Source organism: Clytia hemisphaerica, unplaced genomic scaffold (assembly GCF_902728285.1).
Source record: "Clytia hemisphaerica strain Z4C2 unplaced genomic scaffold, Clytia hemisphaerica genome assembly, whole genome shotgun sequence".
NCBI classification, from domain to species: Eukaryota; Metazoa; Cnidaria; class Hydrozoa; order Leptothecata; family Clytiidae; genus Clytia; species Clytia hemisphaerica.
In genome coordinates, this window is record NW_027104433.1 from 1045987 (window position 1) to 1117344 (window position 71358).

Consider the following 71358-nt stretch of genomic DNA (forward strand, 5'->3'; position numbering starts at 1 on the left):
TTGTCACTAATTCGCGCATAATTATCGGGCGGCCAAAGAGCGCGAAAATTAAAGAAATAAGGGATTAAGGTAATCAATAAATCAAAATCACACCGCCCGCCATCAATTAAAGACCAGAGAATGATCGCTCATCTCACTAAAAATCTCAATTAAAATACATACATCTCTTCTACTTTAATGGGATAAACTTTTGCGGGGATTAAATTTTGCGGCTTGGCCTATCCGCGAAATTCAAAAATTTCGCGGATGGCAATATTTTCACGATTTTGAGACTTCTGTCAAACAATGCATTTTAATTGTTTTGAACTACACATTATTAGCGCTTCTTTGATGCCAGTAAACATTCAAATAGTATTTGTTTGACATATTTTAAGTTTTGTTTAGAAATAATTCGCGGATGAGGCCCTTCCAAATTTCCATTGGGATTTAATTTCGCGGATTTTCGCGGATGACACCCAAATCCACGAAATTTAATCCCGCGAAAGTTTAACCCATTAAAGTAATAAAAAGTCCCCAGTATAAAATTCCATACCTTCCAGAACTTTGAAAGGTTATTTTTCAAATGGAGACGGGATATAGCAAACCAAATAATAATAAATACAAAAATCTAATCTCACTAAAAATATCAATAAAAATACATACATCTCTTCTAATAAAAAGTCCCAAGTATAAAATTTTATACCTTCCAGAAATTAGGTTATTTTCCGAATGGAGACGGGCTAAAAACTATACCAAAAAAATAATAAATATAAAAATCTCATCTCTCTAAACATCTTAATAAAAATACATACATCTCTTCTAATAAAAAATCATAGGCGTAGCGAGATACCCTGCAAAATTTACGAGGGAGTGTTGACGTTTATGACATATTCATTATCTTTTGATAAAACAAAGACAATAATTACAGTATCGTAAAAACCGCTCTCATCCATAAATTTTGCAGGGTATCTCTCTACCTATGAAAAGGTCCTAAATATCCAAATTGAGACTGGCTATAACATGCTTACTCTCGGGTACCTAATAGCCGGGGGATTGGAATAAGCGGCGGGGGGGAGTTGGAATAAGAATGTCCTGGGTGGAAAATCTTCAAAAAATCAATTAGCGGGGGGGGGGGTGGCGGTGTCGGCTATTAGGTACCTAAGAGTAAAACCAAAAAATAATAAATATAAAAATAAACGAAGGATACAAATTGACGAAATGTAAATTTATCTGTCTATGAGAAACAAAAGAAATTACAAAAAAAACTGGCATCGCTGTACAAGAATGGTGACAGTTCTCTGAAAATAGCATAGCATATAACATGGCATTCCTGTTGTAATTATTTATTTATTATTTGCAAAAAGACATCAAAGCTTAATAGATATACTTTAAGCGGATTAACTTTCGCGAGATAAAGTTTCGCGAGGTCAAAAATTCCACGCAAAGAAACAAAAGAGACAAGAGACCCTAAAATAAAATATAGAACAAAATTTCAACACAACACGCCGAGTAAAATTCAATCGTTTTAGCCATTTACATTCACAACTATTTCGGGAACGACCCTTGGTGGTGTAAATTCATCATCCGAGCCTTCTTTCATGCTTCTTTTACATCTCCAACACACCTCTGGCTCATTGATATCGCCATCCCCAGAGTCCAACTTTTCATTCGTTGGTTTTACTTCGTGGCATTTTAAAAAAGCTTCAATGCCGATCTTTAGGTCATCCTCGGTGACTTTTCGAAGGTCCGCGTCAGAGCAGTCCTGAGGCAACCTTGATTCCTGAGCGGTTTGGATCTGGTCGATCAGGTCGGTGCACAGGGCAGCATTGTGCTTAGAAATTACCTCCTTGGAGAGCTTCCGAAAACATTCGTTTAACAGTTCTCCAGTCTTGAATGGTGGAAAGCGTGGAAAACTAGAGCTCAGCTTTTTTATTGTGATGGTTTCCAAATCGTTGGGTGAAAAGTCAATGAAAGCGAATTTATGTTTAATTCGCCGTTGAAGGCCTGAGTTGACATTGACAAACTCCATCATTTCCTTTTCGTAACCCGCAAAGATCATCAATGGGCAATCTGGTTCCGTCATCTCAGACATCAAAGTTTCGACGGCTTCCTTACCGTAATCTTTGCCAACAACAGAACTGAGCCGGTATGCTTCGTCGATAAACAAAACCCCCCCTTTTGCTTTTTTCAACACTGCCTTTGTTTTTTGGCTTGTACCACCAATGTAGGGGGACACCAGTTCGGAGCGTTGAACCTCCACTAGATGTCCCTTCTTCAAAATTCCAATATCTTTAAGAATACCTGAAAGTGATTATAAATAAAAGGAAATTGAAACAGCCCATTGATTTTGAAATTGTAAATTTAATCACTATTACTCAAATCACATTGGTTGAGAAGGATTTTGAGTAAAATATTAATCTGTTATTGTTCTTTCCGAAGAATTACACTTTAAATGTCAAACACAGACTCGAATTTTTTACCTATTTTCTTTAAAGGAGAACTAACGTTTGGGCTTGACCCCTTAATTCTTTTGTTGTGAAAGAGGAAACAAAACTCAATAGAACAAAAAAATAATTTTTCAAAAAGCTCTTTTATTCATTGAATTTAAGCGAGTCCAAATTGATTTGTTGTTTTACGGGCGAAGCAGTTTCAAAATGTGGGTCGGTCGGTCGGCAAAAAAATAGAAATTTAAGAGATTTCTTTTAAGAATTTATTTTTCACTAAATTTGTTCTTTAACGCAAATTTTCTGCACGAAAATTAGTACGGACGAAATTTAGTATCTTTAAGGTAATCGATATTCGTCCTACGGAATCGGACAAATTACAATTTTCTCCTTGTAACTCGTGAATCGATAATTGTACTTCAAAACATGCGATTTACTAGTACTAATAAAAATGTAGGGACACCTACCTGCCATGCATCTTGCAGCCATTGTTTTTCCTGCTCCTGGGTTTCCTACAAACAGCATATGCAGGCGAGAAATGTCTGTAGATCTTCCCCGTTTTTTGTCAAAAAAAGCTCTTCTTGCCAGTACCATGGTTTGATCTTTCAGTTTTTGCTGACCATAAATAGTGCCGAGGTGTCGTTTCATGATTCCTTCTAAGTCTTCTAAAAAATATATATATATATTATTTATTAATTTACGGATGTACTATAAATGTTCTTTAAGGGAAGAATTAATTTGCAAATTATTACGCTCTCCAAAATTGTGTTTCGTGGAAGAATACTTTGCAAATCAAGTGCTTTTTTGAGTTTCACGAAAATAATTTTCTTTCGCAAATTAAATAAAAATCAAATGTTTCTTCACCCATTTTTTGACTAAAAAGAAGGAAAGTAGTTGTTATTGGATAGTAAACGTATTTGCTCACTTTTACTATCTTTTTGTGCTATATGCTTGACTTTTCTATCATTTTTAGTAAATTTGACGGACAGAAATTTTCAAGAATTACTTGTTTGTGATTAGTCTTACGGAAGATTAGGGCAAAATTTGCGAAATTACTTTCCTCAAGGTATATTATTGAAACACGTCAACTAGGGTTGTTTCTAAGAACCTTGTTACTGCTTTACGTGGGGTGAAAACCAAAACAGGAAATTATCAAGATATTATACTTATTAAGTAAGAAGAATAAAAAAAGACAAACCTTTTCCTTTTGAACCATGTTGAGAGCCCTACAAAAGTGTAAATTTAACATATCTTTTAACTGAATTTACTGAACTGTCCTAAAGTCAACAACGTGGTAACGAGACACCTATTCCTTAAAAACAAACCATTAAAAAAGCTCGAGCAATATTATAATAGAATATCTAAAATACCATTGTATCAAAAATTCTGGAAAAATAAATCTGGAAATATCAACAACCAATCTCTGTGTTACCATACATGTTTTTCTTGTTATAATCATAACACTTATAAGCATACTGAGACCCAAATTAAACCCTTTAAAACAATAGATCTATTGTTTAAGAACAAAGCATATCGACGAGCCTGACCTTCAAATTTTCATATGCTTATAAAAAAACATGTAATTTGTCTAAAACATCACGCATAATGGGGTTTTCGAATGTTGTCATTCAAACGATTGACGTTACAAAATATGGGGGTAATTCTTCTAAGTTTCATCAAAAATGTTGGGAAAAGAATTTTATGAACATTGTAATTTCATTTCATCAAATTTTGTCTTTCTTCAATGGTAGATTTAATCTAGATGTCCCAAGGAAACGATTAATTATTATTTTGTTCGAGCATTAACACGTGATGTAACTGGATGAAATTGAAATTGAAATTGGAAATCTAATAATTGTTTTCAGTCCCATTTTCTGTGTGTGCCTTCCAAAATGTTTAATTTCTGCATCGCGTTATTTTAGACAAACTACAGTAATAAACTTACCAGAGCTTTACTAGCTGTTGTTGTCATTGATTGTTTTCTTTCTTGTAATCTAAATGACAAAATCAAGAGAATAAAAGAAAAACAAACGTCTTAACAGAATTATATATCGTAAACACATTTAATTACTATTATAGCTCCTTTTATCTGGTATTGTCCTTGGATGCCAGAAGAAACCTAATAAAGGAAGAGTTTAATAGCCACCTGTCAGACCTATTTATTTATTTATTAATTTTCACCATTAATTTCTTGATCTCCAAAAGTATATTGGTTCTTTTTACAAGAAGTTGAAATATTCTATGTAAATGTAATGTATATAAATGTATATAAAATTCTACGATTAAATTATTTAAAATGATTACCTGTCCATTAAAAACTTCCCATTTCCCAAAAGGTCAGTTTCGACTGCCATTAAAAGCTTGCAATCTTTATTGTAAACGATCAAGTCTAAAAAGAAAAATATATAAAAGTGAACATAACTTTCGGGTATTTTCTAGAAACACTGTAAGCTTTAAACAAGCACTTTTTATAAAATAAAAATAGTGTTTTTCATTGACGGTGAAGTATTCTTATGATTTAGCAAAATAAAATATTATAATCTTTCAGGATCAGAAAAAAGTTTCTGTTTAAACTTTCCATGTACATGTTGATGTTAAGGCATATATTTTTAGTATCATTGTGTTATTTCGGGTCAAGCTGGAGTTTTTACAAGCTCTTTGATGACTCTATTGATCGTTAAATGTTGAGACAAACGTATTTATTACTTTTCCTAAAGAACGCGTCGTCCCTATGGTTTAGAAATAACCAATCAGTTAAGCATCTTGTAAAAACTCCAGCTCATCTCGGGTTATTTCATGGCATATCTTTAGTTAGATATTGTCTTATTTTGATTTCCATAATTTTGTGTTTGACAAAAACTTAATTTACACGAAACTCATGCTGGGAATATTCTTAAGATATCCTTACAATTTAGGCAATTTTTAACCTTATATTCTTATAGAACCTATTATCATAAAATAAAGTGTGTAATGTAAAATCTGCTAGGACACAATAATGTCCCTGAACAAAAGTAAACCCTTACCGATTGTAACACATTCAAAATGTAAAAGTTCTTGAAATTTGGTCTTTATTTTCAATTTTCCGTTTCCATATATTCTCCTAAAGAAAAGAATAATAAGCAGATATTTAGGACCCGTTTATTCCAATCAAAAAAGTCCTGTAAACACTGAGAACACAAATTTAATCTTTCATGTTTTTTTGCAAAATGTCAAGTCCCAAAAACACCATACCTTTAGAGAAAATGTATTTGTAATGTTCTCAGTGTTCACTGCATTTCTTTGATGTAAAAATATGCCAATTTATTTTTTTATTTTTATTTTTCATTTAAATTTGGGTTTCTAGCCCAGGGTAAGAAAGACCTCCTTTCACTTTTATAAACTTTCACAATAGCGGTTTTTTGTTGAAGAATGTTTTTTAATGTCATCATCGCATTTGAGGATAGAAAAAACATTTGAGAAGCATTGGTTATCATGATTTTTTAAACCAAGGTGGTATGAATAATATTCAACATTGCGAAGCGTCATTTATTTACAGGTATATAATGAATATACATATGTTTCATTGATTTTCTCAAATAACATACTCACCAAACAAGGTCATTCGATTGAACTAACACATTCGAATGATTTTGATGTGTCACAACAACCATTTTGATTCTGTATTCGTCCATGCAGCTGTTTTCTACATCTTCCAGTAGATAAGCTGGCAGCTTTGCTTTCGAATCAAGAACCATACCCTAGTCAAATTAAAAGAATGGTTAACTTCAGTATGTATAGTATCATTTGGAGACCCAGTTGTAAATTCCAGAAATCCTGACAGCTTTATTTTCTTTGACAGGGTTATTTTATGACTTGAATAATACAAAACACTAAATCTGCTAAATCTGTCATTTTGAGGAGTTTCTCCTTGGCTATTAAATTAATAAAAAAATTTTACCTTTTGCAACAACCATTCCATAGAAAGAAGTAAGACTGGTGGTGTAGAAGAGAAATATTTTCGCTGGAACATTGATTCTAAAGAAATATGAAATCCATAGTAGAAAAAAATCTCTGCTGGAATAATTAAAAAGAAGAAGTTGTCTCAGTAAGAATTGAGCTTTAAGGTAAAACTTCTAATTTCCATTTCAAGGACCTAACTACTTTAAAAATTAATCAATTGCTGTGGGGATTTATTTTTACCATTTTTTTCCCTAGGGGTTCTGGCAAAAAATCACAAAATGGGCAATACTTGCCTACCTTAAGGGAATAAACTAATGCAAGAATAAATTAATGCAGAATTATTTAATGCGAATGAAAGCTGAAAATTTTTATGTTTTGCGGAAATAATTAATGCGAATGACCAAAAATTGTAAGTGTTGCGGAATCTAATAATGTGAATTAGGATCAAATTTGCATTAATTAATTCCACATTGATTTATTCCACCTTAATTTATTCTCACATTAATTTATTCCCTTACAGTAATCCGGAACTACTCACCAGAAGTTACATTTTCTTTGAGGGATGATGGAGTTTCTATTGTGCTTCTTGCCCTGAACTTATCGAAGACATCTTCAAAAGACCTGCATTTATATGCATATGGCATTTTGACTATTGTACAATCTGTGTATTAAAAAGTAGGGGGAAAAAATCAACATTATTGTCAGATGCCCAGAGTGACTAAATGATTACACTAAAGTCTTTTATACTTAAAACTTTACTGATTTGAATAAGACTAAAGTTACTAAAAACATTGGAAAACTTTTCATCTAATTATTTTTTAAATGTTCTCATACCTGAGTACATAATAATATTCAAATAACAGAAGAAAGTAAAAAAATAAGATACTTACTGGCATCTTCACTTATATCGTGATATTCTTCATTCCATGTTTTAGTTTGGAGTAAACTGGTAAAAATCGGGAGGAAATTCTCTGACCAGATCTAAAATTAAATATCAAATATTCTGACCATTTTCAAAGTGAAGTTTGTTTGTTAATTTTCTAAAGGGAATTTTCTGTGTATTACCTAGTGCTTACAAATGTTAAATCATCGAAAACTCTCATTTCAATCCCATTTCCCGCCTAAAGTTTTACAGTAAAAAAACTGCATAGTTTCTTGATTTGATAATTTATCTAATTACAGTAGATAGGTGTTGAATACTTTGAGAAAGAAAGATTTAATTTATTTCCCCAGACCAGATTAGCAAGCAGTTGATAAATAGAATACCAATAGGTTAAGATATGATTATTTATGTACTAATGGTTACTTTTCAAAGAGCAAGAGTCTGAAGAAATTGATTTCTAATTAAATTGAAAACCAATTGTACTGGAAAAAAACGCACAATACCTACCTTACAATCAATATGATTGATAGCATTCAAAATCAAGAACAATATGTCATTTATTGTTTGTTTACTGTCTTTCGTGAGACTTAAAATGTCACTTAAGTCATCAAAAGCAACATCCCAAATGTCTTCTCTGGGGTATTGTATGCAAAGGAGTGCCTTTAAAAGCAGAAAAGAGCAAAATCATTTTACAATTAATTAATTAACAATTAATAATTAACTAATTAATAGCAAAAAAAATTAATGAATCCTTAAATTTTAATTATGTTTTTGATCATGTTTTAATGACCTTGTAAACAAAACAAAGAAGTTTAAAATCAAGTAAAACATATTTTAGAGATACAGTCAATTAATTTTGCTGATTGTGCACATAAAAATTTGAGGATAATGAAAAACTGGGGGTTCATACCATGCCAAGTGCAATTTCAATTTCTTGTAACTCGTTCTTTTTATCTCTTAAAATGACATCCATGGTCTCTAAAAATTTGTCAATGTTTGCCAAAACTGTTACTGCCAGCATTAAGTTGTTGTATACAATTTTTGCTTCTCCTTAAAAAGATAAATAATTAAATAATAATATACAATATCTATTTAATTGTCTCACCAAAGGTAAATTGTCAGCAGTCACTTTTATGGGCTTGTGGATTGTTATCATAAGCTGATAAAAAAGTGGCAAAATGAATAAACCTTGCGGCTTCAGGTCCAAATAATGTGTTTTGTCAGTCACCTCAAAATAGGAAAAATTAGTTTAAAAATGATACTTGATTTGATAATAATTATATTATCTTTCTCTTGACAGTCAAGGATATAAATTGATGTTATAAAGAATTAGATATCGACTGTCAGAAAAACAGATTGACAGTCAATATAAAGTGCTTACTATCGATATTTAGACATTCAATATTTAGGCAGTCAATAAAAACTGTTGATTATCATTAAAAAGTATTGTGTCCAAATCCAGCGGTCAAAATTAACAAACCTTTCAATTTTATTACTCTGATAAGCACACAGCTAAGCATAGTTTCAGACTGAAACGAAGTATCACTACATACATGGAATGCAGAGGGGTCTAGCTCCCATCAATTCTCAGGGACCTAGAAGAAAGGCCAAACCCAACACAAAAAAGAGGCAGCCCCCATGTCACTCTGTATCAAAAATGAGGCCAGCCATCATGGTGCAGATTATTATAATAGCAGAATCTATCACCCCTAACTTTAGGGTTGGCTGCTTATAAAAAAGTGTAATGAATAAATAAGTTACTTACCCAAATTACTTCCACCTTGAGTAGGTTCTTCATCTGTAAGATCAATACTTGATTCCTTTTTCTTGTTGGGCTGTAATGCAAATGTACAGGAATTTAGTACCCAAGGTGAAAGGAGCATTTTAATATCAATTATATGGGAGGACATTCGAGTACTGACTAAAAGGATTTACATTAATTTAAATTTCAAAAAGAGAACTGACTGTCAAAGAAAGGTTTTTTTATTTGATGTCTAAAAATACTGTTATAAAATGTTTGGTAGAAGGTTACACCCTTCCACAAGCAAGTCTGTCAAAGTCTTACCAAGAAGAAAGAAAATAAGTAACCTTTAATGCAAACAAGTTGTCAATTTTCGACTTTATTGAATCAATTGAGCTCCCCTCATCATTCGAAGAACAATCGTCACTGTCAGCATCTTCGTCATTGTTTTCCATGATTTTAGATTTGAAAGATTTGATGGCTTGATTTGGCTTTTCAGACGGTTTCATCTTGGTCTTTTTCTTTGCATCTTCGTCAATAACATTTTTATCATAAAGTATATAGACTGTACTGGCATCCTTAGTCTTAAGATTCTTCAATGCACTTGCATTGTATTGATAGTCATCATCAGTTACTTCAAGTAGAAATTTGTTGGCTTTACCTTTCCTTTTAATGAACATGTATTGGTTTAGGTTTGCAGACGGAAGAATATATTTCATTTTTGAAACAATTCTGACAATTTTTTCTTTGACCTCTTCAGCATCAGAATCAGCTGATATTGACAGCCGTCCAACACCAATTAGATTCAGACACGATCCATCTATTTCATTGTCAACATTTTCAACTCTTGTTTCAAAGGCTGTTAGGTTAAAGTCAAGTGTCTTTGGAATCTTTTTGGGTTTCTTTGAAGTGTAGATACTTTCAGATTGATAAGTTGTTGATTGACGTTTTCCCTGCTTTGTAAATTTATTTATACCAGATACAATTTCTTTGTGCGACATATTTTTATCACTGAAAAAAATTTTTTTACTAAGGTTTGAGCACTGTTGAGCATGTATAGTATAATATATGGACGAGGGATTGAACCTAGTGCAGCGAGCTGACATATTATTGTAATTTGTAAATGCTAACAAATGCTTAATAATCTGGCGTTTCTATGCAAACCGCAAAGGGCGGCGCACAAAACTTTGGTGGGATGTAACTACCTTCAATCGCACAACAGTTTCATTTCTAGCCCTTCAGGATTTAAATTAAATGGGATCAACCCCCTTCCTAACTATGGTAACCATTAGAGGGACTGAAACGTTGAATCTAGGAACTTTAGAGGGATTTTTGAGAGGTCAAAAAAGGTTGATTTGCCTAGATACCCCTCGCTCAGAAATAGAAGATTGAAAGTAAATAGACGTAGATAGACAAACGTAGATTCCTTTAAACAAAAACAAACTTACTAAACTTTAAATTTTGCCAATTGGAAACATGAAATTTGATCAGATTGGTCAAGACAGTAAACAATTCAATATAATCTTAATTTATTAAGGAATGAAATATTTTCAAGATTTTATTTCCCAGCTGAGCATATTTTTCCAAAAGTAAATTTAGTTTTTCTATAACACTACATGTTTTTTTAGTAATCATAACATTTAAAAGCATACCAAGACCTGAATTTTGCCAAAAAATAAGCATACCAGAACAGAAGCATATTGGCAAGCCTCTGTCTAACCAGGCTTATTTTGAGCCTTATTTCAAATTTTACTAAGCACAACTGAGCCTGTTTCCCCAAGAAACATGTAATTTAAAGAAAAAATCAAAGATTAATGGATGATCAATGGACCATGTGTTTGTCTTATTTAAACAAAGAAAGTTCCAGGAAAATTTGTGACAAATTTTCTTCCCCTATGGCACCAAGATCCCAGTAAAAGCACCAGCTTAATACAAGTACCACCAAATAATTGTTAGTTGTTTTAAATATTAAACAAAATGGTATATGCTGAGAAAATCTTCAAGCTCTCTTCATAAATTATGTACACCATTAGAATTTAAAATGACTATTCTACTGAACAAAATTAACAATACTGATGCTAAATTGTTATTCAAGACAAATCTTTGACATTTTATGGTTATGAAAAAACCTCATATACATATTCTTTAACAAGAAGGTAAGTTTCAATTCCATGATTACCGTCATCAGCAATCAAATCCATTTCATTACTAATTTTTTCTTTGAAATATTTGGATTGCTCTCCCATATAGATATCATTAACTTCCACGAGACTAACAGGTTCATCTTCTTCATCAACGCAAGATATTGGGTCAACCCCATAAAGTGGATCATTTTCATCATTGAGTTTGGAAACGTAAGTGCGAACACCTCTTTGATCGGCTTTTTTGTTATCCATCATGCCTTCAAGCCACTGCTGATATGGTGATCTATTTTTCTCAGTTGACATTGGGTGGTGATTCCAGGCCTCACGAAATTCATCTAAGGACCTCTGAATTCTTGGAATGAATACCAAGTGCAAACTGAACAGGTCAAACTGATTATTTCGATCAAGATAATCATTTTTCTCCATAAAAAGGAAAAGATGAATAAAATGGCTCAAAACAGCATGATTTATGTCGTAGTTTAAACGCTCTATGCGCTGGTTGTGCACAGAGGGTCCTTGAATATAGGCGCCATCATAGCCTTGATGCGATCTCATGTATCGCATTATTCCAACATTTTCACCACCTCTATCCCCTCGGACTCTAGCAGGCAGGCCATACTTCTCAACCCCACTTAAAAAACCAGCCAAGGCAGTTTCTGGGAGATTGTTTGAAGCACACAAAAGCGATGTTGCCAGTCTTGAGAAGCCATCTATACAGCCATGGACTACGAGTCCCCAGTGTATGAGTTTGTGTACACCATCGTTGTGCCAAAGTGAATTTGGTCCAGGAACACTATAGACCCATCTTGGATTTTGTTTAAACCAGCGCAAGGCTGTGTTGGTTGGATCAATGCGATGAATGCTCTCTCTGACACGCCATCTTTGAACAAGTATGGATTTGGACCTTAAAAATCCAATCACAGAAACTTCGCCACATAAGGGATGTTGTTTTTTTACTTCAAGAATGAAGCTGTCTAATTCATCATCAGTAACTTTGGTCCATTTATCCATTGACTCATAGCCATTCTCTTTCAGCCGGCGCCAAAGTGTTGTTCTGTCAACCGAAAGTATTTTAGCTATTCTATTTAACTTGAAAGAATATTGTCTCAGAGTAAAAACATAATCCAAATCGATCACATATTTTGGTCTACCCTTTGTAGAAGTGTATTCTTTTTGCGCTGCATAGCGACAGAAATCTGCAGTAACAGGAGCTTTAGCTTGCCCATTTTTCTTTTCAATCCAATAAATTGTTAATTTCTTAAGATTACTGAGCAACTCTTCCAGTTCAACTTCAGTCAATGGACAGTTAGTTTTATGACCCGCCTTTACTGCAACAACCATTAAGCTCAAAGCATTTTCCATTGTTTTAATTTTTTTAACCAAAGATTGACATACTTTAAAATTTGCATCTTTCTCTCTCCTCTCACATTCATTGGTTATTTTTGAAATTTGGTGCAAAAACTCATCAAAGGTATCCTTGCTGACCATCATTTGAAATTTATTGCTAGTTTGCTTATTTTCTAATTTATTAAAATAATTCAAATTTAAAACAAAGACCTGCCAAGACCTATTTTAAAAAGAAATTTTTTATATATTCAAAGTATAAGAGTATAAAGAGCCCTTGCAATAATCCCAAATCCCAAAATGTGCCCTGTACAGTAAATATAAATACAGTGTGAAGGGAGGGAAGAACTTTAAATAGAGGGATAAAGAGTTTTCCAAAAAAGAAACCAAACGAAAAGTCAATTACCGTCTAATAGTGATACATTGCACTTCTCTGCCATACTTTACTTTGAGAGCTAGTTATGGCTGTGGTTTTTGTATGGTGGAAATATCTTAATTAAGAACTTAAAATGAAATTGAAAGTCAGTTCTTAGGTCAACGACAGTAAAAATAATTTTGCTTCAACACACAACAAACAACACACAAGTACGCTCTTACACTCTCTCTGTACCATTAACTGGGGTAACTTTCATTACCTCCAAAAACAGACCTTTTTGGTCTGTGAATTGTATATTAAGCTAGAATGAAAACAAGTCTGGTTATGACCTCCAACTTTTATAAATTGAGAACTCTGTCATTTGGAGGTGAAGAAAGTTACCCCTCATTGATGAAAGTAACCCAGTTTTTGACAGTATTAAACTGTTTACAAGCAGAATTATGATACAATTTAAACACAAACTTATTTCACTAGAGGGGTAATACACCTTTCCCGTAATTCGTAAAACTAATGCGCGCGCATTATTTTGGTTCTCTCCACCGTTTGGGCTCTCGAGGTAAACAAACCCGTTTTTGCCTACCTTTCCTTAGGGAAAGTTGGTTTTTTGACTTTGAGCTTTTCTTAAGTTCTGTCAAACAAAATCCCCTCAAATTTTAGTATGTTCAGTCTATTCATGGTATTATACCACCCTGAAAATCTTTTGCCAAAGGAAGATCGCTATCAAAAGTTAGAAGCTGAAAACCCACTTTGCAGGCAAAAACGCGTACGTTTACCTCCCAAAGAATTTTATACACAACGGGTGGAGCACACATTTTCCCGGGCCATTTCTGAGAAGTTTGAATTACAGGAAAGGTGTATTATCAGAAGATAGACACAAGAACGGAATGTGATGCAATATACCAACACTTGAAATAATTTTTTTAGCCTGCCAGTCACAATGTCCAACAGAAACCAAATAATCCTCTTCGACAAGTCAGTCGGTCACAATACAACAAAAGAGTACCGTAAAAGTGCTCTGTCATTTCCTTCACATCACCCGCCCCTCCTCATCCTAGCGACTCCAGAAGTCATGCAACATTTGTTGACGTCAAACCTAATGTTTCATTTTTCTGTGAACTTTGAACCCTTTAAACTTTTTTTCTATGTATGCTAAAGCGTTCCGGTCGCTACTAAAAGTAATCCCCTGATCTCTTAGCTTTCCAGCGGTATACAACACCATCAGAGCAGCCAGTCTTCTATCTATCTAAAAAGTCAAACATAAACAAACAAACAAACAAACCTCATCCAAGCTGATCAACAAAACCAAACATCAATGCCACAACATTAACATATATACGATATATATTATATCAGTCATCAAAATGATTATGTCAATGTTGAGTGCGTTCAGACTATGTACATATATACAAATCAGAAAGCAAAGATAGCTAAAGCAAACGGCACACTTTCTGACAACAGACAGACATTCTCAGAATTTTTGTTTATAGCTAAAAAAAAAAACAAACTAAAAGTAAATTGAAGTTGAGAATAACTCCTAGCTATATACCTGCTCCCTCCCGTCCCAGATGATTTTAAATGGAGAAATTCCATAAAGAAGAGAGACATGTGTCTGGTAAGATTATATATATCGAGGGAAAAACAAAATGTCTTACCAAATCTTATTTTTACTTTGATGCCTGTATGTCAGTATGTCATGGTACACCACATGTCAGGAATTCCCACATGTTCCCGAATTGGCGCGCTTTTGAAATCCATTGAAAAATAAGGACCATAAATCTTTAAGTCTGCAGAATTTATAATATGCCAAAATAATGTTATTATTTTATTTTGTGATAACAAATACAAAAAAGTAAAGTGCTATAATTTCAATTTTTTTTAAATCAGCTTCAATCAATATCAAAACATGGAAAATAACATGGCCTGTAATTTTAATCACTTGTTTCTGTTCCGTTCCGACCCGTTCCGCATTTTTTGCAAGATAAATTATATCCGGTGGTGCACATACCCGGGGAACTTTTTTTATACACGAGAAAATGATGTGCGAAAATTTGAAATTTTGCTACACGAAAATTTGAAATTTTGCTACACGAAAATTTGAAATTTTGCTACACGAAAATTTGAGATTTTGCTACACGAAAATTTGAGATTTTGCTACACGAAAATTTGAAATTTTGCTACACGAAAATTTGAAAATATACTAAACGAAAATTTGAAAAATAACTACCCGAAAATTTGAAATTTTGCTACCCGAAAATTTGAGAATTTGCTACCCGAAAATTTGAGAATTTGCTACCCGAAAATTTGAGAATTTGCTACACGAAAAATATGAAATTTGCTACCCGAAAGAAATTATGTTTACTAACCGAAAAGGATGCCACTTTGCTACCCGAAAAGCTGATATTTTCACAACCCTTTAAATTTACTTTTGCAACATAGGGCACCCCATAGACACAGGGGTGTCTCGATGGAGGTGAGTAAATAGTTGTGTATGAAGATTCCCTCTTCAATTACTTATTGATTTTAATGCATTGTATGCAAAATTGTTTTTTTGATTTTATACGCATTAACATAAAATTATTAACTCATTAATTCATTATTAACATAAAAGCTGAAAATTCGCCTGAATTTATTCTTGGAAATTTTTAATCTTTACAAAAATACCGGTAAAATCTATTCATCGATACGTTTACTCATGTTAGTTTAAAAGTTTAAAACATTTTCTATACATTTTGTCAATCTACTAAAAAAGCTTTACAAATCCTCCCCTTCTTGGCTTTGAAGCATTGTGCTTTAGTATCTTCTCTAGATTTTCTACAACTAGACTAATTGGAGATGTTTAGAAACGATTTTTGTTTTAAGGGCTGGAAACTGGATATGCTCAAATTAATCTTCTTCAAATTCATTATACATGACTTTAAAGCTTTCATTTCATTCCATTTTGAGATTATTTTTAAAATTTTGTGTTTTTCTAAAACTTGCATAACTTTTCAAAATCTTTCAACGATCTTTTATTTAAGTCTTAATCTCGATTTACTTCATTATAGTTGACAAATGTAATGCGAGGCAATTTTTACTCCTTATATATTTGAATCAAATGCAAGGGTGTTTTGTAGAAGGAAAGAAGAACAATTTATTTGAGGCATTCTTTCAGCGTTTGTGACGCTTTGCTTACGGCTAGTAGGTTGCATTTAAGCCTGTATTTTACATTATAGATAGCATAAAATTTTTGGATGTATTAGATATTTTGCAAATCAGCCAAAAATAGTTTTTATGGTCAGTGCGTTTGACGAGTTTTTCATACAGAACGAATCAGGAATGTATATAAAAAGAAACCACTTTGATTTTGATATTTCATGAATACACGTTTTTTATAAGAACATCCAAAATTTTTGCCTTTGGAAATAAGCCTAAAAAGTGTGCTTAACATGTTCTTATCCCCCCCATTTTATGAGTATTTATGGCCATTTTCCTAAGAAATCGGGAGTTTTTGAGTTCCCAAAGCCTTGAAATATTCCTAATTTGTTCTTAACATTTTGGCCTTTTAAGCCTTATGTTCTTATATCGTTTGTTCTTATAAAAAAACGTGTAGTATTAAGTTTTTGCGTTAACTAATTCTCGTAAACTTGGGGCAGTGGTGTGTACGAAGAGCTCCTAAAACAGTTCAATTAATTAAACTTGTTAAAATTAAACTCGGATGCTTTAACTTGATGGAAGAAAAGAACGATTCGTAGTTTCTCTTTTTTGGCGATATTTCACAGGCTAAAAAATTTATTCGGCGGTTTCATCAAAAAAATACAATTAACTGTTTGAACTGAACAACACCATTCCCTTTGGGACCCTGTGTTAACACATTTATAATTGTGGAGAAATTACGATATTTTCAATTGCAGTCCAATTAAGTCTCTTATAGAAAAATGTTGATAAAGAGATTTTAATTGGCAGAAATTAAAAGAGGGAAAGAAATTTGATTTGTCATGAAATCTTGTAATATGCTTTCACACGAACTTTACAGTGAAACAAGTAAATACTTGGCGATGAATATGCGTCAATAATGCTAAAGAGGCCATGCAATGATCATGTAAGTACTCACTCGTTCAAGTTATTTTTGAAATAACCTGTCTAAAACGCGTAATTTCTTTCTTGCTATTATGTTTTTTTGTAATCTTCAAGTCATTTTGGATTTTTACTAGCCTGGATATCCAGGCTGTAAACTATTTCACAGTCTAGTTTTTGATATTTTATGTTCTGGTTTACAGCCTGGTCTCCCTAGAGCGATTTGCATTCTCATATGAGAATGCAGTCCGCTTGCTTGCGCTCACTTCGTTAAAACCGTAAGGGCCAATCTACACGGCGTTGAGCAATTCTAAAGCAAAAATAGGATATTCCACCAGTTGCTAGTGAAGATAGGGCTTTCTGTTACATGAAAACATGAAAAAGAAGAAAACAGAGGCAAGTTCATTTTCCAAGAAAACATGGTTGGTCATGATAATGCATGCAAACTTTTTTATGGACTTTGGTGTAATCTTTGGATGTTTTAAATAGTTTTAGATCTTGTAAGACTGCTTTTTATTAATTTCTGTTTTGCTGCCCTGGGTTGACTAGGAAACATGGGTTTGCACTTTCATTCTCTAGGGAGACCAAGCTCTATAATTTTAGAACTTTGTATGTTGAGGTAAATTTTGTTTTTTCTAAAATTTTGAGCTTGGATATCCAGGCTAGATTTTTACTAGTTATTTTCAATTTAAAGTTCAATTCAATTTTCAATAAAAATAAATGGACAATTAATCTGTTTGATAATCCTGTTTAAAAAGTAGAGTATAATTTTTATCATTTTTTCTCTACAGAAAGTCGAAAAACGTATCGTGAGCTCGGCGGTGGGAGCCTAAACATCAATTCTGTGCAATGTCAAAGACGTGTGGAGAAAACTTATCACAAAATGAACATCGTCTCATCAGAAGACCAAGAAATAAAAGGTATTAAGAAAAAGAAGTAAAGATGATTGTTCGACAACACAACAAAAGAAACATCTTCAATGCTTCAATGAACGAAGAATCGGAGAAGAACCCTCGGGAAAAGAGGCACGATATACAACTGAAGGAGTAATTGTTAATTTCGCCTAGCGAAAGTATTACAATCAGCTTTCGTGGGTCGTCGCGGGTCGGAAAAAAAATTAGAAAACGAAAGTACTTGATACGGTGGACGAACTCACTAAAATTAATTTACAAATTACACGCTCGTATAACCACGGACGATTTTCGTAGGTTTTCTTTGGATTACGTCATATATCTTTGTGTCTTTAGCTTCACAGTTTTTGTTTTTTCTATATTTTCTTATAAGCATATACTTTATAAAAATCAAATCAATAACTCTCGATAGACGGTGGTATACCTTTCGGTAATTAGTTCTTACAAAGTAAACAAAGGACGGTGCACAATATGAGCATATTTATTTTTCTTATAAGCATTTACTTTATAAGAATCAAATCAATAACTCTCGATAGACGGTGGTATACCTTTCGGTAATTAGTTCTTACAAAGTAAACAAGGGGCGGCGCTCAATATGAGCATATTTATTTTTCTTATAAGCATTTACTTTATAAGAATCAAATCAATAACTCTCGATAGACGGTGGTATACCTTTCGGTAATTAGTTCTTACAAAGTAAACAAAGGACGGTGCACAATATGAGCATATTTATTTTTCTTATAAGCATTTACTTTATAAGAATCAAATTAATAACTCTCGATAGATGGTGATATACCTTTTGGTAATTAGTTCTTACAAAGTAAACAAGGGGTCTGCGCTGCACAATATGAGTATATTCATTTTTCTTATAAGCATTTACTTATAAGAATCAAATCAAAAACTCTCGATAGACGGTGATATGCCTTTCGGTAATTAGTTCTTACAAAGTAAACAAGGGATGACGCATAATATGAACATATTTATTTTTCTTGTAAGCATATACTTTATAAGAATCAAATCAATAACTCTTGAAAGACGGTGATATACCTTTCGGTAATTAGTTCTTACAAAGTAAACAAGGGACGGAGCACAGTATGAGCATATTCATTTTTCTTATAAGTATTTACTTTATAAGAATCAAATCAATAACTCTTGATAGACGGTGATATACCTTTCGGTAATTAGTTCTTACAAAGTAAACAAGTGATGGCGTGCAATATGAGCATATATTTACTTTTTATAAGCATATACTTTATAAGAGTTCTTAAAAATCAAACAACAATTGTTCTTAAATTGGTCTTATTTTTTAGTGATTTTAAGCCTCGTTGTTCTTGTGAAATTGTTTCATCAAGGCTCGATGTAAAGTAGATCTCTACTTCTTGTTTTTCCCATGCAGTTCAAATTCTAGGCGAAATTTTCGACTTTAAGTCGTCTTGTTTTACTTCTTTTATTAATTAGTTCATCATTTTTTATACGAATACAATTTCTTGAACCGTAACCTAAATCTTATTTCTTAAATTCGAAAAATGCTTTACAATGTCAAATTTTGTCAGAAATATCCCCCAACCCTATAAGCTCCTTCTATACCACATCAATTATTGCCATTGTTTTAAAAATTATATATCATGATTTATTATCTTACATTATCTTATTAATTTATGTCATTTTATGTAAATAAGGCATACTTTAGATTTTAGCACAAGAATTATGAGTAAATAGATATAATATGATTTTTTAATATTGACTTTAATTTTAAAGAAGAAAATCATCCAAGAATATTTAATAATTCAATATCTTATCGAATTTAATCTCGCGTCTAATTGTCGCTACAGTAACCAGAAATTTAATGTTTCCATGTTAGAAGTTTTTTACCTGTTCAATGTTATGAAATGAGGCGGATCAAGTATTTTTTTAAGCTAGAATATATATTCCCAATAACGAAACGTTGGTTATTTCTGGTCTAGACATCTGCATCTTTTCGAAAATGCGTAAATAATAAATTGTTAATCTTTCCTTTCATTGAAAGAATTTCGTTATTTTTTTTACAAAAAAGGTTCGTCTTTTCTCAATTTTGAATTTAACATTTCCATGGACAAGAAAACAAGTAAAAGTGAATCTTCACTGCGTGGAGAAAGTCTAATATTTTTACTTCAGAGAAAAGTAGTACTTTTCGTGGCTAAAAATGTAATCATTTTGTACATCGAAAAGTTAATTATGTCGTTATTTTGAAAATTTAAGCTTTTCGAGAAATAGTGAAGATTCACTGTTACTTGTTTTCGCACAGAAGAAAATTCAATGATTTCAAAACAAGAAAATTGAGAGAAAAGTTAACTTTTCGTCATATATCTTGCGTTAGAGAAGACAACTTTTCATGCAGTGTTGGTACCGATAGCAGCCTTCCTCCACAACCACTTGCATGCCGATGGTGACAACGTTTCCATTAGCATCACATATGGCGACCCGATATGGCTGACTACCTCCTTCCCATTCAGTAGCCTTTTCAAAAACGACAATATCAACTTCCTCAGTTTCGGCTTGCACAAGGAAGTTGCCAACGATTTTGGTGGTAGGATTCAGTTGTTCTAATTGATAAAACCGTGAAAGTTGGATGACATTAAATGGATAGCCATCAGTACCACGAAAAGTAGGGTTTGTTTCATCGGAATCCGTCGTTTGACAAGGAAGCTCTTCAACTCTCGAAACTGTATTTGGTAGGTTCCCGATAACGCGGCGTGAAGCATGGGTACTTTTTTAAAGTGAGAAATATCGTCATCGTGCACATCAAGGTTGATTCGCTCCATGTAATCGAAGCACTGGCTGACATTGCCAAAAGAGTTCCTTTCAACAACGACTGATCTTCAATTGCCTTCTTTTTCAACTCGCCTTTCTGTGAAATCGAGAACAGATCATTTTGTTGTTTTTCTCTGAATTGCCAAATTAAAGATACGTTTTCGATAGTAAGATCATCGTGACTGTAAGAGTAGGTTTCGGCGACTCTATCCTTTTCTGATCGTATGGATACTCCACTATCTGCTGAATTCACGTGTGGTAGCAAAAATGTAAACGCATCGTTTGCAATTCTTCTTTTCATCTCCAACCATCCTAAGTTATTACCTTGAACATTAACAGTCATATGACCAAAAAAAACATTCGACTAATCTTGTTGTAAAGCACTTGGACTTCATTTGTTCCAATAGATCTTCCTCGCCCATGTGGTGAAAGTATTCGTTAAGAAAGTCGATGCCGGTTGACAGGGTATGGTAAACTGCTTGAGCTGTTTGTGATGCCATAGAACCATGCGTGATATCCATGGCCAGCGGGGTGGATCAGACCGGGTCACAGAGACGGGGGCGCGAAGTACATTTAAGCCTCCTTATTTCGGCTAGCATTTCTTAGAAAATGGCGGAAACCAAAACAAAAATTATTGCACACTTGGAATGAATAGACACCACACAGAAATGCGGATGAGATCTTTAACTACTAGTATGTGTTACAGAGATGAATACGATCTCTTTGAAAATCGGGGGGCGTCACCCTACCTAAAAAAACCGGAAAAATGAAGATTCAATTTAGAACATTGCTCAGAAATTTAGATTCTCAAAATGATATCTTTATTTACAAAAAATCAAGTCAATCATACAAAATTTTAAGAATACAAAAAACTAATAAATAATAATAAACAATAATACAAAATTTTCAATTATAAAATATGATTCAGACTGTCGCAAAAATGCATGCCATTCTCTACTTGATACTTGTCCGCTATTACTTCGCTTAGCTGCAAAATGTTTTACCAATTTCTAAGAAATTTTTTAGAGTACTTCAATTCTTGATAGGCGTGGTGGTGCTGGTCAAAGCCCGGCTGTTTTCGGGTGCTTCCGTTAAAAAGTATAAATCTTGACTTATAATAATAAGTTGACACAATATTTATGTTTCAAACTCAGAGTTTCATGGTGCTCAGACACCAATCTTCAGTGAAATGAGATAGGTTAGAAAATAAAATACAAAATATTGTCTTCAAAAAATGTTTTTGACGTCACATTTGAACGTCATCAGGTGGTTCAAAGATGTCAAGAAGATAGCCCCTGACTTAAGCATATCAAGAATTAAACACCCTCTCTCCCGGTCATTCAGCCCGGTTATTTTGTTATGATATAATTTCTCAACCTATCACGAGCAGAGTTAATTGATTAAAGTATGCAACATTGAAGTGTTTTCATAGTTACTATATTATTTCTAAGCTTAAGTAGCAAATCCTTTGGTATAGCCAAATTCGTCTCTCCCTATTAAGCACGGTATGTGATTTGGTATGTTTATTTCAAATTTCATTTGCTTCAAGTCCTTAATTCTATGGAGCCTTCCTCTTCCAAAGGTATCATCAGACAGCTTTTTCACTCACTTTCTCACTCAGGACATCCCGCCATGACGGCACCATCTTTGATGACATCACTTGTGAAATCAACAGGGTCACCGTTAATTTCGACTTTGCTGATGCAGCCCTCAAATGGCTTGTAGTCAGATGGTTGAAAATCAACTGAAATGGAGAAAACAATTACTGTATAATTAATTGTAACCATCTCTTGAAAGTTGGACGTTGTATACAGGATATGAATATTTCAAACTTCTTCCTTGTTATACTTTTTTTTAAATCAAAAGAAGTCGAATTACGTCTTAATCAGAAATTTCCGATCGGTAGATCCTTCTATGAATTACGTATCAAGCAACGCTCGCATCATTTTCAAAATATTGCTATGTTAATTGATTCCCAGAGAAGTTTTCATAAGAAGTTAACTCTATTCATAAAAGTAACATTTGAAGACTCAAGGGACTTAATCACCTTGGTAATGATTTGAAAACGAGGCACTCGTTGTACTCAAAATAATTTATAAAAAGGCCTATACTAAAGATGATGACGCAAGCATTATCAAGCATATGATCGGTTTTCAGGTAAGCGAAAAGCGCGCAAATTTATCATTCCATGAATTTACAATGAAATTATGATATTTATGATGAAATTGAACATTTTCTCAAGAATGAATGAAACTGGACATAGAGATTTAGACTTTAAAGCTTCATTTACACTTGATTTCAAAAAGATCCAAACCTACCTGGAAGTCCACCAAAGTAAGCAGGCGAGTTGGTGTCAGCGGACGTGCTTGATTTGGTGGTCGTTTCTTCGGTCACGGCACCATTGACTGTCAATTTCAATGTTTTCATTTTCTTCTCCACAAGCACACTGTAAATATCACCGTTGCAAACGGAAGGTTCCGGTTTGTACGCCACGGAGAACAACCCTCCACCGTTGTTACACGTCACCTTGATCGAGCCGTCATCTTGGATGTTTTCGATGGTGATTTTCAAGAAGTCCTCCTTTCCGACCACGTAGAAGAGTGTGCCGGATGGATTGCGTGACCGGACATCGAAGGAAATGCGGAAATCTTGACCAACTTTCAATTGTTCTAAATTTGTGATAATGGAAAGATTTGTAGAAATATAAAACATTTGAAATTTGATCATTCAAGTTTTCAAGGGTTTACAATTGGCTTTATCCATAGACGATGCTACCGTCCGTTAGAGGGTCAGTAGTAAACGCGGGAACAAAATATATGAGTCAGGGCGTCAGGGTGGTTTACGGGAAAAATAGTGGCGGTAGAGTTTTGGAACTTACACTGTAAATACCTCCGCCACTGTTTACTCCGCCCCGAACTAAACTCGTTTTCAAATTTATCCCGCCTCCTGAGTTATTCCTTTTTTCAGTAATACTGATAATGTGTAGACGATAGGATCGTCTACTTTATCCATAACTCAAGCCCCCTTAACCAATTTTCTGGTCCTGAGGCCTTTGCTATAGACTCTCTCGTATCTCCATAGCCCTGGAGCTGTTACTGATAAAAGCTGTGAGAAATATAGGATCGAAATATGAATAAAATAAATGGATTAAGAAACGACTGACACACCAGAAAGAGCAAAAATTTGAAAAAAGCGACTCACTAAATTTCTGTACATATCCTCCATTTGTTCCAAAATGAATCGCGCTCTTGTAAGGTAACTCGTCATACGCATCCGATATTCCGATTTCTTCGATCGGATTTCCTAATGATTCCCCGAAAAGTTTGAAATCTCTCATGCCTCCTTTCATTGGTGATTGAGCCAAACTCTGAAAATACAGAAAATATATGTTTAAGACTTCAATTTAAAAAAAACTTGCAGACTGGCTTGAATATATAGCAGAAAAATTGATATTCACTGTAGTTTGAAGTATTTTTCGTTCCTTTTATCGCTAGTGGAATTTAGTTTCATAAAAAGGCAATTTTTGACAACCTTCCAAGCTGGCACACAACGTTGTTTCAACGTTTATCTAATGTTCAAAACGTCCATATAACGTTAGACGAACGCCAGTTGAGTTACAGAAGTACTTCGATCATTGAGATCTTCCAGAAAAAGTTCAAGAAATAAGATTGAAGTAAAAAAGTACCAACTCACCGGTATTTTAGCAGGTACCATAGCATTTTCAGGAACACCACCAAAATACAACGTTTTGATGTTATTCACGGCGGCCGATGAGGGTGGAGATTCGCCCGCCATCATTAAGACGTCATCAAAAGATAAAATACCTAAGGGGAACAAAAAAGTGAATATTGTCCAGGATCTACTGTAGAGCATAGCGCGCCTTTTTAGAATAACCCAATTGATTCCACAATAAGGAATATCTTGATCATGACTTCTGTAAGTAAAATGCAGCTCTCTTCTCACAGTTTCAACAACCCGCAAGTTAAATTGAAATACCGTTTCTTCTGTTCCTCCTAGCAACCAGCTTATGCCATTTTCCATCATTGACTTTTGTTTTGGACGACAATGTCAATGAGCCAGAACCAGCATTGAAAATGTAATGAACTTTCCCACCAGAGAGATAGATGGCTTCGTAATCATATTTACTCTTCATGTTGATGGACATCAGGAGTCCTTCTTCTTCCATCGTGTAAAAGGAGAATTCATATTGCGCTCTGAACAAAATAATTGAATGACCGTTTAAGAATTAGGTTTGAAAACTTAATCAACTAAATTGTTGTCAATCGAAATTGATTAGGAGCTTGAAGATTCACCCAATCTGATCACTTTGGCCTAATCCAAAAAAGGCATACTGAAAAGATAGATCTTAAAAAGAGTTTTCCATCGGACCCAAACATGACATATTTTACTATAACCAAAGCCGAGAAAATTTTATTTGAAGTTAACGTACTACTACTTCTACTAAACATTAATAATAATGGCTGATAGATTACTTTTATCTTTTATCTTTTAACGTCTCTGGTAATCTTTCCCAGAAAAGTATCCAATTGACAAAAAGTATAAACTAAAGACAATGCATCTGAGGAAGGTTCAATAAGCGCGCATTTAAAAAATCTTACTTACTCTAGTCCCAGTTTTTTTGAAGAGACATCAAACGCGATATAACTCTCATCTTGCATGCCAAAACCGTACGCGTTTTCTAATGGTTTTAACTTGCTGGAACATTTGGGTGCAGGCGATAGCGTTGTAGTGTTTTGGGGCGGTGATGTTGTTGTCTCCTCAATCCACCCTGCATCAGAATCACTTGTTGTGGGCGGATCGGTGGGCGGTTCTGTGAGCGAGGGGGTCGTAGTTGGTTGAACAGCAGTTGTCGAAGGCGCTAGAAAATTTGAAAATAAAAGAGAATTATTGAAAAATGACCAGGGTGCCTTATTTAACAATAAGAGAAGGAGCTACCAAAAACCTACAGGAAACTAAACCGATATCTCTTGGCAAATGCTTGATATTTGATGTAGTAGGTTAGTGTCTATTTCTCACCGTTTGTCGTTGTCGGGGTGGTGGTCGTTGTCGTGGTAGTGGTCGTACTGGTGGATGTTGTTGTAGGAGCTAGAATCCATGAAAAAAGAAGTACATTTAAAAGCACTACTTTTAAACTTTATATCAATTTAAGGTCTTTCTGTTTAAGTTTCGTTCTAGTTTTATCCAATGCGTCAAAGCAGATATCCGTAAGGGTAAGTATTTGCTTGGGAGAGATTAAGAATTTACCAAGGGTAGTAGTTGTTGTTGTTGTAGTAGGGGTGGTCGTTGTCGTCGTGCTTGTGGTCGTTGTAGTGGGGGTCGTTGTTGTAGTTGAGGTCGTCATTGTTGTGGTACTGGTGGTCGTTGTAGGGGCCGTTGTTGTTGTTGTGGTCATAACTGTAGTTGGTGGTTGCGTTGGGCTGGTGGGCGGTTTTGTTGGTGGGATAGTGGGTGGGGGAGGAGGAGGGATGAGTTCAATAGGTGCTTTCAAAGTATTACTTCCGATTTTAGCATCGTTGAAGACATTTTCTCCAATAGGATCCCCGATCATATTCAGCTCACTGTGATGGAAGGAAGGATGTGGAAAATGCGCGGAAAAACATAGGGACTACAACCGTAGGAAAAAATGTTCTTGATCGGTTTGTTTTTTAGACGCGGTTTGTACGAGTTTTTACGCAATGCAATTGGTTATTTTCAAAGAAGATGGAGGGCAATATTTCTCAGTACAGCCCTCACTAACCAGTCATTATTGTAGAGCAGACCTAGCTATGATGTTATTCACACCAAAGTACTAGTTAACTCAAGCAATCCTTCAAAAAATTGTAAATCTTTTCGGACATCTAACACCGATAAACACCGATAAACTAAATTCAAAATACTTCACATATGGAATTCCTACCTTCCACACATGTACAATTGTCGGATGTTTCCATTAAATCCAACCTCTTGATCCTCTAAACCTCCAAAAAACATATCTCCTTCCAGTGTAACTTCAGCTTTAGGTAAAGGTTTGGAGCTCTTTACAAGACCGGCATCCGTTCCAAGGTACAACGAAATCCTGAGATGAAAGGATCAATAGAGTGTCAATAACAGAAAATCACTTTCTAGTAGTAGTGATAATCATAGATTTATAAAGCCCGAATGGCTAGATGTCGTGTTTTAAGACATCGCAGGCAAAAAAATGAATATCGGAAAAAATAGGTAGGATTTCCTACCTAACCTCGGCACACTTTTCAGCCAAAGCACGACATCTAGCCCTCCGGGCTTTATAAATCTATGGTGATAATATTCGTTGAAGAATTTAAGAAATCTGTTTAAAATTAACAAAGATCGCTTGAGTTAACTTAGCATTTTCATAAAACTAATAATATTTGATGTTTTAGACATCTTGACAACGGCAACGTGAAACGAACCTCTTTCCATCCTCAATCACCAAAGTCAGACTGTGCCATTCTCCATCAGAAAGACCTCCAGAGATTTGACTTTGCAACTCAGCACGTATGTTGGCTTGTTGCAGTTCCACATTAACCTGCTTGTTCCTGATTTCAATGACCAGTTCCGTCTCCGTCTAAATAAAGTAACACATTTGTAAGTCTCTGCTCGTTAGTTACACGTTTTTTATAAGAACATCCAAAATTTTGAAGCCTTTGGACATTCAAAACTTTTCGAGTTTAAGCCTGAAAATGTTCTTTATATGTTCTTATTTTAACGATTTATTGAGAAATAGGGTGTTTAAGAGTCTTTAACGTGACAAAAGCGTGTACACTTCTGACAAACAAACCGCTAACGCCAATATTGCCACAAACAATCAAACGTATCATCAAATAGAGCAACACACAGCTAAAAAGTGAGATATTTTTAATCATAAAGTTGTTTGAAAAAGTGAAAATGAAAAGGATCTTTTTCCTGTTTCTAATTAATTGATCAATCATAAAGTTGTTACATACAGGTCCATCAGCTACCAGCATCACACCATCCTTCGCATAGGTTTGGAAGGAGAATCCAAAAGAGTTTTTCAACGTGATACTACATGCAGGTGCCTTCATGTACGACCGTTTCGAAGGGAAAGACACCGAGTGACCAAACTAAAAAAAGAACAAAGTTACTACACCCAGATCCATAATAGTTCATAGCTCTTAATTAGACGGCCGACTTTCTGTCCGGCCTATTCTAATTTTTAGAGCCATCTTTCTGCCCACTTTAATCCGCATAGATAGACAGGGAGAGAAGTGAGCCAGGACAATCTTATCTAACTAACTAAACTATCCCCAACAGTCAATTCATTTCAAATCAACAGAGTAGGGACGCAGGGAAACGCTATCGTAAAATTCAGATTTTTCAGGAAGCAAAAGTTGTAAAATAGGGTAGTAAGTATGTTTTCTCACTTCGACGAAAGTGACTTACCGGTTTCTCAAAGCCTTGATTATAGTTGTAACCGGTTGCGAAACGAAGCGATCCGGTTCCCTTGATGGATACCTCTCGGATGGAACCAACGAAACTGTCCAGCGACACATTACTGAAGAGAATATGATGTCAGAATTTTCATAGTGTGAACTTGATAAGAAGTAGTAAGGCAGAAAAATTCAATTTTGGGTCAAAGGGTTTCTCTTACCTGCTGAACGTGTGTTAGAATCGTACATTTTAAAGTCACTAACATATTCATAATTTGCGTAAGATGCCATTTCCACACGGAGACAAGCGTAGTTCTAGTATTTTTGTCTAATGGCTTTTTGGGTTTTCCGATAATTATTACAAATGATGAAATCTTGACTCATTCAAATCAAAAATAATTAAAAAAAAAGGAATCACTCACACATGCGGGGTGTAACCATTCATTGGCAACCCACCAATGAATGCTTTGGATACTTTAAATTTAGGGCGTCCGGTTAAGGAGATGTCCGCTGTTGTTTCACCGCCTCGCGGTTGTTGATCAACCCAAAGGCGGACGAAACGAGATTTTCCTTTCAACGTAATATTATGAACCTTCCCTTCATTGACACGTCCGGCGTTCGTGTGTTTGACTCGGACAGCTCCCGCACCGAAATCAAACAATGAAACCAGATAACCATCTTCGAGTTGGAGGGCGTAAAAATTGACAGGTGCTGGATCAAAACCAATGGCGCCCTCAAAGATATAGGGCGGATCCATTCCAAGGAAGATCAAGCCATTTTTATCGAGGGTGGTGAATTCAAGTTCCACCCTTTGTAGCCCGTATGTAAGAGGGAAAGGAACATTAAGCTTGATGTACGACCGTTCTCCGAGGAACTCGTATTCGCCCTTGTCTCGTAAACGCCCTCTTCGGTACGCCCCTCCGACATTCTTGGTGTTCTATAAAAGTAGAGCAATATTATGAAACAGTTGCTACGTTTTTACAATCATCATATTCAACCCATTCCGACGAGTGAGCCCAGTTAGAGTTAGGAAGCTAAAAGAACTTAAAAGTTTCTCACGAATTCAGCTACCATTGGAAAGAGTTTGAAGTTTTGGGTTGGAATTCTATCGAGGTGACTGTCATGTCGAATACAAATAAAAGGTTGTGTGAATATACTGGAGTCTAAATTTCCAGCAAAATGTGTATTTCTCTTGTCCGAAATGACTCGTTAACAAGCAACATTGATTACTGGTATATAGAAAGATTTGATTTCATTGAATCCTATCATAACTGAATCTATCAAGGCTATAATATCGTCTTGACCAAATAAACAGAGATGACGTACCTTCCAATTCCACAAACCCATTGTTTGATTGTTAAACACGATTTTCTCCATCGATCCTTGAAATGTACGCGTGCTTAAAGCGGACGGAATCCTTTTACCGCTCGGCACACTACCAACGAAGAAATCGCTTTGTGCACCCAGATTGAGTATAGGTGAGGGGATTCGTGCTGAATGTCGTTGCATGAGAATGTTGGAAGGAAGAAGTATTCCATTTTCGTCGATCTCGCCCACTTTGATTGAAGCATCAGCGAAGTTCCTGGAACAGAAAAATAAATTATCAAGCGTCTGTCTTCCCTTTATAAAAAGACACCCCTGTCTCACAGCCCCTGAAGAACTCTTTTCACAGTGAGGATGAAAATTTCTATCTAATGAGCATTGCTCGCTGCTCGCAGTTTGAGCACTCTTGTGACTTCACAATGCAATCCACAAAATGTGTAACCGTACATCCTGTGCCCAAGTTCAGGAGTTGCCATTAAGCCATTATGGTAATAACCGGGATGGCACATTGCTATACATTGTATCTAATGAGGATAGAGATTCTATTGTTCCAAGCTCAAAAAAATCCAATAGGCAGGGTTTGGAGTTTTTCCCATCGGATTTAATAAAACGATTCATTTTGACGTTATAAAACATCATCCAAGAAGATTCTCAATTTTTTCGCAATGGTCAATGCGAGAACATGGAGATTTGGCAACGCCACTGTGAAAATTCATTATGAAAAAGATAAGAGTGAAGAAATGATCAATACCTGGTCACATGAACTCTGTATTCATCATTCAGCTTCAGGTCGATTCCACCGCCACCACCTTCGATGTTCCGCCCATCCCTACCACCCAGACCTAGTCTTCCAACACTTCCGTCACTTTTCAAAATCGGTTCCGGTATCCCAACCGTCACATTCTGAGCATCACCGGAACTCAACTTGTAATGGAATCGAAGTAAACCAGCCACAATCTCCATGGCGAGATAATCATTGGAATCTGGTGAATCTCCATTTCCAATAAAGAACAAGAATCCATCATTGACTCCTTCATCGATGGTGAACATCAATGAAATCTCGTTGTTAATTGATGGATCATACGCAGCTTTGGGAACATCCAACACCAGTTGTGATGACGCGTTGAATTTCATTGCCAAGGAAATTTGATCTAAAATACTTTTAGAATGTGAGATGAGAAATTTGATGTAGTCAATGCTGTTGGTGACATTGCTACCAATCATTTCTTCGATTTGTTCATATTTTCGTTGGACTTCACTGAGGGAGGTGTTGAGTTCAGGGATCTTGTTTTCAACCCTGGTAACATTGTCTTGAGTTTTGTTGATGAGTGCATTGATGTCATTAATATCTTTCTGCATATGTTTGACCACGACTCGATCTTTCTTCACTTCATTCTATAAGAGGAAATTTAATAATGGTCTTACTTACTACTTTAAAAAGGTTTATCTTGTGTGGTCGTTGTCTCATAGTATTTAAATCCTTAATTTCTTTCGTTCATATATAGTAGTTGAACACCATTTAAAATGCTCGATAACTGTGTAGAGAAAATTCAAATTTCAAAATGTCGTTGTTAAAATTTGTAAATAGGTCATCCAACTATATAATGTCTTAGTGTGTTTTGAGAGATTTTCTAAAGCCTATGTGAACGAGGGATATAAAATGTTCAAAAACTGCTGGTACACATTCCCAAAAAAGTGAAAAAAAAGTCCAAAAAATTCAATATAAAATCTTTTGAATCAGTGGTTGGGCCGTTGGGCGTAGGGGTTTTGATGGGTGGTGGTCGTTCTAGAAACTTTTCGGTGGAAGTTTTGGTGCCTGAGGGCCGGTGAGCGTTTATTCGGAAAAAAAATCAAAACAAAATTCAAAACAAAATCCAAAGTCGAAAAACAGTCAAAAAGTTAACAAAGTATCGTACATCTTTTTTTAGAGTGATTTACCCCTCGTATGTGAATGTCTCAATCAAAATTAAATTCGAGATATTAACAATAGAAAGAAACAAAAAGCTTCAATGTCGAGGTAAATTTTGATACATAACATGGTTTGGAAGAATCAAAACAAGTCTCAATCTTACATCATATTTCTTGGAGAGTTTTTGTCCTTTCTTTGAAATGTCAACAACTTCTCTTGAACGATTCATGATATCCATTGCTCGTTTGTCTGTCAAGGGAGAAAAAAAGGGGAAACTGTACATGAATAATAAAGTTAAATGGAGGTGAATAATCCTGAGTTGTGAGTTCTAGCAGTTTTTCTTCGACTCTTTGAAAAAGCCAGAAATCCCGGTTATTCCATTCAAAACTTGATACAATAGAGTCTCTTTAAGTCGAACCTCTATAACTTGAATGTCTCCTTAACTCGGACAAGTTTTCTCGCCCCTTCAGTTAACAATAACTTATAAACTGCACTTCATAACACGAAATTTCCTTAACTCGAACAGGTTCAAGTTCGGGACTCTATTGTATCATTGAATATTAAATATCCTATCTAGTACAATTGGAGGTCTTCGTTATAAAATAAATTTCAAACATTATCATTTCATTCGTTACCAGTCCTTTCGAAAGTGACCAGATCATCTTTGATGACGTCAATTCGTCCTTCGATTTGTTTTCGTAGATCTTTCAATTCACTGTGTCGTGTAACAACTCCTAGTGGTGAAGAGAATCAAAATTAAATATTTGTACATGAAAAATGGAGCAGTCAACTTTTTCTAATTCGAACTTCTATAATTCGAATCTTTCTATAATTAGAGCATTTGTCCTCTCAGCTGGAAAGTCATCCAAAAATGCTATCCGTAATCCGAATATTTCTATCAATTACAAAGACAATTCTTGGTCTCTTAAAGACCGAATTGTAGAGTGCCCACTGTACTGTTACCATACGTGATTCTGAATGAATAAGAGTTGATGTTTCATGACTCTTTATTTTCCTTGCCTTTCTGTGAGTTATAGAAGGATACAAATAGTATGATGAGCGGATCATTCAAAGAGCGGATCAGGACAGGACTAAAATATAGTTATTTGGAAAAAGGGCAATCCCGTCAAAACTTTAAAACCGGAAGTGTTTAAGCTATGGTTGGAAAGTAAAGTTCTAACTCTGAGATTTAACATTAGGCTTAAGTGGTATTAGGATCTCAGGATTTAAAATGATCTAATAATGTTTAGAATATAGTCTGGGAGCCGATAAAACCCTCCTGAATCGAAAAAAAACAACACATAAAATGGAAGCTGAAGTTGCCATTCTTGCCTGAACTTGAATTTTGAAAAACCACAAAAATACCCATAATTCCCTATACATTTTGACTCTACTATTAGCGAAATGTTACCTTTGGCGGATACTTTGACTTTTTCTTCAAGTTCAACTTTCAACGCTTGTGCTTCTTCATTGACCGCACCACTTTTCACTTTCGATTTCTTTGCGTCCTCCTCAACTGAAATCGCCTGAGAAAAGAAATATTTATTAGCTCAAGATATGACTGGTATATTTGGAGATTCATTTACCTTATTACACGAATGTTACTAGTTATTTTATTAACACGAATTGAAAAATATCATGTTAATAAAGCCATGGTGTCATAGCAATAAAATTCGTGGTAATTTTTGGCGTGTTAATTTCGAGGCCGTTGAATAATATTCGTGTAATAAGGTACTAGTTGAGACAAAGTACTTAATACTAGTTAAGAGAAAAGCAGGAACATCCAACCTATGCAGATTGATAAAATTTACTTCAGGAAAAACGTTGCCCTTTCCCCCAATTAAAATGGCCTTACCCGTGAAAATGGGACTTTATGAGATGGAGTGGCTTTCATTAAATTTGCCTAATTTTTTAAAAGTAGTCAAAATCACCTTTCGGTTGGCTTCACTGACAGTCTCATTCGCCAAGCGGGCGGCCGCCAACGCCTCATGGATTGCATCAACAATGGTTTTATAAACACGGGCCGCTTTGAGGGCCGTCTTTGCATATTTCTTCGTATCTTCAAGGACACTATCAAGTTCATCGGCGAGTTTTCGTAGTTCAGTAGCGTGTTTGAATGAACGATCAACTACGGGCGTTGCTGAGTCAATTTTCGTTTGTAAGTCAAAAACGAAGCCTCGCAGTTCCACCATCAAACCAGCTAGCGGGCCAGTGTTGTTCGAAACTTTCTAAAATGTAAATTCAGCTGATTAGTCAACTCAACTCAGCATCCAAGCTTTATCAACTGAATTTGTCAACCAAGAATTTATCATAATTAATATACACATTTTTTATAAGAACATCCAAAATTTATGAAAACTTCGGGTCTTCTTACCCTTTTAATTTCCAAGCCTCAACATGTTCTTAATTTTCGCATGTTGTGAGTATTTTTGTGCCATTTCCTAAGAAACTAGGTGTTTTCGAGTACACAAAGCCTTAAAATATTCTTAACTTGTTCTTAACATTTTGGCCGTTGAAGTCTCATTTTCTTATATAGTTTGCTCTTATGAAAAAAAACTTGTAAGTAATTTACCTTAATTAACCTGGGTCTTACCTCGAACGAATTTTCAGCCATATTGAATGCATCGTCAGCAGATTTTAATAACAGAATGACATCCTCAGTTGTAATATTGTTTTGTTGGGTAATATTTTCAGCCAATTCCACAACGCCCTGGAATTACATTAAAAGATATCGAAAACAGTAAAACCTACGCAAATTAACCCGTTTCTTGCTAAAAACTGAATGAGTGAGGTTGGATTTGTACATAAATGCATTTCGATAATGGTGTACATCCGCCTCTGCTGGATGGAATAAAAGATGATTTCTTTTCCCCATCTCTGCGACCGTGGCATGAAGGTAGCGCATCCATCTACATTGCACAGGGTTGTGGGATCGACCCCCCATCTGGACTCCCAAATAGTACTTGAAGCCCCTCTACTTGGTGCTCCGCGACTAAGGAGACGGATCAGGGGTCAGGGTTAGTTGAAAAATCCAGGGGAAAGAAGTGACGCGCTACCCTTATCTTCGGGAAGACAGCTAAACGAAAAGGGGAACCTTAAAAACTCACTTAAAATATAAACATAAAAAGCATACCCTCCATTTGACGTCCGAAGCCATGAAAATCACTTTTGATGCATTTTCGGACATTTTCTTCACACTTCGGCTCTCGTTAAACAAGTGTTGGTGTGCTTCATAGATATCTTGAAAAGCACCGTCGAACACTTTGGCTCGCTTTTCAATTACTACAGCTTTCCCTTTCAAATCATTTGCAATGATCATAGCTTTGCGTGAAGATTCCTTCTCTTTCCTGGATGCTTTTGAAACTTTGCTGAAATCTCGTGCGCGCAATTCTTTGATCGCGTCGCGTGCCTCTTGTAAGGAGAAATCGGAATCCAGGTTTGTTCCATTTGCACCCACTGACACCTTGACCAATTTCAAAAATCCTGAGTAAGAGAGTAACGTAAGGAAATAAATCTAACTTTTCCTTCCTATGAATGGGAAAATTTGTATCATTACAGTATTTTTCTGAATTCTAAGGCTTCGGTTATAATAAGTTTGTTTTTTAAATTTTGGAAAAATTTCAGTCTCATCTTTAAAGAATTTCTTTTTTTTATAAAAAGACAAACTCGAACCCAGTCCATTAGCTCGTTTTTTATGATTTTGATAGCGCTCACAAAAGGATTTATCGCATCAATCAGTAACGCAAATAAGCGGTGCAAGGGGCTTTGGGTACGAGATCGATAAAAAAACATGAAGATTTTGTAGTAGCACAATAATCCTTTCACTCAGCATCACTCAGAGAAAGATATTACCTTCTAGGTCTTCCATGAAGTTCGTCATACTGTCAACGAGTTGTTGGGCACGCCTTTTGGTGGCCGTCGCATTTCCGGACGAATCTTTCGCGTCTTGATCCAACCGGACAACCTTCTTGTCCGAAATTTCAAACTTGCTGTTTGAGTTTTCCAATACTTTGCTAAGAGAGGCTGGGCATGCTCCGACTGAAAGATAATATTTAATTGTTTTTCAGCTTATTTTTTACACAATTAACTAGAAAATAAACTACCGTACCCTCCTTTAACAATACAAAAGTTCCATTAACAATCAAATGAAAACATTTCCATTAAAAATCAAAATTTCCTAAAAATTCAAGAGCAACACTATACGAAATTTTGTCATTCTGACACGTTTGATTGTCGAGGAAACTTTTGGATTGTTATGGGTAAGTAAAGTATTCATCAACTCCTTTAATCAAACTAGCCTAAATGTGAACTAATATGGCTGGCATTACATCGGTGTTCGACGCTTTTGCTAAAAGACAAATGAAAAAGAATATAAGATCTTCTTCTGACCTTGTCTACGGCGTCTTTTCTTCAAAGACCCCATATCGAAATCATTTGCACTTTCAGTTGTTTCTTCTAAAGGACCGATTATGAATTCCTCAGTAGTGGTCACTATGGCTTTGGTTGTTGTGGTTACTATGGGAGCTGTTGTGGTTGCTATAGGAGCTGTTGTAGTTGCTAATGGAACTGTTGTAGGTTTGGAATTCATAGTAGTATTTGATTTAGTAATTGTTGTGTTGTTATCGATTTTGGTCGTGGTTAATTGAGGCTGTGTTGTTGTTTCTGGTAATTTCTTGGTCGAGAGTAACTCCTCTGTGATTACAATTGGTGGTTGAACTGTGTTGGTGGTGTTAGATGGTACTGGTGATGTAGTGCTTTGAGATTCCGTTGGTCTAGATATTGGTTCCGTTTCGTTCGTCGTTGCGTTAGTTTGCGACGGTGTCGGTGGTGGAAGGGTGGTCGTAAGTACGGTTATTACCGGAGCGGGAGTGCTTGGTGGCGCTACGGTTATGATAGGTTTATCGGAACCGAATTCACAATTACGGAACGTTTCATACGTGTAAAATTCAAGGTCGCCGTCAAAGTTGCCGTAATTTCCAAAGCCGATGGCTTTGCGTAGCATTTGTAAGTCGTTTTCGAAAACACTTGATTCCAATGTCAACCTAAAGTATCAGATGACGAAAACAAAAGCTAAGGTAGCCGTAGCTTACAGGGGACATTTAAGTGGAGTTTATTTTAGCAAACATTTAAAGTGAAGTTTATAAAAAGTTTACGTGCTGTCGACTGTTCCAGGAGTTTTTTAGCTCTGATCGAAGGAGGTATGACGTAGCCTGAGAACATAGTACTGTTCGTTCATTACAAGTTGTGAACTTTAATAAATGTCTAAGATATTTGTAGCAATGTCGATTTGGATATTTAGAAGATTAGGAGACTTTGAAACGGTATATTACCTGACAAAGGTCTTATTGACAGCACCTAAAGAAACATTTTTCAACAATTCAGGTGGAATGATATTTTCTTTAATCATGGTCAAGTTGATGTTCATGTTATCAACTCTCGCCAACAAGTTCTGGACACAGGAGCCACATTCTCGGCACTTCCCATCTTCAATAATGTAGCCAGGTGGACACAGAGTACAATCTTCACCAGCAATGCCACAGCTGCAGTTTCCAGTAATCGTGTCACAATATCCCCCGTTTGGACAATCACATTCTGCAAAACCAAGAAAATCGGGGTTTTACCGGAAAATCGGGAAAGTCAGGTTTTACTGGGAAAGTAGTATTTTTCAGTTTTTATCTAAGGAATTGGTGCCCAAAGCTGAGTGTTAGGATCAAAATCAGTTGTCAAAATTTTTAACGCTCTAGTATGGAAGATCAAAGAGAGTATTGAACACGTAAAAGTTTGAACATGCTTCAATTTTAAATATCAATAGGTAGAGTTTCATTGAAGTAGTTGAAGAGGTTGATTGAACGGTTAGCGAAATCTTTGGTTTTTAAAGTTCAAAAGGAATCAGGTCATCATACAAATACATCATCTTACTTTTGCAACCGTCAGCCGAGTAGTCATAGTAACCAAGTTCGCACCAATCACAACGTTTTCCAGTAACGGTGGGTTTACACTGGCATTTTCCAGTCTCCAAATCACATTGTTCACTTTCGGATGCAGGTCCGCAATTGCAATCTTCGCATCCCTGACAAGCGTTGAACCTCCAAGTGTTTGGCTATAATATAAAAATTATAAAAATAAAACATAGCAAAATGTCAATCTGCTTTTATGTTTCTTAGACGTGTATTCTTTAAGAATTCGATGACTTTAATCTGATTTTCAAAATTTTGAAAGGTTGAAATTTCGAAGTTTCAATCAAACTCCTCTACTGACAGTTTTTCTATTTCATCGTTCAGGTCCATCCTACGGGTACCTCCTGCTGATGACTATATGATATTTTAACTGATCAAGACTACCATTCCAGGTTCTAGGACGAAGAGGTCCACTTGATAATTCCAATGACAAGCCCACTTACTTTACACCTATCACATCTGGCGCCTTCAACATTGGGTTTACATTGACATTGTCCAGTGGTTCGATCACAAGGAGTGATGTTCGATCCACAAGAATCACATTTACAATCTTGACAATCTTTCTCCTTCACTGCGTCACCATAGTAACCAGGTTTACAATGTTGACATTGATCTCCATCAGTGTTGTTCAAACATTTGAAACATTCACCCGTCACTGAATCGCAATTTCCTGATAAAGTGACAATACAAGTTTATTGTTAGAGTTTCAAACCAGAGGATAAATAAGCAATTTTCTGTTTCTTTGAACAGAGAGATAAGAATAAAGTTTAGACATGCATCTAAAGTTTTGATGGAAGAAACTAAAACTAAACCAAAGCAAAGCAAAGCAAAGCAAAGCAAACTTGCAAGCTCGAGATCAATATATCCACTACACGGGACTATCCGGAAAAAAATGAAAAGTAACTAACTTTCTCTTAAGAAAATATAAAACAAGTGTCCAACCTGTTAAACTGAGGTCAATATTTCCACTGCACGAACATGGTTTACAACTTCCCCCTTCTTCCGTTGGGTTGCCATAGTAACCATCTGCGCATTTCTCACACCTGAGTCCAGCGTACCCTTCTCTGCATTGACACACAAGTTCGGACGTCAACGGTTGAATATTGCATGAGTCAGCAAAATTATTCTGGCGATCGGTAGAAGGACATTGACAAGGTTTGCAAGATTCACCGTAATACCCAGGTTTGCATTTCTCACATCTTTCACCTGTATAAAAGAACAATATACGACAATAGAACATTTTCTGATGGGCTTTTACTTCTTGAAAGTATTGCGTTATATATCACTCTATTTGAGGTAAACTAAGTTCGCAAAAGTCTCGTATTTAAAGTCGTGATGATAAAATAGATAATGTCGTTTGAAGTAAAATTGTTTGCAAAAAGCTTTAAAATTATGTTAATAATTTTCACTGCTTCAACTATTATAAAATTATGTTAAACATGCTCTTAGTCTTAGCACCAAAAACCTACCCATGGTATTTCCAGTGCAATTGAAGCAGCTTCCATTCTCTGGATCACAGCTGGCACTCTTTCCTGAGCATTCACATTTCTTACAAGATCCATCTCTTTGGCGTGTGTACCCATCTCGACATTCTTCGCAAGAAGCTCCTGCATATTCCAAAGGACAAATACATTCTTCAAGACCAAAGATCAAATCTTCCCCTCTTTCTACGGCTGAATCCATTTTCAAATCGTAAAGTGATGACGTAGCAATGTTGACGTCATGAGTGGCTCGGATTTGAATGCTTTTCAGTTTGGATAAAATGATCAGCATTTGTTCACGTGTGACCTCAGACCCATCTTCATGTGACCAGGATTTCTAGACGAAAAAAATTAAAAGTTTCAATACAAAATACAAGTTGAAAACGGGGTTTTTACAAAATCACTTCTCTCGTCTAAATAATGGAAAGGGGGGAAATTTGTCGGGGAAAATTCAAAAGAAATTTCAGAGGAAAAGATCCGAACAAAATTTTTAGGAAAGTGACCAAGTTTTCCCCGACGAAAATTTTGCCTGGTGAAAGAAATTTGATCGATAAAGTTTTCCCTAAAGGTATTCTCACCTGGTCGAAAGGGATTTCAATGTCGACGGAAACATTAGCTTGTCTTTCTGCGATCTCTTTTGATTGGATAGTGTATTTATCTCCCTGAATAAAACGTAAAATTGTCAATTAAATTGTTATTCAAATTTCAAGATTATTATTCAAAATACATACACGTCGGTAAAATATAGAAAACGGTAAAAACATGGCTTCTACTTCCTTTACTAATTTTCACAGACGTGAAAGCCTGAAATTTCCTACGAGGAGGACAGATTAGACGGGCAATAAAGATGGTAAGGGGTATAATTAGTTTCTACCAATAGGAAACTAAAAAAAAATATTTTGAGAAAGAAGTTCAACTAACCTTCACAATGACATCAGGGCTTTCATCCAAAAGTGAGAACTCTTCTGAAGCATTCTTCAAAGAGTATTTGATACTATACGAGATCTTCCCTGGATACGAACCAGCCTGGTGAAACATAGATAAGTCAAGTCTTAGATTGATACTTAACCATACGTTATTACTGTAAGCAAGACTAATGAGGATTTCTTACCCATTTTGGGCGTATAGTCGACTCTCTCTTATTCGATATTCAAGGAACAAAGAATCTTTCAAATTAGATTTAACTTTTTGAGTTTCAAGCATAAAAATGTTCTTAGCATGTTCTTATTTTCTCCATTTTTAGAATATTTTTGTGTTTTGAGTTGGCCGTACGTGAAGAATAAAAGGAGTGGTCGCATATTAACTAATTAGACACAATATCTAAAATAAACACATTTTTGCAATAACGTCAACATTACAGAACTTGAGATATCTTACCTGATTACCGAGCATGTTATCCGGAAGAACCCAGTACGCGGTTTCAGATTCGTTAGCTGTGAGGTCAACTTTAAAAGAAGAGTCTTGCTGAAGGATTGGTACACCAGCTACGGAGATATTCACACCTTCGGTGATGTTGATTTTTGAGCTGGAAAAAAAGATCGTTGTCGATAATTATAACACAATAGACTCTCGCTAATTCGACCTTCCGCTTTTTCGGATCTTTCTATAGTTCGTAACAATTCTCAGTTCCCGTGGAAAAAAAACATACTTTCGAACCTTTGTGTGTCAAGAAAACTAGATCTGGGTTTGAGTTTAGCGAAAACTTACTTTTTTTGTAGTCAATTATGGTTAAATGTAAAAAATGTTTTCATTATGCATGTCCCTCAACATCGCGTTTGGAAAGAAAGAAAGGGGTCGAAACAAAGAATTTTCGAAAGAAATCATTCTTCGTACTCTTATCATTAATGCCGTTCCAAGACGCAATGGAATATATAGGGCCAGTGGATTTCATGGGAATTGTGTAACATCTTACGAGTAGAGGAGAGCTTCTTTGCATTCGGTTGACCTTCCGTTGCACCAACATTTGGTACACAATTGATCACGTCCGCTGCCTGTCTTGAAAAAGCCTTTCGGACATTCGTCACACGTCGAACCCAAAACATTATCTTGACAAATACAATCTCCTGTCTTGGGATCACATTTGGACCCAGTTACACCGGCAGCAAAACAATCACATTTGGTACATGTTGGATAATTATAGTAGCCAGCTGCGCAGCTTGAGCATTTACGTGAACCAAAGGAACCTATACATGGACATTGACCAGTCTTGATGTCACAGACAGCTTCAGAATCTCCTGTTCCAGTAGAATCACAATTACATGGCTGACAACCAATTACAGGGTCATATCCAAAAGTACCTGATTCACAGCGATCGCAATTCTCACCTATCACGCCTGGCGGACATCTACATTCTCCCGTATCCTCGTTACAAGTTGAACAGTTGCAAGCTAGAAAGAAAATGAATATCTACTGAAAGAAAATTTTCCAATTGATAATGTCATGCTGAAAATTTAAATGCCACATTGTTTTAATATACCGATTCAGGTATTAAACTACCTAGATTTCTTAAGAAGTTGTTGACTAACTTACGTTTGCAATTAGGGAATCCATAGTAACCAACTTTACATCGAGTACATTGTCTTCCAATCACATTTGGTTTACAAGGACATTGTCCTCCAAATTCTTGACAATATTTACTGGTAGACCCTTGTCCATCACAATCACACGCTAATGCACCGTTATTGAATTTGGTTGATAAAGAGAACACACTATTGATGCAGAAATTTGATGAGTCAGTACTGATGTCGTAGAATTGTCCAGAGCAGTGTTGTTGGAATTCATTCTTGAAGCTGATTGGTTGACGCTTGAGAAGGCTTGCGATGTCACCAGAGACGGCCGAAGTCTCGTCAGAGACAGGAACGAATAAAACGTATTGCTGAAAAGTTCAAATGAAGGTTAGGTTAATGTTGACATGAAAGTTGGCTTATAAATTGGGTTGCTAAAAGATCACTTTGTGATAAGTCTTTGAAGCCGTGGTACAACCTCAAAGAAGTCCAACAAGTGGCCATTGTGTTCGCGACCAATCAGATTTAAGCATATAAAAATAATACAAAAAACTTACAAGCCAAGCATCTTTTCCTTTAGGAATATCGATTCTGAATCTAGCTTTTCCAGCTTCAAAGACGTAAGGCTGGTCTGCATAATTTTTCACAGGTGCTCGACATCCGTTCAAATTCGGACAAGATTCCAGAAGGACTCTTCCAGGAAGTCCTGAGCCTCCTCCAGAATACATTCCAGTTCTGGATTCAAAACTTGGATGGTTGGGTTGGTAATAATGGACCACTGCGTGGTAACGCCCTGCTGGAATGTCTGGAAAAAGAGAACAAGAATTTTAAGCTATATATCAAAACTTCGCATTAACAAAATTATTATGAAAACAATTTTGAATAAAGGGAAAGAAAGTTATCTGACAAAGTTAGGTTCTATAAATGTTTAAGTAAGTCTATCTAAGTTGATAGCACAATAATTTAATCGTTGATCTTGGATTTGACAGCGCGTTAAAAATCGGTAAGGGTTTTTGAATGATATTACTCTCGTTGTAGAACACCTGAAAGATCCCAAGGGGGTCACTTACTATCGATTTCTACAACATTCTCTTCACCACTCAAATGTTTGACATTGACATTCGGGTTGATCAAATAACTTGGTCGTGGTTCACCCTGTTCAGCCTTCGGTTCAATAAGGATGGCATCTTTGGGAATGTTGTATTTCAATTGAACACATTTCCCATCTTTGGTGGTGCAATATAATTTGGGGGTGGCGTAATCTAAACTCCATTCGGATTCAGGAACTAAGATAATCGAATCCTATGGAAAAAAGACGCAAAAATAGGAGTTTGAAGAACGCATTTGTTCGCAAACTCTTGTAAAAGAGAGGTCGATTCAGGAACTAAAATAATCGAATCCTGGGAAGGTTCGGTTCAAGTTATTATAAAATGTGAAAGAAGAGACCTGAACTCTCAAAGGTTGTTCTAAATAGTAGAAGAATATCGAATATTCATTAAAAACATTAAAATAGAGAGTCAGGTTGAAAAGCAGACAGCAACATATTAGAACGCTGTGGAGACAATACATATCAACCCTGAATGGTGCGGTCGGCTTTCATAATGAGTTTACAAAAACAATGACGTAAAAATTCTTTGTTTACGAGAATGTCAATGCAATAACTTCATACACTTTGACGTCATTCTTCAAGGTAAACTGGGACTCAGCCTCCTCCCGTGAAGGTCGATAGGTGTAGTCAGGCAGTTGGGGCCACATAAAAAAGTGCTTCAGATATACAAAGTCAGGTAAATAATTTGGATAGGTCCAGTTGATGATTTCTAGATATTTTGAAGGTCGATAGGTGTAGTCAGGCAGTTGGGGCCACATAAAAAAGTGCTTCAGATACAAAGTCAGGTAAATAATTTGTATAGGTCCGGTTGATGATTTCTAGATATTTTGGCCGTATATTTTCGATTAAAATTGGTTTTGGATTGTTCGCACTCTGTATATTTTTTTTTAATTTTGCTGCCTGACTGGTGTATCCCGGAACATCTTTAACCGAAATTCTACCGTTAAAAGTAACAATTTCAAAAATTTGATTCGAAATTCCACTTACAATAGCGACAGTTGCGTCATGTCTTGAGTATAACGTCACCATTTGTAATCTCGTATCTCGCATGAAGATTTTCAAGACCGCTTTATCGTCATGTTGTGTGACCGCTTGCCGGCAACCGAAATTGTATCTATGGTAACATGAGATGCAAAATTTATCATTTAAATGAATGGGACTCCCGAAATGGTCAAAGAAATTATTACAGTAGAGTCTCTAACACTCAAATGTCTCCTAAACTCGAACAAGTTATGGTCTCTTCAGTTAACAAAACAATGCCTCATGAACCTTACCCCATAGCTCGAGATTTCCATAACTCTAAAAAGTTTGTGTTCCTCAATTGCGTTGAGTTAATGAGTATTATAAATACTAGTTCTGGGTTCTGAAACTTAAAAACGGGGAAACTTTCATCCTTTTCCAGGGTTAATTAAGCTCGAAATTCGAGGCGAGACTTTAAGTTAGTATGTCTTGGTCTCTAAATTATTTTTAGATTTTCTTCGAATCTTAACTTGGTGTATATATTTGAAGGCTTCCGAGAATCGTTCCTAAAGTCCTATGAACTTGGTTTAACAGAGTTATAGAATATTATCAGAGGAATTAACATACTTGCAATCGTACAGCCAAATCTTTCCCCTTTGAATACCAACACGACTTCTGATGTAAACGTTCAGAAATTGTTCTTCGTCTTTCGATGCGTGATAGTATTGAACAATGATGTAGTAGTTACCAGACCTCGGTACGGACACCAAAATGTCGTGTTGCTTCTGTGGAAATAGAATTGAATTGAACAACTTTACAATGCGAAATTAACTCTAATTTGAAGGCAAAATGTTAACATTTGGATGATCGAATTCAACTATCAACCCTTGACTGCGCAGTCGGCATCTGAGGGAATTGGTAATGAATTTTCAAAGAAATGACGTCAAAATTCGTTGTCTTTGAGACCATGTTTGCACGTGACGGTTCCGTTCCTATTGGATAGTAGTGACGTAACACTTGAATGTAACCAATAAAATGGCTTCATTTCGTTTCTGAGCGAAACGGAGACAGAACCGTAACGTGCGAACATAGTCTGAGAATCATAATGCAACAACTTCTTAGATTTTGACATCATTCCTTCCTTGTAAACTCGAACCAAGTCTCCCAAGGCTTTAAAGGTTGATAGATGAATCAGAGAGAGAGAGATTGAATCATACTTACATATTGAGGTGATATCAGCACCATCGCATTGAATTCAAGTTTCGATGTAATGGAAGTATCGTTGAACAAAGGAGGTTGTTCATTCCTTGTTTTCTCAGCCTCAAATTTCACGAATCCATCCTTATCAAGATCGATATATTTGTAGAGATTACACATCTGGTCTTTAGAATTCATATTCACCGTACAAGGGATTTGAACGTGTTGTTGTAGCTGATCGACCTCTGTATATTGGATGGGAACAAACACAACATAATCCTAAAGGTGACGATTATGAGAAACTATTTTAGTCTTGATGATCGTTGTATTTAATACAGGGAAGCTTCCCACGCACGCACATCCCTGTCAAATCACAATGCCAAAAGAACTGTCATCAAACGTTTTAGGTGTATTAATAAAAATGCGTGCCTGAACTGAAGTTCGACGTATCTTTTGTATACAGTGGAGTCTCCATAACTCGAACATGCACGGGAAACACGAGAAAACTTATTCGAGTTAGGGAGTCGTTCGAGTAATAGAAGTTCGATTTGCACTGTAGCAAGTGCTGTAATAAACCCTTTCGCGAATCAATAAACCTTGCCTAGTTTTGCAAGATATTGGAAAATAAATCAACGTCCGTGAACAGCTGGGCGACGACCTCTCTAAATCATTAACCAACAAACACCATAATAAAACATTAACAATTTTGAAAGATTCAATATACAATGGAACATAAGTAAGGCTTGAGTAAGGCAGCGAGTAATAAAGGCTAGACAAAAATATACAAATACACATTCTAAAAGTGTCGCTAAAACATAAAATTTACCAGTAAAAGCCTTGAATCTCCTTTCGTTTTCAAAGTGAATTCCCATTCGCCTTCACCGAGATCAAAATATCTTCCATTCTTGTTTCCTGACGAAGAAGTGTCCTGCTTTATCACTCCAATGAAAGAAGGTTGTGCACCTTGCCCCTTCTGTGTTGTGCGGAAAGTGATGTTTCCTTTGACTGCGTCTAAAGAAAATGATGGTTTGTAATTTAACATTCATAAAAAAATCTAAAGCGCTCTGAAAGACGTGTTGCTAATTGAAGAAGAAATAGGTATACTTTGTACCAGAGTGTATCTCAGGTATAACATTGCGTAGTCCTCTACGACAATGAATTTTGAAATTTTCGTAGATGGCCGGTCAGTTTACAGACAAAAAAGGTATTTCAGGATGGCAAAGGGTAGACTCAATCCCAAGATTCAGCAAACTTAATATTTATAGCCACCCTTAGGTATAACCAAGTGGAATCGAGAGAAAAAAATCAAATGAACTTAAACTCTCGGATAAATATTTTCCACACCCTACCTTTCTGATTGGAATGTCGTCCTTCAAAAGAAGCGACAACTTCAGCAAGTTGGTTCAAATTGTATTTGAAAAGGATTTGATATTTTGATGACACGTTGATCTTTACTGACGTCACCACTGATAGCTGGAATCAAAAGAAATCTTGGAATTTGACAAGAAATCACATTCACCTAGGCTAAAATTTAGGTCTGAAGTTTAATTATTTTTGAGCAAATAGTGATGAATTAAGTTAACGAGCATAAGAAAAACTTGTACACGCACGGGAAACACAAATTTGTCAAATTTGAGTCAAGTTATGGTTCATAAGGCATTGTTAACTGAAGGGATCATGAAGCTTGTTCGAGTTAAGGAGACATTCGAGTTATAGAGGTTTGGGTTAAAAAGATTTCAACGTATTATCTTATATCTGCATAAAGCATCCCAAACAGGACGGCAAATATTTGTGAAATTATATAGCTTTAAGCCTTTCATTTTTCTTAGTATTAGAAAATCAATTGAATAAAATTAATAAATTTGAAAGAATTTGTTACCTGTTCTTCGTTGATGAAGACGAAACCTTTCCAAGAATATTCCGGAAATTTTTTATCCTGATAATCGAAACGAATCGCGTCTCCATCTTCAGTTTTTCCATCTTCAAGCTCAACTTTGATCTGGTGAAGCGTTGGGAAGTAGAATTCTTTTTCGACTCTACGAATAAAATCGAGAAGCCTATATACAAACTTTAAACGTTAGAAACGCAGATATCTTATACAAACTAGATGCAACTACTCTGTCCCTGTCTGAAGCAAAATAATGTCCCATCCAACCTCGTGTATTCAGGCTTTATTTACATTACAAAAGGACGCCAGAGAATATTATCTAACGACTGATAGCGATTGATAACCATTAAAAGGCTGATAATACGCACGGAGATTTTTTGAAAGTAGACCAGTTCGGTGCCGGTGATTTGATCAATCATGACCATTCTCTCGCGGCCTCGTTTCCCGCTTGTGAAAACAGAGTAGCTATGTCCAGTGTTTTAAATAAGATGTCCGTGGTTAGAGAGCTGACACCAGATTTTGAAGAGGTTTACTTTAAATTATAAATAGCGGTAATGGATTTGTGATCGGGTTTTAATTTGAGATGGCGAAGTGATTGAAAAACAAATTAGCTTACTATCATTCTAGATCGAAAGGGCATCAAAAGGTTATATTCGAATTTCAACAAATCGTTAATCACAATATCTCGACAAACCTGTATAATTTTTTTTGGTGCACCCGGTACAATTTTTAGCGATAGGTGAACTTTGCTTTCAGAACTAGATTGAAAGATTTGGTCGAAGGACCAAGAAAGAATTGCACCGAAAGTACTCTACCATTAACTTAATTCCACCGAAACTTAATACTCAACAAATGTCAAACTTCTTACCGGTTACATTGTCTACCGATGATGTTTTGTCTGCATTGACATTGTCCGTTCGATTTATCACAAACATTCGAATAAGCTCCACCGATGTCGCAATCACAACCTGTTGTTATGGTAACAAAAACACTTTTCGTACTATCTATCCTTCTCATCAAACAATACAAAAGACATACCAAAAGTGCTAAAAAATTGTTCATTTTTGAGAAAGTGCATGGTTCCTTTGATAGAGCTTACATTTTTTACAAGAGCTTGAAAGCAAAATATAAACTGGCTAAGTAAAACATCAGTAGTTACACAAAAAAAGATGATTTTATAGATCAATTTGACACAAAGACAGGTTAAAGGTTTCGTTTGAAAAACAAATCTATAATTTTTGCTGATGTTTTTATATTGACAAGCTCTTCCGTAGCGATTTCGAAAGTGTTCTTAATTTTCTTTCATTCAAGGAAAAGATACGGTCTTTCATCAAAGGAGAATCTAGCCTAAAAATCCAACCTAGTTTGATTCAGTCACTAGGATAAATCTGATGGTAAGTTGCGACTAGTTAACTAATCCAGTATTCTAAAGCAAACTTAAAATTCGTAAATATAAAAATTCTTTAAAGCACCGAAAACGCTATATTGCCTAAGCCGTGTATCTTATCCTTGTGAATACGGTCTTAGTTAACTAGGCTAAGGAGAATCTAAAAGCCTACCTTAACATTGTTTTTGAGCACATATAAAAGTTTCATAGAAAACTCAAACTAGATAGATAGGTGGCTAAACGATAATAAAAGAAAGATTCCTCCTACCTGTGCACCCCAGCATGTTAGTTTGAGACAATCGATAATATTCGTCATCACAAGATTTGCATTTATTTCCATCCACGAATGTTTTACAATTACAATGTCCTTCTTCTGTGCACGAAATCAATCCATTGTTTGTACCAGGCTGGTAACAGTCACAATCTGAAGGAGGATCAAACTTGATCATTTAGTTTATTAAACAAGTTAGAAATATTTGAAATAGTTAATTAAAAGATTTATCAAAATACAAAAGAAACCATTGTAAACTTTCAAAATATATTAGAGCTACACGGGAACATTAAAAAACTATACAATGAATAGGCAATATTTAGTCTCACTTTACTCTAAAATTACTTGATCATAACAGGACATTGCCATTAACTTTGTATTGAACACAGCATTTCTTTAAAAAAGATTGAAAATCGATAAAGCTCACCACTGCATCCACTAGGATTGTTTTCTTGGAGATTGAAAAATCCTTGTTCACATTCGTTGCATTCGATTCCTTCAACATTCCTCTTGCAAACACATTGTCCCTATAGAAAGAAATTGTAGCATAGTACGATAGAAATTGTCACGTAAGCTTCAGTTCAAGCAAAAAAAAAGTGTTTTAACATATTTGAATTGCCTGCTACGTTTGCTTTATGCTATCTTCAGGACGAATACATCCATGGTTATTTGAAGTATAGAAAACAACAGATTGAGGAAACTAGTCTTGAGAAAAATGTTGAAATATTAGTGAAAGAAGCTACGTTAAAATGCTCTGAAAAAACGTTAAATGGAACAACCAATCAACTTACAGCAGTACTTGTTCGGCAGTCCACATTTACCACCGCATTTCCATCTCCCTCCTCGCCGTCAGGTTTCGTTCCCGCAGGATTACACTTGCACTGTTTACAGTTTGGAAAACCGTAGAAACCAGACAAACAGCGGTCGCATCTTTGACCAGAATACAATTCCTTACATTCACATTGTCCAGTATTCTGATCACAAGTGCCAGCATTGATGGACCCTTCCCTGTTGCAATCACATGGTTGACAGTTTGGGTATCCATAGTAACCTGGTGCACATTGGTTGCATTGTTTACCAACATAGTTAGGTCTACATGTACACTTTCCATCGGTTGAGTCACATTGAGATGAATAAGAGCCAGCCACTGAACAACTACATGCTAAAACACAACAAAAAAGTTTTGATAAAAATAAGGAATTTTTCGTAAAGAAGAAGGTTTGTACCGTAAGTTCGACATCCCTCGCCTTATTCCGTCACCCTTCTTATAATAGCTAGGAACAATAGGAAAGTCAAAATCGCTGTTTGAATTTTCCTCTATTAGCACTAAAGCAGAGAAATATGTTTTCATTTAGTGATCCCAACGTTCTTATTATTCTCGGTTGACGGAATTAGATGGGAGATATCGATATCAACTAAACCAACTATAAAGTTGATGAAAAAGTAATACCTAGTTATAAATCTACTATACCAATCCCATAAAAGATTATAACAGGTTAAACTTAAAGTTCGTCATGAGTACAGACTTTGTCTTTTCAAAGGTCTTCAACTTTTCACGTACAAATACTTTTTAAATCACAATAAATAAACATACCCAAGCAGTCAGGATGACTAAAATATCCAGAAGCACACTGTTCACATTTTTCACCAGAATAATTTTCTTTACAACTGCATTTCCCGTTCACTTTGTCACATACTTCACTTGTGGTTCTCTTTGGATCACATCCACAATCTGAAACAAAAGTAATGAAACCGTTTTATAGACAACTCAAGGATAAATCTTTGGTCAAACAGCAAGATCACAAAATTGGTAAAGAAAACAGGATATCTTGAACTTTTCATTACCATAATTTTTCCAGTCAATGTTTTTGCACGTATAGAATTTTAGGAAAGGCATTGGGTATAACAAATTGAATGTCCTCACCGATACAATCAGGCAATCGATAATAACCATTTCCACACTGGTCACACTGGCGTCCACTGAAACCAACCTTACAACGACATCTTCCACTGAAAATGTCACAATTAACATCACGTGCCCCTATGCTTGTTTGACATTCACAGGCTGTGAAGATAGAAAAAAATTGAAACTGAATGAGTTAATTTGGAGTCAAAAAGTCTAATAATTAGGATTATTTTATTTTAATCTTTTGCATACTGTGTTTTAGACAGAGGTGTATTGCAACATTGCTACTGTTTTCCATGATTGTCCATCCACAACTGGTAAAAACCTTTTTTTGCCTAACAAACTAATTACAATTTTCTTTATTGATAAAAAACTAAAAACCTTCATCTTCTTTACAAAATCCAAAGAATGTAAAATATCATAAAAACGATAGTAGATTAGTAAACCTTGACACTTTGGGAATCCAAAATAACCAAAATCACAGGAGTGACAATATTCTCCACTGTATCCTGGCTTACAACGACAGCCATATCCTTGGTTGTATACACACTGTCCATCTACTGAACCTTCAATGTTACACTCGCATTCTGTGTGAAGGATAAAATTAGAATGATAAATAAATTTTCATATTCACATATCAAAGTATATCACTTTATGATATTTGAGGTTGCCAATAAATTCTAGACTGGAAATGAAGGAACCCTAGAAACCCTAGACATTCCTATTGGCACATTTGATGAAAGCATTAAAACTTACTTAGTTGAACTTGCTCAAGCATTCTTCTTTTACAAAAACACTTTAATGCTTCTGTTACTTAGATTTATTTGAAAAACCGTTCGTGGGATCGATATTTATCTAATGATTTTCAACATTGAGCTGGAGATGAGAAAAAATGTAAAACCTTTACAAACTGGAAAATCATAGAATCCTTTTCTACAGACATCACATTTCTTTCCATCAAAATTTCCTTTACATTCGCATTGGCCTGTTCCATCAGCGCACATGCCAGTTGAGAATTGTGTGTCACAATGGCAGGCTAAAGGTAAGAAAGAGAACTTTGCCTTTTTTCAACTGCATTGGCTTGGAAATAACACTATGAACCAATTTATCTGATCAATGACCCAAATTCGATGCAGTAATCTTTTTTTAAACAGTTTTCTTCTTGTCAAAACATCCTTTGCTCAGAAAGCTGGCTCAAAAACCTTCTCTTACAGAGTCATGGCCTTTAGAGTATATACTGGCTAGGATAAATCTACTTGGAGATTTTTAAGAACGAAGTGAGCTCAAATGTTACTTACCCTGACAAGCTTTGGGATCAGAGATTTCTTTATTTGCATCTTTGTAATAAAAAGGTGCACATTTTTCACAATTTATGCCAAGAGTGTTATGTTGACAGTTCTTGCATACACCACCACCGGAATGTTTGCCATAGATATCAAAACTAAGCCTTTTTCTTTCAATCTCTTCATTATATTCACAATCATTTGAATGTCCATGACAGCTGCATTCTAGAAGATGAGAATCAAAAAAGATAACGCTAGAATTTCTAGAATAAAGTTAAAATATATTTCTTCAAAAATGCAATCAATTAGTCTTTGTAATATGCACCTTTTTGCTTTAGAAATATCGGTGGTTTTAAACTAGTACAATTACTTGTTTTAAAATATACGTTAAAATAATTGTCAAGCCAGCAAAAATTATTTTAAAATAACTTACTTTCACATTCGAATTTATCGAAAGCAGTTCTAGGCCTCCATTTGCGTTGTGCAAATCCTCTCTTGCATTCCGTGCAGCGAGGACCGACTGTATTGTACTGACAAGTACATTTGTATTGATCAGCAAAACCTGAAGGAGGGCATTCGTCTGCAAAGCCATTACACATACAACGACCTCCAATAGAAATGTCTTTGATGGAATAATAGTACTGTAGAAATGATATATAAATATAGTGATAAGTTTTCCAATGTAATAGGTTGTTTTCAATTAAAAACAAAGCTTATAAGATGCGCAATCAAAACAAATTTCCAATATTATTCATATTTAAAAACAATTTTACTAAATATTACCCTTCTGGTTACAGTAGAATCTTGCAAGCCAAATGGTAAAAGATCTGTTAGCAATGTTTTGATATCAAGAAGTCGTAAACGAATATTTGTTGCTGTGGTCCATTCCTGGATTGAAAAACAAATTTGTAAGAAGTAAATTATGGTGCCTGAAACTGAAAGGTTCCATACTTTTGTGTACCGGGTGCGTCAAAAAAAGTACATAAGATTGTCAAGATATTATCAGCTTACAGTTATATATCTTTCGTTGATCTTTTTTTATTCTATAGAGGAAAACTTAACTTAGATTTTGACATATAAACGTGAAAATCAGTTCAGCCAATCAAAAGCTTTTGTCATTTTGTCAGTTAAGCTATTCTCTATGGAATAATAAAAGAATCAACAATAATTATTTAACTTTCTTGGTGCACCCGGTAAATCATAGTCCAGAAACCTGGTAACAAAAAACTGTTTGCTTGATCAAAGCTCCTCTGATTTTTAAACAACAATTTTGGTCACAAGAGGAGACCTAGTACAGCTTTCAGTGCTTTTATTTTGATTGGTTTTACAAATTTCAAGATTGCAATTATCTAATGTGTATTGATTTTTAGAAATTCTCTATGGCACATCAAAAGACAAAAAGTGTTTTAGAGATAAAATGATAAACATCTTTTTTAACAAAAAGTTTATAATTGCTATGCTTCATAACATTAGGAGAAAGAGTGTAAAAGTGTGATCTGTAATCTCTTGCCAACAGTATAGCAGAAAAAAGTCAGATATATACAGAAAACAGGGTTTTAAGCTATATAAAGAGAAGCTGTATAGATCATTAACAAATACCTGCAGTTTTGGACTGTAAGAAAAGTTTCTGGCGCCAGGTCTTCCATTGATCAAAGATATGTGAATCTGAAATCAGAAAAAAATATCATACTTTATTACCTATAGCTAGAGTTATTTTTCTTACAGAGAGTGAGAGAGAAAAAAAGTATGGAAGGAGGTTTTCTGGTTGAAACCATACAATGTCAACCATATCAAATCAAGCATTGAATGATTTAACATTTAACACCGTTTAAACAAATTCTCAATTCTCTAAATTTATTCTTGTCAAATTAATCCCATCAAAATAGGGGGGCTACAATATTTCGGAATTGCGGAAATCAACCCTTTTTTCTTCGAAATTTCGGAAATTGGGCGAAATTCCTTCGGTATTTCGGAATTCTAAAATTGTTTCAGGTATTGGAAATCCATGAATTTTTGCTTCGAAATGTCGATATTATAAAGTTTTTATCCCCCTTTTTCAGAATTCCTACATGAAAAATCAAATATGAATCGATATTGCAAGTATTTTTTTACGGAATTTCAGAAATTTTGGCAAAATTATTTGGCATTTCGGAAATCTCAAAACCCTGTACGCCCCACATCAAATAGACAAATTGTCAAAGCATGTTAAAAATAAAAGATCACTGAGAGATGAATAAGCAAAATACATCGGTCTCGTCGAAAACACCTTCAAAACGTTCCCGTTTAAAGATAAAGCAAATTTGACTGAGAAACACATTTAATATTGGACCTGGATAGGTGTTTGGGAAAACCAGCAAAAATTAAATAGGTCCCACCAGATTTATGATTTTTTTTTCAAATATTTTTACTGCTCTCAAATTCTCTACAGGGATTACTTTCAATTAATTTCTACACTCCTGAATCTGTACACCTGAACATACTCACAGTTTTTAACAACTTGTTTTATTTGTATATCTGATGGTGATTACCGTAAGGCATGAAACTTGAAGTAATGTACTTTAACAACTTCTAAACTTTTTAAATAAATTTATAATTGAATACACTTTGGTACATTCCGTAACTTGGTCTAATGTCTAATGTCGACATCCCTCCTCTAATTTCAACACCCTTCTTATCAGCTGAAATTGATAGAAAGGTTAAAACTGTTTTTCTTTGCTTAAATGGCAGTTAGGAACATTTGGCGAGTTCCTGTACGCGACCGCGATCTAAAAAATCATAACAACACTCATTAGAAAATGACGTTCGTGTCTTTTCGCACTTTTTTTAGCCTAGACGATGTAGCAAACATAGTAAATATAAGCACACTGTGCTTTTAATTGGCTGAAGTTTTTTTTTGCATCGGAAAATTTTTTTAAACTTTCAGCAATGATTGACCAAACTGTTACACAATGGAAATTATCCAGCGCATTTTTTATCTTCCTATCTTCTTAATATTCAATGAAGCACTCAAAGTTTACTGAATTTAAGCACATAAGATATTCTTATAATTATTGATGTTCACTAAAACACCGTTCGTTGTGCGGTGGAGTGTATGACGTAACTCGCGCGGTAACTAACTCGCTTTTTGTTGGAAGATCATATTGGGCGTTTTGGCGTTACCACCCTCGAAGCTAGCGGGTGCCCCTGTCTTTCCGCAACTCTTTCCAGCATTTTAGATGGCCATAACAATAGATCCAAAAGGCCGCCATAATCTTGGAAGATAATTTGTTTTGGTCTCCAGCTTTGGGAAGTAGCAATGTTTTTGGTTGTTATTGATGGAAAATAGTAAGAAACTTAAGTTTACAAGTGGCATTTAGTTTTTGCTGGCTTATAGAATGGCAGGATCCTGGATGGTTTCCCTAACTGAATGGTCAGAGAGGAATTATTCTTTTTCAATCAGTGATTCAAGCTTTCATATTATTCCTGTCTCTAAAAAAGGGTGTCGGAATTAGACGAGGGATGTCGATATTAGACCAACTTACGGTTTGCATTGTAAAGCATTTGAAACTATTGAGGAAAGAGAAAAGTACAAAGTATAGTAGTCTTGCTATCTTACCTCTCCATTTGTGAATGGTGGAATTTGTGAATATTCAGTGGAGCACAAAACAGTATCATCATCTTGAATTCCCAAATAAGGATCAACTCCAAAATAAGAACGACATTCTGATGGGCTTGATGCAAAATAATGCCATGGTTTGTAAGTTTGTCCATTATCATTGGATCTTTCCAAAGCCCAAACTCCTGGTCTTGGTGAGTTTGCAGATTTAATTATAACATATGCAATGTGGTAAGCCTTGAAAAAGAAAAGAAAACGTTGTCACGAAAGGGCACAAGGCTGACAAGGGCACAGACCAAAAAAAAAATAATATTTTTTCTGAAAGTGAAAGTCCAAACTTTGGCGCGGGCGGGAAATATTACCCCGGTTTGTTTAATAAAGCCGGATATCGGATTAAATATCGGTGAAAGCCATTACTCTCGATTATCCAAATTTATAGTTAACGCGGGAAAAGTACCGAAACACGTGGTGGTGTTTTTGATGCTGCATGACGCGGTGTGGGGTCGAGTTATTCTGATAAAACTATTTCCTGTTTATTGTATAGATGTTTGCAAATCAGACTAAAGCCTATGCTATAGTATAACGAAAAACGGTTAGAAAATTAAGCTTTTAATAATGCTCAAAGAAAGTTCATCAAACCCTCAAACCTGAAAAAAGGTCACCCCAATCACCCAAATCATTTTTTAGGCTTCAGGCTCTCATCCTCTATAGAAAAAAGTTTCTTAAAGGAAGTCTCTATTTCTATAGAATTAGAATATATTTAGAGGTCCTGCGATCCAGATTAATCATTTGTTTTAGTTAAGGAAGTGGATTTCAAATTTCAGAAAATGCAAAAATAAATGTATGAATAATTTTCATGGTTTTGGCAGATCAGCGAAAAAGATTAATCCATTTCAATATCAAAATGTCATAACAAAGTTTGTTGTAGTTTTTTATATAAAAACGTACTCTGTTTTGAAGTATTTGTAGAAAAAATGTTTTGATAAAGGGTTGTTTTCAAACCCGATTATCGAGCTATTTATTCATATCCCCTATTATTCCTTGGTTTACTTTAAATGCTTTGTCAAATAAGTCGCAAATTATCCCATAGAAAAAATCTGGTAGGTTTATGAGAAGAAATCTAGTTGAATCCTACATAGATAAGTATAGACTATCTGCTCTCCCGCCGCGTATTTGTAAATGTTCCGATAAGAATTTCGTGGGCTTTTAGGTCGTCTTTCTTTTCGTTGACTTTATTAATCTTTTTTGCCGTCAAACAAGTTTGCGTTCACATTTGAACGATTCGTCGGTAATTTCTATTGAGTTGACACGCTTAAATGATAAATGATTAAAAGAGTTTTCTCAGCCAATCTAAGTACTACAGTTGACTTTCGCTAATTTGAGAGTTAAACCGTTTGTAAAACCTTCAAGTTTGTTTCAAATACTGCATAAATGAGTTCAAAATGAAAAATATATCCTGTGTTTTATTCACCATTGGCTGCGCCAGATATCGGTAGTCAAAAGAAAAGCAAAACAATGCATACCTGTCCAAGATCAAGAGTGACGTTAATTTGTCGATATTGAAGACCTCTTGATAAAGGAGGAGATTGCCACCAACGGTTCGAGCCATCATTTGCATTTCGAATGTTATGATCACGAACTTGGCTACCATCTTTACCATCACCATAGTCACCAGGAACACAATAACCACAGCTAAATCCACCATTACTGGTACTCGAGCTACCTCCAAACTGACTTGGCATATCAGCCAGAGTGCAGTATAATTCTCCATTTGCTCCGTTTGGAGGGACATAACCTTCACCACAAGTTGCCGTGGCTGTAATTCGTTTCCCTTTTGCGATATCAAAATACGCCGGCGTTAAAACCTCTTGCGCTGAAATGACTGCCAAAAAGAGCAAAAGCCCTTCCAAATACAGTAGCATTACTGCTCTGCTGTCTATTGAAAGGAGCTTTGTAATTCTCTTGAAACTAAAACCTTGTTCATCAAACCATCAAAAAAACGTTGAATATTTTGTAACGTACTTATTTTTCGTTGGATGAATGTTTGTTAAAAACATAAGTCCTTCAAATGGTCCTTTACTGTATAATGTTGTTCTTTGGGATATTCTCAACTGCGAAGGCTGAGAGTTTTCTTCACAAACAACCAGATGTGAATTCCAGTCGAACCATACATTTGAGGTTTCTCGATGACTTATCCTCCTAGCCATATTGTTCTTTCTATCGAGGGAGAGAGAGAGAGAGAGAGAGTGAAAAAAGTTGAGAAACCCCCAAAAATAATACTAAGTCAACATTGGTTGAGGAAGTAAAAAAACAGTGTCAATTTATCTGACTCGAAATTTAATGACAAATTTGTGAAAATTTCATTGACCTGAGAAAAACGGTTTACAACATTATACAAAACTTTTCCATTCTTTTCGTCGGCTTTTGATTTTTTCCTTGCGCGCGCGAACGATTCTTTTGTTTTGGGGAACAGTGATAAATCTGGTTTCCGTATGTTAACGTGGTGACGTCATATTTTGGTGTGACGTTTCATAACGTGGTAAAGGAGTAGAACTTCACGATGAAATGAGTTTAAATTATAAAGTGTTTTTGGTCCGGCTGAAAGAAACACGAAAAGTTTCGTGCTTTCTACAATCATGGACAAAATATTTGAGACAAAGGGAATTTTTCCTGCGAAATTTTAAACACCACAAATGATTTTTAAGCATGTTAAACTACAGTTGGGAAGTATAGTTTTAACTCCAAGTTTTAACATGAGACTTAACACTTAGGACCTTAGGATCTCAGGATTTAAAAGCTCAAATTTGCTCCAATAAGGCTTGGAATGTAGCCTAGAAGCTACCGCCATTATTTTTCTTTTGACCAATAGCGTGGGAAGATTTGCTCGAAAAAGTGCGATCGCAGCGCGTGCAAGTGGACTTGAATTGCATACATTCCTATTGAACATCGAGAGTCTTGGGTGAAATTGATCAACTTCAAGAAACCACCATTGATTCCATCTGTTCACTGATAATCTTTTATTTCCACACAATAACTAACTAACTCCCAAGTCAGAGTAGATAGAAGGGTAGATAGAACTAAAGAATTTCAAATCAAACTCCTCGATGGCGTGATATTGGAAATATCAGGGGGCGGGGGGGGGGCGATATCATTGAGTTTAAAGCCCGAAGGGCTAGAGTTCAATCTCTAACCTTTCTTACGCAAGAAAAAGTGAAGCCTTAAAAAATGCGCCTTATTTTTGACGACAGATTGAATCTAGCAATTCCTTTGTTTACGATTGATATTTTTTTCGAAATTTAGCGGTAAATTTTAGTTTCAATCTGTCATTTGTGTAAAAACCAGGCGAGCCGCTCAAGACCGCGCAACTTTGGTAGGATTTGTTGGCTTTAAATCCTACCAAAGAGATTGACTTCTAGCCCTTTGGGCTTATACTTCATCGGGCGATATCCTCATTAAAACCTTTAATCCTTGTTTTAACCTTATATATCCCATAGATCTCAGTGAGCGCATTTTGAAAGCCTTTTTTGTTGAAAAACCTTTCTATTGCAGCTTTACAATGGAACAAGACCATTACTCACTCTGGGTAGGTCAGTCCCAAGGCTGTTGTATGTTGGCCAAGCATTTTTGTGCAACAAAACAGTTATTTTAGCCGGTATGCCCGGAAAAAGCAACGGAAAAATTCCAGGACTGCGCAAATAATGTTTTCTTGGGAATGAAATAGCTTAGCCAGTATATATGTTAAAAAAGAACGATTTCTAGGATGTGCACTGTGTGAGAAGCCGTTACAATGATAGTAAAGGCGGGAAACATGGCAGTATGGCGGTATACGGAAAAACAATCGGTGGGAGAGTTTCGAAGTAACGAATGGCATTTCTACCGACTGTACTCTTTTCGGCTAAATAACCCCGTTTGCGAATTTTCTTTGGCTTTGGGTATTTTTCTTAGATAGTGATTCGTCTTAGACTATAGCATAGTCTATGGGGATTGATATATCCATACTCTTTATGGGTGGAGATTCCATTGTTTTCAAGTCAGAAAATCCAGTGGTGATGGGGAAATAGCATAATATCATGCAATGAGGATTGGTTTATTTGATTTTTTTTCAGTTGGAACAAAAGTTGGAGTATAATTTTCCACTGGCGACTAAATTTTGGCCAGCTTTTCAATTGAGAAGGGTGCCCAGTGGGTCTGTGAGAAGGGTGTGACTACATGCATTTTTTATCTTCCCATGCTACTCAGTTAGGGCAGTTTATCAAAATAAAGCATATACTTTGTCAGGTATCATACAAGGGCTGACATATTCCTATCAAACGTGGAATATCACTCAACAACAACAACAACGAATTCGATCCACCTACATTAATATGCTTCGTAGGATGGTGAGAGGCGGCTTTGAAAGAAGAATTGATGAAAACAATGAGCAAACTTTCCACTTCGTCATGTCAAGTGAAGATGTTTTACGCGTCTGTAAGACTGAAGACATCCTTCAATACGTCAAACGACAGCAACAAAACTATCTTGGCCATATTGCAAGACAAAAGAACACCAGCATCGTCAAAAGATTGCTTTTCAACAACAACGCTAACAAGAAGAGAAGCCGACCAATCAAAACACTCGAAGATCACGTGCTTGATTGTCGGTCAGCAGACGAGTTCTACAAGGAGGTCTTGAAGAAAAAGAAAAAGAAGGATATGGTTGGCCTTCGCCCTAACCACTCATTGTTGGCACCTGTGAACACGAGCTAAAGAAGAAGTAAGAAGTAAGTAAGTAATTGACTCCTGGAGTTCAAGTAGGCCGTACCCCAAGTTCGAAAAACGCCCTTCTTCGAACGACGGCATTGGCCTATTTCATAAGATTCGTGGTTAGACACGATGTTCTTTTGATGTCATTCCATTACGATATCATAGTATAAGTACAATGCCAAGCTGAATTCTCTTGTCAAGTCCATCTCACTGGACAAGAAGTACTCTCATAAAATCCTCATTGGTGATTTTAACTATCCGACAATCAATTGGGAGAATTTGACTACACCCTATAACGAGGAGAGTAAGGAAGAACAATTTCTGGATGCGATAATGCGGATAATGAACCAGAAGGTGAAATCCCTGATTTTTCAAGCAGGGCCGAGGAAATTATTGACGATATCGTCATAACCAAAGAAATGATATCTAAGAAAACTAAAGAGCTTGATACCAATAAAACATTCGGTCCCGATGAAATCCATCCGAAAATGCTAAAAGAGCTTGTAGACGAGATCGCAGAACCTCTTTCCCGTATAATGAACAAGACCTTGACTGAAGGAGAATTACCTGAGGATCGGAAACTTACACACGTTACTCTTATTTACAAAAACAAAGGTGCTCATAATCTAGCAGTCAACTATAGACCAGTGAGTCTAACATGTGGGGGCGTACGAGGGTCCTGGACACCGAAATACCGACAGTTTTTCACAAAATTACCGCAATACCGACACATTTTTTACGAAATACCGACACCGACATTTTTTTCAAACTGTCGACAAAAGATGAATAGTATTTCCAAGATTTTGCTTATTATCATGTTTTTTTCAAAATTCTAATATGACATATCACATAGGAGGGATTTCTGAGAAATAACCCTTGATTTTAGCACCGTTTCTTTGACGTTTCGAGAAAAATTACCGTATCACCGATTGAAAATTTAACATTTTCCGTCACCGAAAAGCATCTCAAACACCGAAATACCGACATATTTTTTGTTAATCACCGAAATACCGACGCAAAAAAAGGTCAATACCGACACACCGACAAACTGGTACGCCCCCCCCCTAACATCAGTAGTTTGTAAATTAATGGAGTCAACCTTAAGAGAGCAAATCACAAGATACCTTACAAACCTGAAGTTGCTATCCAAAAAGCAATACGGCTTCATCAGCAGACGTTCTACTGTCACTCAACTACTGATATACATAGACAAATGCTGTGAAAGTATGTCGGAAGGTAAAGTCGTCGACTGCATATATTTCGATTTCGCGAAAGCGTTTGATACTGCGCCCCATCGCCGACTTTGCAAAATGTTAGAAGGATATGGAATCATTGGAACAACCAAAAATTGGATAACATTTTTTCTCAAGGGAGGAAAGCAACTAGTGAAAGTGAACCAATCTCACTCAAAGCTAGACGATGTAATCAGCGGTATACCACAAAGGAAGTGTATTAGGACCTCTACTTTTTGTGTTGTATATAAACGATCTTCCTGACAAAGTTGTTTCCGACCTATTACTTTTTTGTCATTTATTACTTTTTGCAGATGACACGAAAATATTCAAAGAGGTAAATTCCATCAATGATTCTCTTGTCATTCAGAAGAATGTAGATACATTAAATGAATGGTCTAAAGATTGGCTTTTAAAGTTCCATCCCGATAAATGTCATGTTTTAACACTTGGCAAACTAGCAAATATAAAGCACGAACATCCATATTCTCTCTATATAGCCAAACAGGTAAACAAAGCGAATTCGACACTTGGTATTATCAGAAGGGGGTTTGATAATCTTACTCCAAAGACCATAACCACACTATACTCCGCCTTTGTGAGGCCGCACATTGAGTACGCGCAGTCAATCTGGTCACCCAAACTACGCAAACATGTGAACATACTCGAGGGAGTCCAAAGACGAGCTCCAAAACTTATCCAAATATATCGACAGTGAAAGGCTAAAAAGGCTTGGATTACCAACCCTCGAATTTCGGAGAGAGTTTTTTGATATGGTGCAGGTCTATAAACATTTTTCCTTTTACGACAAAGATACTATACCTTCAAAACTAATCAGCCGTGCACGTCCTAAACGAAGACATTCCAAAAAGCTTTTACCAAACTTTGCTAATGACGGCTTCAATGGACCCCAAACTAAGTCGTTTTACTATAGATGTGTGCCAACGTGGAATAAAATACCAAGAGAAGTTGTATCTGCACAATCGATTATGTCTTTTAAAGAGAAACTGAATGATACACAGGCACGACGGAAGCTTTTTATATCTGGTACGGCGAATGAGGAAATTTAAGCGATTTTATAGCGATTTTACCGACGAAGAGGAAAACTTCGGGTATTTTTGTGAAAATCTGGTACGGCAGTCGCCGTACCTGCCGTACCCGTTGCGTCGTGCCTGATACATGGAAAAACCACCAACAAAAATTTGTTACAAGAGGAATGTGAAAGAAGATCGGTTAGAGGCCCACCGTGTAGCTTGTAAATCTGTATAATAATAAAAATATTCCTCTTCCCGCACTAAGATTCAATTGCCACTTTTCTATCGGAAAAGGAGGTCGTCGTAAAAGACGGCTTTTCACTGTTTTATTAGCTTCATTGAAGACAAAACTTTTGAAAATATATTCAAAATGTCATCTCGGCCGTCGAAGATGACTTTATTATATCCTATCCAGTACACGAAGTTGTAATCAAGCTCTGGTTTAAAAATAAATCACATTTGTTACCTTCAAATACATTGTGAAAGTAAAATCTTTGATAAAATTCGAATTGGATAGCGGCTTTGCGCTTGTTGTAAAGAAAAACAGGAGTGGAATATTGTCAAAAAGAAAAGTTTATTCAATTGTATTGATATATTGAGACTAGACTTTGAGATTCATTCCTACTGCTAATTATGTTTTTCATCGTAGAATTTACACGAGAGTGGTTAAATAGGTCGTTCCGTGCCTTCGTGCTCTCGTGGGTAGTTCGTGGGTTCAAAAAAAAATTTCGTGCGTTGTTCGTGGGTCACAAATAAATGACAAAGAAATACAAATCTTTTTAATATGTTCGGGAGAGGATGAAATTGTGTTTTTTTAAATGGTCTAATCAACGTTGATGTTATTATATATTTCTTTATCTAGAAAAGGTATAGATTGCCGGAAAATCCCGTCAACAGCTGCTCCCACACCCAACGCGCTAGCCAACTGACCTGTTTTGATTATGACTATGAGAAAGGGAAATTTCAACAAGACATCACTGGGAAATTCCCACTCGAAGTCCAAGTATAAATGGGAAATTCCTACTGTCTTTTTAGAAAAAGGGGAGGCCAAATTCATACTAATATTTTGCAGAATGAATAACGACCAAGAGAAACCAACGAGAAAAACGTTCTGTCAAATACATTTTTCAAGGGAATTCCCGGAAAATTGAAATATCAAAACAAAAACACAAGCTTCAGCAAAAAATTCGGCAGTTTGAAGTTTTTGAGTTGAGAAAAAGCAGGATAAAAAGAGATACATTATCAATTATATTCATATACTTGTAGTAATTTCAAAATGTCATTTTTACGTTCAATGTTTATGGATGTTGATCCTACACCATCCTTGAATTTTCCTCCTTCAATTTTTGGTGGAGATTTACCAGATATTGCCAGTTGGGGGCTTGGTGGAAAATTTTTGCAAGGCACACTTGAAGTTCTTGAAGAAGCCTCCCAAAACCAAAGCAAACCTGTTGAAATCACTGGAGATGTAGCATTTGATAAAGAACTTCAAATGATTCTTGATGGTGATGTACAACAAACACAGCCAAGTACAGGTTTAGCTATTTTACCACAACAAAATCAGAACTATCTACAACAGCTTGGTGAAAATATCGAGCCACCACAAACATCGGATGTTGTTTTACTGAAGCAATGGAATGCTAGTTCACAGCAGCAGATTAAAGAGGAAGAGTTTGACTTAACTTTCAATGAAGTTAATCCAACAAACCAAAATATTTTGGCAGAATTAACAGCACAAACTCAAAAACTTGAGAACACGCTACCCCTAATTCAACAAGAAATACAGAAAGTGCCAACAGAATCTTCCGAGCAGAAATATACTCCCAGAGAAAATATTGACATGGAGGGAGATACGTACGTTTATTTTTATCTATTTTGCAAAAGTTTTCCTGATTTCCCAATTTTTAGTAAAAGTTTCCTTGATTTTCCGATTTTCGGAAAAAAGTTTCCCCGATTTCTGATTTTTTTGAAAAAAATTTCTGATTTCTGATATCGGAAAATTAGAAAAACCAAGCTAAAATTTCGGATTCCGCTTCGAAATTTTTATCTCATGCAATATGAATATCTCAAGCAGGCCATATTTTAGAAAGGCAAGGCAGTGTTCATTGGTGGCCAAAAAGGGCACTTTTCCCTATGTTGTTCCACTAAAAAGGCAGTTTTTACCAATATTTTAGTAATTTCAGGAGGGATATTTTACATTTAAAAGATTTTGAATGGAACACGTTGATTAAGAACCTCTCAATCAAAAGAAACTCTGCATAGTGTTTAGGTAATTCCCAAAAGCCTATGAATGATTTTCCTAACATCTAAAAACAGATTTCATACCGTAACTTGGTCTAATGTCGACATCCCTCCTCTCAATTCGACACCCTTTTCTAGAGCTGGAAAATTAAGAAAAGGTCGAAATTATTTTATTTGCTTAGTGGTAAGGGAGGATAAATCTTTTTTCAATCACCAATTCCGACTTTTAAATTATTCCTATCTCTAAAGAAGGGTGTCGAGATTAGAAGACAGATGTCGAGATTAGACCAACTTACGGTATGCACAATGTGCATGTGTAAAAAAAGCATAAGGCTTAAAATCAGCCAGTCTTACCTCCACAAAGTGATATGTGGCAAACCTTTCAATAAGGTGTATACCAAGGAAAGAAGGATGAGCAAAACTTAGTTTTTACACTAATATTTGAGAAACTTATTTTGAAAAGAGACCTTTTTAGCTACCTTTTTAGTCTCAGCCATATTAGCCAAAATTTGAGCTTGAAAAAGTCACTGCTGAAAGATATAAAATAAAATGAGTTTTTAATTGCACAAAACTTTGCGCTTCAGCTTGATCCCAATGTATGATTCCTATCCTCCTGCAAAAAACCTCTAGAATACACTGCTAGGAATGATTTGAAAAATACAAGGATAACATCAAAAATGAGCAATTTAATGCTAATAAAATCGATAATAAAATAACAACCTATTTTTTTCTTATTCAAGTATGGTAATTATTAAGTACTTACAAGAATTACAAACAAATTTAAACAAAGATATTTTATAGAATAGAGAAAAATTTTTGTAAACTACTTTAAATCTATATTCAAATTTAAGTTTTGTATATAATTATAAAAAAGCAGCTCTGCAATAAAGCAATACAATGAAGTCAAAAAACTTTCCTCTCATTCAATGATGTTCTACTTCATTTTGAACATATTGTGTGCTCGAATCTTTTTCGATGCCTTTCATAAATTCATGCATGTCATCGTGTCCTTCATCTTCAAGTTGATGACTTTCCTCTGGTTTCTTTGTTGTTGTCATTTTGTATTTATCGGGAATATTACCAACAATTTCAACTTCTAGGACCTTTCCAGTCTGTTTAGTTTTAGGCTTGTCTTCTTTCGTCAAAATCATTTCTTCAACACACTCATTCTCAACAGTTTCATTTTGAGATGTTATTTTTCCACCAAAAGATGAAAAAAAGTCTTTCATATCATCCTCAGCCATCTTGATTTGATTTGTTTTGATAAAAAAATTACAAAAAATAATTTTCTTATACTAACTCAAAAACAGCATGCAAAATCTTTCTTCATACTAATTCAAATAAGCCACACAGTTCCTGATCAGCTCCTCTGTATAACCTTTGAGGAACCTTTCATCAAATACAACTCTATCAGTTTCGCTGAAAAGTTAAAAGACAGGATCCTTGAGATTGTTGATTCACTGAGCATGCTGTTTCAAGCATTTCTTTCTTTCAGCGTTTCAGTTTGGAGAAATTAACTATATTATCTAACTTATAAATATAATGAATCATACTAGAGATTTCCAAGGGAAAACAAGTAAAGTAAGATTTGCCTCATCCAAGACATCTCTTGATACAAATTTTGACAAACTTGATATTCCTTTCTAGGCCATTGCATATTCTGGTTGTCCGATGTGAAGGGAGAAACAAGCAAACGAGAGGTTTTGGATTATCTCAGAGAAATAACTATGAAAATGATCAGGCCAGAAAAGATTTCTTTGATAAAGCACATCTCTACAAACAATACGTCAACCGACAAAACAATGATGGAATGGTACGTATGAAAAAAGTTTTTAACATTTCTAGCGTGATGAAGTATTAAGTTATGGGGGTAATATTGACCCTTCTTTTCATCATATAGGATAAATAGCAAATGGAATAAGGAAGAGTACTGTTGCATAAACATAACCTTGTTGATTCCAATCAATAATGCAAGATTTAGGTTTGAATTTAAAGGGGTAGTCAGATGGTTTGTAATATATGTCCCCATATGGCATGTGGGATCCTTTTATTGTCCTGAGCAAAATCTCAAAATATTTTTGCCTAACTATTTTCCAAAGTCGAGATATTTAAGTTACAAGCTTTTGGTTTTTAGAATAAAACAATAGAATTTCAACGTAAAAAACGTGTAAGAACCCTTTTTCAAAAATTTCAAATTTTGATATCTCGATCTTGGAAAATTGTTATACAAAAATACTTTGAGGTTTTACTAATGTACTAAGGACCACAGAAGATTTCTGTAATCTAAATATCTCTAACAATCTGATTATCCCTTTAATGTTTTTTACATTTAGACGCCACTACACTACGCCGTGGAAATTGGTTGCCCGCAAATGGTTCACAAGCTGCTTCAACTGGGAAGCTGTTTAAACCGATTCAACAACAGATTAGAATCTCCAATACACGTGGCTTTGAGACAAAGGAAAGATTCCGATTTGTACAATTTCACAACAATGGAGCATTTGAAACAGATTGTGGAGCAACTTTTACGTGCTAACCAAGCAAGATATGGTGACGATCACATGGATTTGAACAAGAAGGATAAAAATGGTATGTCATCAATCATCAATGTTCTTTGTTTATTTTTACGCCAGACAAATAAACAAAGCGATCCCAAAAAGTCCCTTTCTAAAGATATGATTTGACTCAAAGAAGCTCAAAGTTCAGCTGACTGGCTAATTTGGAAATTCCAAATGAACACGCGAGGGAAAATCTTAATCAACATTCGTAGAAAAGCTGATTCATGAATTTATATTGTATATTTTTTTAATAAGAATTCGTAATGAAACAAGAATTTTTCACCTTAGGTCTGACTTGTGTTCATCTGGCTTGCTTGTACGCAAACCACGAAGCAACAAATTTGGTCAATCTATTGAAATGCTATGGTGCAGATCTTGATGAAAAGGTACTTTGAGTTTTTTTCTGGTTCTGTCAGTTCCAACAATTATTCTTATACGAAGCTCGTGGTCATCTGGTTTTACCCAATTTACACATCAAGTTTCTATGAAAGACCAGTGGGGAAGTGAGTACTGATGTTTAGAAGAGTTATCTCTAAATTTCCAAAAGAACAGCCTTTAATTGCTTGGTTTTCAGCCAACTAAAAGTTTTTTTGATTAGAACAAACTATATAAGAACATAAGGCTTCGATGGCCAAACTATATAGAACAACTTAAGAAAATGGGAACATTTTGAGATTATTTTCAGGTCTAAAACTAAAAAGAACATCCAAGAGATTCGAAAAACTTTGGACGTTTTAATTAAAAAGACGTGTAATAAGTCAGCCGTTCATTCCTTTTACCTGACACTTTAACAACAAGATCCGTTCCTCGTTTACAGGAAGATCGACAAGGATTCACTCCTCTACAGTTCATCATCAACAAAGGGAAGGATTGTAATCTTCAAAAGCCTGAAGGAATCAAACAAAGAAATGCTTACTTCAAGACAGCAAAGCATCTGATCACCCAACAGAAAGTCGATGTGACGTCACTATCCATGGCTGAAGACACTGCATTGCATTTAGCCTGTGCAGCCAACGATAAGGGGCTAGTGGAGTTGCTGTTGGGTCGTGATGAAATTGAAGTCAACCTGAAGAATGCGTTCAAGAAAAATGAGAAAGATTTGACGGATGACGACCAGGTAATTTTGAAAAAAATAATTTTTTTTTACTGGGAGACTTCAATCACCTGTCAGCAATTCAACTTTTAAATAGGGATAAATTGAATGAAGAATATCAGTGTTGGAATTTACTCATGTAAATACAACAATTCCACTTGACTGAAACAAATTTTCTTCGATCTATCGCAACAAAAGATGTTTATAGTCGTCGAAAATGGGGCATCATTCTCCCTGATTTTGAGATTGTCTTGATGCTCTAGAATATATTTTGAACGAATTACATTTCTGTATAATTTCAGATCAAAGAGATGCTCGAAGTGAAATATCGTCAAAAAAGAAGAAAACGAAAGAATAACGAACAAGGGGTGACAAGCGGCAAGGCGAAAAAGGCGAAATAAATTCAATATGTTTTCATTTCGGCGAAGACCTGTAAAAATGAAAAATAACCATATATACATTTTTATTCAGTTTTATTTTTTTCAGTTTTAAACAATTTTATTGTAATTAAGCATAAGTAACCATGAAAAATAACATTTTGGAAAATCCAAAAAAATTATTTTTGTAAATAGAGGCGAAATTTTGATATTAAAAAAGGTTCAAAAGGATTCGTATTTTTTTACTTTTGAGCTTTTAAAATTTAAAATGTAAATATATTATGTAGATTATTTACACATATACACTTTTTTTTATAAGAATAGTGTACTTTGGATGAGGGCCAAGTACTCTTAAGAAATTGCCAAAATTAAGGGTGAAATATTCTTAACATATTCGAAAGCAGCCGGCGAGGCGACCTTTTTTTTTGATGTATTCTGAGAGCAAGTTTCAGCTAGAAATTTTTATCTGTTCTGATCAGATCTTCGAAAATTAATCAGCTAGAAATATGATGTGTTCTGACGAGACAGGGGTGTAATCAAAGTCATCTAACTGTGATCTAAACGTGTTCTTGTTGTCTAGATAACCCTAGAAAGCTTCAGAACACATCTTTTAAAGAGACAGGGGTATAATCAAGAGAAAATTGGTGTGATCTTGTTGCCTAGTAACCCTAGAAATTTTCTTTCGTGGAAAAAAAAAACAAATATCTTACAAATTTATCTTGGCAAACTGTTTTTCCTAAATTTTAGAACACATCTTACCATAAAGTAGTGATAAGTTTACGGAAACAAATAGTGCGGTAAAGATTTTCTAGAAATAAGAACACATCGTTTGTATAAAAAATTAAAAGGTCATAACATTTGGCCTCCTAGAAGATAAGAACACATATTTCTAAAAAATCTCTCCGCCGGCTGCTTCTGCATATTCTTGATTTTTTAGACTTGACTTTATACAAACATGAGAAATGGTCAATTTGATATTTTGAGACTTTTGAGTGCACATTCGGAGCTAAAACTATATTTCTGTAATTTAAGTCCAACAAAAAAAAAAAGTTTTTCTGTAAGCCAAATAAAAAAATGAATGTATTCTTATCAATATCTGCAAAACTAACCCTTGGGGGTATTCTTTAAGGTTAGGATATTCTTACGATTTGACCATTTCTCACCCTGATATTCTTATAGAAGTTATTCTTATAAGAAAACTGTAATACACCGAAATCTCATCATTGAAACTTAGTCCTTATTTCAATTCTTGTCTAGAAGCTTCCCGGATCTTTTTGTTAAGCCTTGTTGAGACAATATTAGGTTTTGCTTACATTTTTGGTCACATGATCGAATAACAAGACAATCTGTCAAAGGCGTGTTTGATGACGTGATCAAACTTTTCTACAGACATGATTGAATAGTCGCGAAGAAACTATCATCCCGATTGGGCAAATAAATTTGTATAAAATCCGTATAAAACTTATGGTTTTAACCAATAAAATTCAAGATCCTCCATCTCAGAAGCTAGAATAATTTACGCGGGAAGTTCCCATCCGCATTTAGGTTTTGTCCTCCATTTCATCCCAACTGACTTATATATTCTTGCCATTACATTATTATTCAAATGGTTTGAATGAAAATTAGAGATTCGTTAGCATTTCTGTATTTTTCAAAATTAGATCCAAAGGGACCCTTCAATTACTGTAACAGCTTGGAGTATTTAAAATTGTCATACAAAAGTTCTATACGGGCCTATACTTCTGTTCGTTTTCTTTCGATCACAAAAATTAGCACGTGGCTAAGGCTTTCTTCAATGCTTGAAAGCCAACTTTCTTGACAAAGTCATCGTATATCAATACGATCTTATTCTCGGGTACCTAATAGCCGGGGTGGGGGTTGGAATAAGCAGGGGGTTGGAAAAAATCTAGCAGAATTAGGACAAATGAGAAAACTTTCAAATCCAAAAAATTAATAACCGGGGAGGCTGGAAGAAGAATGTCGTGGGTGGAAAATTTTCGAATGGGGGGGGACGGCTACCCGAGAGTATATTTTCAAACCAGGTTTTAAAAACCGAATCTTACCATGCATATCTGTGGGTCGCAAGGTGCTTTAGTTTAAAAGATTGAAAAGATGAAGTCGATGCCCAGTCGATGTTTCAAAGTTCGATCAATATCAAAGAGTTCTGATTTTTATAGTATCGCACAGGTTAATAGAATTTGGCAGCAATTAGTCGAAATATTGTAAGCTCGACCCCTGTGTAAAAACATTTCTGACACAATCCAAAAGGAAAACTTTGGTGTTGCTAGAGATATTAATGGACCAAAGATTATCATCATCCTTTTTGGAATATTCTTATTCTATCAAAAGTAAAGGTTGAATATTGAATATTTTATGAAAATAATACACGAAAAATTACATACACGCTTCATGATTTTTCGAAAAACACGCTGTCTGGACTGTTTGTACATATTGCAAGAAGACTTTTTCAATATTTCGAAATTCTTTTCCAAACACGTTACCTTTTTCAAATTGAAAAATTTGGAGCCATTTTCTAGTATAAGTATGTAGTACCGGCACGAATTTTTTGGTGTTGGTATGAACCTTCTAAGGGTCTCACTAATATGTATAACGATTAAAAGTTTTGAATATTAGACCGAAATTTTAACAATTCTAAGAAAAAATCTTAAATACTATTTTAAGTAAAATATTTACAAGTTTGAAAACGTTAAATACGAACCTAAAATTACTTAAAGTATGACTATTTTGCGTTGTTTTATTTTGATTATCCGTAAGTTTCTGCGACTTTCAGGGATATACTGTCAAAAATTTGGTCTAAATTTCAAGTGCACAAAAATCGAAAAGAAATGAAAAATCGAAAAATGCTCTTTTAAAAGATTATGCATACACATTTGGAACTTAATTGGAATTTGAACAAATATACCACCCAAGTAAATCAAATAAATTTAAAATACGAACTCAAAGAAATATGATTAATCATCAAGTAGATTCTCAACAGAGAAAGCTCTCGGAATTTTCAATCTCCCGACACTTCCACCATCAAGTTTTTTACCACCCTCTTCATGAGGGTGTCTCTCAACGGGCGGTGATCCTTTAAAAACGCCCGGAATGTCAACACGCCCAACAAGTCTCATTTGTTGTAAGGCAGATAAAGGAACGTCCATACTTTGTTGGCGTTTGTTCGACGTCGGTCTCTTACGTCGTACGCTACGTACTTTTTGTAGCTCACGTTCCGTGTTTTGCTCACGTTCCCGTTTCTTATCTTCCTCAATATCGTCTAACAGTTCAATACTACGCGA

The 71358-nt window shown here is 35.3% G+C and overlaps 5 protein-coding genes across 5 annotated transcripts in view; 1 reads left to right on the forward strand and 4 right to left on the reverse strand.

The window, feature by feature from the left end:
- Positions 1-1444: 1444 nt before the first annotated feature.
- LOC136820690 (uncharacterized) lies at positions 1445-9993 on the reverse strand. The gene is made up of 14 exons (XM_067076890.1): positions 9334-9993; positions 9011-9080; positions 8156-8295; positions 7753-7905; positions 7253-7343; positions 6901-7023; positions 6361-6437; positions 6012-6160; positions 5447-5523; positions 4728-4812; positions 4369-4417; positions 3622-3649; positions 2891-3088; positions 1445-2280 (listed from the first exon to the last, which is right to left on the reverse strand). Exons 1-14 carry the CDS (start codon positions 9985-9987, stop codon positions 1505-1507), a joined length of 2670 nt encoding a protein of 889 aa, XP_066932991.1. The 5' UTR covers positions 9988-9993; the 3' UTR covers positions 1445-1504.
- An 11383-nt stretch (positions 9994-21376) lies between these two features.
- LOC136820635 (laminin subunit alpha-4-like) lies at positions 21377-27708 on the reverse strand. The gene is made up of 11 exons (XM_067076831.1): positions 27570-27708; positions 27036-27190; positions 26522-26680; positions 25870-26183; positions 25642-25710; positions 25228-25483; positions 24601-24818; positions 24298-24428; positions 23806-23971; positions 22923-23273; positions 21377-22348 (listed from the first exon to the last, which is right to left on the reverse strand). Exons 1-11 carry the CDS (start codon positions 27666-27668, stop codon positions 22218-22220), a joined length of 2049 nt encoding a protein of 682 aa, XP_066932932.1. The 5' UTR covers positions 27669-27708; the 3' UTR covers positions 21377-22217.
- A 252-nt stretch (positions 27709-27960) lies between these two features.
- LOC136820636 (laminin subunit alpha-like) lies at positions 27961-56810 on the reverse strand. Its single transcript, XM_067076832.1, has 44 exons — positions 56306-56810; positions 54783-55019; positions 52787-52852; positions 51971-52075; positions 51621-51828; positions 51203-51412; positions 50806-50940; positions 50351-50491; positions 49923-50063; positions 49593-49730; positions 48790-49160; positions 48426-48525; positions 47996-48151; positions 47209-47308; positions 46332-46488; positions 45802-45925; positions 45279-45463; positions 44477-44731; positions 43883-44040; positions 43283-43409; positions 42258-42489; positions 41745-41992; positions 41213-41558; positions 40596-41070; positions 40061-40208; positions 39605-39709; positions 39262-39345; positions 38672-39020; positions 38145-38408; positions 37646-37872; positions 37165-37345; positions 36576-36837; positions 35635-36287; positions 35098-35283; positions 34379-34728; positions 33839-33955; positions 33177-33473; positions 32657-32771; positions 31881-31979; positions 31409-31494; positions 30088-30731; positions 29340-29595; positions 28436-28950; positions 27961-28138 (listed from the first exon to the last, which is right to left on the reverse strand). The coding sequence occupies exons 1-44, from the start codon at positions 56702-56704 to the stop codon at positions 27961-27963; spliced, it is 9930 nt and encodes a 3309-aa protein (XP_066932933.1). The 5' UTR covers positions 56705-56810.
- Positions 56811-62970: 6160 nt separating this feature from the next.
- Positions 62971-68354, forward strand: LOC136820611 (uncharacterized). The gene is made up of 6 exons (XM_067076803.1): positions 62971-63644; positions 65679-65844; positions 66365-66620; positions 66878-66975; positions 67407-67706; positions 67985-68354. The coding sequence occupies exons 1-6, from the start codon at positions 63067-63069 to the stop codon at positions 68081-68083; spliced, it is 1497 nt and encodes a 498-aa protein (XP_066932904.1). The 5' UTR covers positions 62971-63066; the 3' UTR covers positions 68084-68354.
- A 2299-nt stretch (positions 68355-70653) lies between these two features.
- The window catches only part of LOC136820735 (uncharacterized), a 21225-nt gene continuing 20520 nt past the window's right edge, over positions 70654-71358 (reverse strand). The window contains exon 2 of the mRNA XM_067076957.1: positions 70654-71358. This exon is cut by the window's right edge and continues 4484 nt beyond it. Within this exon, the coding sequence (XP_066933058.1) occupies positions 71032-71358 (327 nt within the window). The 3' untranslated portion in view covers positions 70654-71031.

Coding starts and splice junctions, on each gene's coding strand:
- LOC136820690 (XM_067076890.1), bottom strand. CDS start 9,987: ATGTCGCACAAAGAAATTGTATCTGGTATAAATAAATTTACAAAGCAG. Junction 4,418..4,727: donor GGGAAGTTTTTAATGGACAG/GTAATCATTTTA, acceptor TTTGTCATTTAG/ATTACAAGAAAGAAAACAAT. Junction 3,650..4,368: donor CAACAGCTAGTAAAGCTCTG/GTAAGTTTATTA, acceptor ACACTTTTGTAG/GGCTCTCAACATGGTTCAAA.
- LOC136820636 (XM_067076832.1), bottom strand. CDS start 56,704: ATGCTACTGTATTTGGAAGGGCTTTTGCTCTTTTTGGCAGTCATTTCA. Junction 52,853..54,782: donor CACCATTCACAAATGGAGAG/GTAAGATAGCAA, acceptor TTCTGATTTCAG/ATTCACATATCTTTGATCAA. Junction 49,161..49,592: donor TAGTCATCCTGACTGCTTGG/GTATGTTTATTT, acceptor GTTGTGTTTTAG/CATGTAGTTGTTCAGTGGCT.
- LOC136820635 (XM_067076831.1), bottom strand. CDS start 27,668: ATGAAGGCACCTGCATGTAGTATCACGTTGAAAAACTCTTTTGGATTC. Junction 25,484..25,641: donor CACCCCGACAACGACAAACG/GTGAGAAATAGA, acceptor CAAATTTTCTAG/CGCCTTCGACAACTGCTGTT. Junction 23,274..23,805: donor AGGATATGTACAGAAATTTA/GTGAGTCGCTTT, acceptor TCACAAATTTAG/AACAATTGAAAGTTGGTCAA.
- LOC136820611 (XM_067076803.1), top strand. CDS start 63,067: ATGTCATTTTTACGTTCAATGTTTATGGATGTTGATCCTACACCATCC. Junction 65,845..66,364: donor GACAAAACAATGATGGAATG/GTACGTATGAAA, acceptor TTTTACATTTAG/ACGCCACTACACTACGCCGT. Junction 66,976..67,406: donor GTGCAGATCTTGATGAAAAG/GTACTTTGAGTT, acceptor CCTCGTTTACAG/GAAGATCGACAAGGATTCAC.